The sequence below is a fragment of the Coloeus monedula genome (genome assembly GCF_965178545.1).
Source record: "Coloeus monedula genome assembly, chromosome: 3".
Lineage (NCBI taxonomy): Eukaryota > Metazoa > Chordata > Aves > Passeriformes > Corvidae > Coloeus > Coloeus monedula.
Window position 1 is genome coordinate 69475700 of NC_138783.1, and position 72089 is coordinate 69547788.

At 39.8% G+C, this 72089-nt stretch overlaps 1 protein-coding gene across 2 annotated transcripts; it reads left to right on the forward strand.

Annotated features, from left to right (window-relative positions):
• Window positions 1–4851: 4851 nt before the first annotated feature.
• On the forward strand, window positions 4852–54113 carry SLAIN1 (SLAIN motif family member 1; the record flags this gene model as incomplete). 2 transcript variants are annotated; one of them, XM_082278198.1, is made up of 8 exons in its annotated part: window positions 4852–5303; window positions 8384–8523; window positions 33510–33659; window positions 35543–35692; window positions 37748–38086; window positions 47663–47827; window positions 49760–50051; window positions 54038–54113. In XM_082278198.1, the coding sequence occupies 8 exons, from the start codon at window positions 4852–4854 to the stop codon at window positions 54111–54113; spliced, it is 1764 nt and encodes a 587-aa protein (XP_082134324.1). The 2 variants fall into 2 exon arrangements, with proteins under 2 accessions (XP_082134324.1, XP_082134325.1); XM_082278199.1 differs by lacking the exons at window positions 4852–5303; window positions 8384–8523; window positions 33510–33659; window positions 37748–38086 and having other exon boundaries at window positions 35632–35692.
• Window positions 54114–72089: the final 17976 nt, after the last annotated feature.

The window sequence follows — 72089 nt, forward strand, 5'->3', positions numbered from 1 at the left end:
TTCAGGAAAATGTTTAATTGCTCAAATAATGCAGAGTAAATGTATAACTTTAACAACACAAAATTGCTAAGTCTAGGTAGTACCTATGCAAAAACTCTATGTCAGCTCAAGTGTGACATTGTTGAAGCTCTCACAAACATTTACTCTACTGTTCAAAGCAGGATTGGTGCCAAATTGGAAGCATCAGCTGGGACACCAGCCTTGAAAAAAACCCATGAAAACTGCTCTGGGGAACTACATTTCAGTTAGCCTTGTTCTTTTATCAAGCCAATTTGTACAAATTAGAATAAATAACAGAATACAGAAGCATCTGGATATGTATGACACATTGGAGGAGAGTCCACACAGATTTTTTAAAGCAGGTCATGCTCATGAATATATGAGTGTTTCCAAAGAAGCCAATATGTTTTTGGTGAAGCTGATTTCTTTAACTAAGAACATTTGGCTTTATAAGAAAACATGGAGTGAGAATAGAAAGAAAACAATGGGTTAGAAAATTCCGTTTTAGTTATGGAGCAAGACAGGAAACAATAGGAGCTTTGGCCCGACTTCTGCGGGGATAAGGCTATATAAATTAGGGCTTGTCAGCTGGGAAGAGAAGTATCTGAGTTTTATATAGCCATGAATGACAAAGAGAAGCTGAATAGAGAATGATTAATCATTCTGTCTTTCTCAGAAAACCAGAACTAAGGGACACCCAATTAAATTACTAAGCAGCAGATTTAAAGTAGATAATAAGAAGTAGTTTTCCTAACAATACATTATTAAATTGCAGCTCTAATTGCCACAGGGTGTTGTAGAGCCCTAATGTTTAAACGGTTTCAAAATGGGTCTCAGCAAATGGAATATTATTACACATTGGTCGCTATCAAAATTAAATGATCCAGATGTCCTGATTCAGTGACTTCTGAAAGATGGAAAATATCCCTCAATATTTTTCTCATTTCTGAGATATTTTTCTTACAAAGCTACTATCAGCCCTTGCTAAAGGCAGAATACTGGATAGGATGGACTTCTGCTAGCATGACAGTGGCTCTATTTTTATAAAACCACTTTCACAGTCATTTTTCAGACTGGAACTGCACTTTAAAATAATCTCACTAGATTTGGAGTTTACTGTCCGTGCTCTGACCTTATTGTTACACATCTTTTGTATAGCCCAGACTGGATTACTGCAATTAATTCTTTACTAGCTTGCCTGAAGGGCAGATCCAGCCTGCAGCTATTGCAGAATAAAGCAACAAGCTTATTACCAGAAAAGAGCAGATGGGATTTGCGAACTTCCTGCTTCTTTGTTCTCTGCATTGGCAGCCTATTAGAAACTACACTGATTCAGAAATTCCTACTACAGGATACTGTGTAAGTAGCATCCTATAGTATATTTCTACTGATTTGGGGCATATGACTTCTCAAGTCCAGGAGTAACAGGTTTCATGGGCACATTAGGATGTTTGGGGTTGGTGTTAAAAACATTTTATCAATGCCTTAAAAAAAGAATGGAACCTTCAAGTCTTCAGTGTGGTTTGTAAAGCGCTGATGAAGTTCTGGGTTGATCAAACTCATCAGCTATTGCTGGGATACTGAATGGAAATCATTTACAATTTACTAAAAATGTCAATACTGGGAGGAGTATAATTTCTGTTTAAAAACCCAAACAATTAGGTTAACTATTTAAATGACTAGTATGCTCAAATCATCTTCCCACTAGACAAACAGACCTGCATGAAAACCATGGGACAGTGTATTCATCAACACACATTTTACCTGCCAGCAATTCTGTGTGAAGCTATATTATTAGTGGAATTATGTGTTAATGAAATTACAAGTACACTTAAAATAGAGCAACAAATACAACACACTCAAATGCATTTTTACCCTTTACTAAATCCACTTGTACAGAAAATGCCTGGAAAAAAGACAAGGTCTCTCCCACTGACTGTGAGCATGGTAGCTGAAGCATGCGCAACTTTAAGCTGCTTTCTACCCATCCTACTGGGTATCAGGCTTAAAGCAGTCCCAGTCAAATAACAGCCAATCTCTGGATCGTTTTCTTGGCAATGAGATGTCTATGATCAATTCATTTGTCTGGAAAAGCATTTGTACCCATGCTAAGGCACGATGCCTGGTCCTAAGATTTTTCTCTTTGACAACTGAGTTCTGAAATGAATGACTGCATGCAACATTTGTGTAGGTGGCACAAACAGTAGAGGGCATTTGAAAATTTCCTATTACCTGTACTCATAACTGAGGACAAGCATTCCCATGGTGACTCTTCAGATCCTGTGCTGCGATGCTACATGCTCTACCATGTCTTCAAATGTGGCTCCTGATGTATCTTCAAATTGGTGTCTGCATCAAGATATTTTTAATGATGCAATATCCAGTCCACACACATTCCTGTTCTGACAACTTAAAACTTCAGATACCCATTTACTGGGTTTTTTTGCCAGTCCACTAAATGACTTCGCATCCTTAGTTCATATTTTAAAAAAAAATAATTCCTCCATTTTGAATCTCCTCTGAGTATTTCACAGAATCATCAAGGTTGGAAGAGACCTTCAAGACCATCTAGTCCAACCATCAATCTGGCACCACTATAATTACTCCTAAATATCCCCAAATGCCACGTCCAGACACCTCTTGCATGCTTCCAGAGACAGTGACTCCACCACCTATGTGGGCAGCTTATTGCAGTGCCTAACTACTCTTTCAGTGGAAAAAAAATTTATGATCTATAACTGAACCTCTACTGCCTCGTTGCATCCTCCAGCACTGATATTATCATAAACTTCTTGGCTTCTTTTTTTTGTCTATACTAGTGATCTATAATAAACTCAATATTACATATGCTGCCAATTCATCTTTTTATATCATTTTGCAGTCTTACTGGATTAACAATGCACTTCTATGAATCAAGGCTAGTACCATTATTAGTGATGACAAACTGAAGATATGCATTTTGCCTGGGACTAAACATGTAGAAGCTCAGTTCTTTTTCACTTGTGGGAATAAAGATTACACCTATCTGTAGCAGTAAAAACTGGATTCTGTTACTCACTCTAATAAAACGTGGCAGAATTAAGGCCAGATGGTTTTTACACTCTCAACATTTTTCCCCTTCTCCCTTCCAAAGGAACAGAGGAGACACAATTGAAGTTTTGGATTAAGTACTGTCTGGTTGCAAAGTAGTACACTGGGAGCTGTATTTACTCTCTTCATTGACAGAAGTTACATCATCTGGAAGTCAATGCTTTGTGCTCCGTTCTAGCTTCCCTTCTAGTCATTCTTATGGGACTGGTTGTTACTACTTATACTGCAAAAGTGCTTGAAAGACTGACAGACAACAGTGCTGTTGTCCTGTGCACATGCAGAAGAAAGCTTCCAGATCATAAACAAAAGATGAAATGGTGACAGGCTGATGATTTCAAAGTTGACTTATGCCCTGAACAGAGAAACCTGAGACAGCAACAAAGCACGGTGAAGGCAGCAGCGGCTGGTAGTGCCACTGCTCTGCCTAAAGGTGATGCTCAAAAATTGGGTAGTAACTAACCAATAGCTATTATTAGTGGGTAGCTGAGCAACTCAGACTCACAGAATCATTTAGGATGACAAAGACATCTAAGATCACTGTCTGTTAACCCAGCACTGCCACCCAGCACATGCTAAACCATCCCCAAGTGCCACATCTACACATCTTTTAAATACTTCCAGGATGGTGACTCAACAACTTCCCTGGCCAGCCTGTTCTAATGCTTGACGAAATTTTTGATGAAGAAATATTTTATGATACCTCATCTTAGCCTATCTATCTAAACCTGGCCTGACTTCATGGAGATTTGTTCCCGATTTCGTATCAGAGCTGTAGGAGGCTTAGGACTATAGGTTTTCCCCTATAGCCGCAGCTAGAGGAAATGAACTCAACGAGGGTTGTGTGATGCCTGAGCTGTCTTGAGCAACACTGAATCTCTGCTCACCTCCTAGGTGACGAGACACAAGCAATGGCTTCTTACAGTGCTGGGCGATGAAAGTCAACGCAAGAACACTACTGTGAGTGAACATTATTCATCTCTCTCTCAAAGATCCGCAAGCTACAAGCCCACCTATGTAACTAGATTGTGTTAAGGAAGACATTTCAATACGAGGGCATCTTTCACCTCAAGGGTTCTCCTACACATAACCAGTACATAGTTTCGTAGCTTTCTACAATGCTCGGTTCAGTCTTTGCTTCACCACCAACGCAACTTCAAACACGTCGCTTTCCTCGCTTTGCGCCCAAAGTCCCGGCATCAGCATGTTTCAAACCTACAAACGGCGGCTTTTGGCTGAATTAGCTCCTTTCAAGCCCAACAAAGGCTCTATTTGTGATTCCCATTCCCTTCACAGTCTCAATCTGCATAATTACAACCCTGACACCACCAGGCTCTAATTACACGGCTCACGACAGGCGCGGCGCCCTGGGCCGGATCCAGCCCGCGGGCGGGGCGGGGAGGGGCGGGACGCGCTGGGGTGCAGTGGGGGAAAAGCACTTTTGTTTAAACACCCGGGGCTCCCCCTCGGCGGTGCCCCCCGCCGCCCTTCCCCGGGGCTGGATAGCGGGGGCACCGGGCGGCTCTTTGTTCCTGCTGAGCGCGTGTGCGCGGCGCTCGGGCTGCCGGAGTGGGAGGGGATCCCGCCCTCGCCGCCGTTAACGGAAGGCGCAGGAGCGGCGGCGGAGCGGGGCCGGGCGGCGCAGGGCCGGGCCCGCGGCGCTGCGAGCGGCGCTCCCCGGCGCTCCCGCCTTCCCCGGGGGCCGGGCGCTGCCCTCCGGCGGCGCGGCGGAGCAGGTGCCGGCGGCGGCAGCGGGCCGGCAGGATGGAGGCTGCCTTGCTGAAACCGGCGATGATGGCGGAGGTGAAAGGGAGCGGCGCTGGCTCTGCCGTCAGCGCCGAGCTGGAGGTGAAGAAGCTCCAGGAGCTGGTGCGAAAGCTGGAGAAGCAGAACGAGCAGCTTCGGAGCCGTGCTGCCGCCGCCGCGGTGGCCACCGGCCCGCCCAGCCCGCACCTGCTGCTGGCTCCACCGCCGGCCTCGGGCGGGCTGCGCCCCGCCAGCCCCCCCATCGCGGGCCCGCCGTGCATGCCCAGCCCGGTGCCCACCCTGCTGTGCACGCCGGAGCCCCTCGCCTACTTCAAGCCGTCGCCCGGGCCGCCGGCGACGGGCGGCGGCGGGCAGGAAGGCGGTGGAGGTCCGGGGGCGGCAGCCACGGTGTTGGACGAGGTGGCGGTGCTGGAGCTGGAGGACGGCAGCGGAGAGGACGAGGATACATGGTACATGCGGCTCGGCCCTGCCCTGTCCCCCCGCACGCGGGTCGGTCGTCCCCCGGCCGGGTCTCCTGCAGCGATCTCCCGGCTCTGATTAGCATTAGCCCCCAAATCCACTTGATCTCCCTGCTTAGACTGAAATCTGCTTGCTTTTTTCCCTTTTTTTTTTTTTTTTTTCTTTCTCCACTCCCCCTCCAAACCGTGCCGCCCTGCCGAGGGAAGGGCCCCGTGTGCAGGACGCGGCTCAGATCGGGGCTTCACCGCCCGGCTTGCCTGGGGCATCGCGCCGTCCGTGGGGAACAGTGCTGGTTTTACACCCCGAGGAAAATCGTTCAGATCTCAGCCTAGTTTCAGCCTCGTGTTTACATAAGGAATTAAAAATAGCGGAATTTCGTTGCGGGAAAGCCTTGATCTGAGCAGCGCTGCCTCGTCATGCTAAAATCTCTGCCAAATTGTCTCCCATCTTCAGGGATTTGGGAGGGCTTTTGTCTTTAGACGTTGATCTAAATTGTGTATCTTAGGCGCCCACGTAGCTCCAAAAGGCACGGCAGGGTGCTAGTAAATGGAATAAACGGGAAATTAATAGCGAATGAATAAAGCAAAAAATGAAATCGACATGATCGAATGGTTACAGTCCCGTAAAAACAAACAGAAGGGGAGGTTGCAAGGTAGAGATATTAGTAGAGCTAGCGCCTCAAAACCTGTTTCAGCAACGTGGACGAACATTGTAGGGACAGTGCTGGAATACTATCTTGGCTGTATAACCATGTGGAACGTCATTGATCCTCAATTGTTTTGAAGTGTCAGTAGCAATATATAGATCACCTTTATTTAAGTAGTATCTGTAGAGTACCTGTCTTAAGCTTCCATGTAGCTTTATTTTTTATGAGGTTAGTTTTTGAATCAAGCTGAAGTTAATGTTGGATGAAAATAAAATGCAGTATAAAGAAGCTGAGATGTGTTCAAACATCCTTAATTTTGGTAGAAGATAAGGTGATCAAAAATCAGTCTAAATGTTAGAAAAACTTGTGCTTCATGGTACACAATACTGTGTTTCTGAAAATGACTTTGGAGAATCATGTACAAATTGTGTGGAAAATTTTGTTGCTTCATTGTGTATGTGGTTGGTCTGTGCAGGACTGGTTTGGGCTTGTCAGTCCAGACTTAAGCAAATTTTGCATTGTTTCCAGCTCGTAGCTTTCCTAGCATTAAGGAATATCAAATTTGTTTGATACTGCCCCGTTAAACAAAATGCTTTCCTTGTTTACGTTTTAAGGTGGTAGTCAGTCGTCCATCGTTGCATTATGTGCTGTAGTAAAATTTCCAATTTGATTTTCTCCCTGGGAGCAATCCTAGATTTGGGTGCCAGAATTTACCTTTATGTCACACATGTATGTGTCCACAGGCAGAATTTAATGACAGGGATTTCTTAACAAATTTATTCCACTAAGAGTGAGTTGTTTTAGCTGTTGTTTCTTAGTTCAAGGATAAATCTCTGTCATTGTCCATGAAAGGTCAGGCGTGTGATACCAGTTGCTTGGGGCTTTTTTGTAATCTCAGTCTTTAAAGCAAACTGCTATCTGGAAAGGCAGAGCCTTCAGTGTATATCCTAGTTGTTGATTAGTAATTTTAGGCCTTAAATACCTTTGGTTTTTTGTGTTTTACTTTTTTGTTGTTTTGTTGTTGTTTTGTGTTGTTACCTGCAGTTAGAAAAAACCCCAAAACCAACTAACCCTGTGGAACTGTAGACAAGTCAAACTACTTCGTAGTGTTCAGCTTTTTACAGGAAGGTCTGATCATCAGTCATATGTTTAGCTTTTGAAGCACTTCTGCAGGTTAACAGGAAGCCTGAAAGCTTTTCTTTCCTTTGCTTTTTGGTTTTTTCAGTATCACTTTTTAAATGTGTGGTCAGGCACCGCAGGAAGTCTGGGGAAATGAGTCCTCTTCTCAGAGCAATTCAATAGTTGATCTCTGCTGGGATTGCCAAGAGAGATAGATAGCAATCACAGTGAGGATATTTATTCCGTGTGAACTGAATGACGGTGCTGATTGACTTCAAAAGCAAAAAAACTCCGTGGAGCAGACACTGGAGAGAGGTTGCTCTGGTGGGACTTGGGTAGCTCTTGAGGCAAAACCATGAAGGTGAAATGCTGCTGCTACCTGTTAGTGACCCCCTGAGGGGCAAAATCCTGTTCAGTTTTTGTTTGGTCTTGCCTTTCCCTCCTGCTTTGTGCAGGCCAAATCCCTATGCAGTCTGTGGAGTGTTTTTCTGGTGCCTTGAGAATCTGCCTCTGGCTGTCCCTAGCCGCATGTCTCGGAGATGGTCAGGGCAGGGAGCTTCGAGTCACTTCCAGCAGACAAGAATAGTTTGCTTCCTGGAAGATTTGCACTCTCCCAGGTGAATTGGCATCTGCTGTGCCTGCTAATCTGCCACAGTGACAACAGCAACCCAGGTCTCAGCCTCAAGAATTCTCCCAAGAAATCTGCTTTGAAACCTGGTTTCGTAATGTGCAACTTATCAGTTGCCAACTCTTGTCTGAGAATAATGCACGTACATTAGATTTTCTTGCATATGTGCATTTTTTTTCTTCTCTGCTGGTGTTGAGTATTGAAAATGGATTTTCATTGTTTCTCATCAAATGTTTTTTAATCATTATAAATATGACTTGAACAACATCTGGTTCATCTGGCTGAAGATAAAATCAGATACTGAAATTATGTAGATTTCCAGTGAAGATAAGTATAGGAAAAAGCAAGAGCACCTTTGGTGTGTGTATAGCACCTAACACATTTCAGCTTTGGGCAGTGCTGAAATTCAGACAATGGAAGATTTTAGTGTGACATCTACTTGAACTTTGGACATGCCAGACCGGTAGAGTTAATATTTTGCCACCTACTTTTCTGAGGAGGGAAGAAAGAAAACTAATGTAAACTCTTCTACTTCAGAATGTATTTTTTTATTAGATATCCTTTTGCAGGGCTTTGCATGTTATGAATTATTAGTGAGCTAATAGGAAAGTGAGCTTACAAAAGCAAGCTTTCAAGTGCTGTGTATCTTGCTGATACTTCTGTGTATTTTGGTTAAGGTTGTACGTCTTGCCTACCAAGACTCACACTCCTCCAGAGAAATCACTGAGTCCTCTGCAGTGGTGCAGGCGTGTTCTGGATCATCCAACTCCAGAGATAGAAGCTGCAAAACGTTCCCTATGCTTTAGATTGGAGCAAGGTAATACTATTTTGTTAATTTCTTGTTAGGAGGTTGTCATTTTTGGTCTGGTGTCCCACTCATCTTTGGTGTTTTCACAATTTAGGAGGCTTTACACATGGCAGACATGCATTTTCCTCATATGTATGCAAGTCTTCCTTCGTTACATAAATGCTAACAAATGTTTGAATTTTTTCATGCAGTTTTTAAAGTATTTGCCTCCTTTGTTAGCTTTTTTCTTCTGCACAGCTTGTTCTAACTTGTCAGTTTTCATCCATGGCTTAAAATAGAGGACCTCCTGGTAAGGAAATATTGGTGCTAACTTCACTATTGGCATATCTGTTGAGGTTTGAAGAAGGGTGCTTTTTGTTTTTTGTAAAGTCAAATTTATCATGGGCTACAAATTTTTAAAGGCATATTTATCAACATCTAATGTAGTGTCAGTACTTTGCTAAGCATAGCACACACCAAAAAGAGGTGTAACTTGACTGTAGTGCTGTTTTGTTGGCCTCTGGGTAATCTCAGGTACTGGAATCCGTCTGATGGCCGTTTAGTGCTGGGAACTTGAAGAATTATCTCTGTACGCACTGACTTTTGTTTTAAGTAAATACCAGACAGCAGTCTTCTTACTTTCTTACCATCTGGGGTCTCATTAAGATTGTATTAAGTGTTGTTGAGGAAAGCAATTAAGGGAGGATATTAAGGTTTATAACTCACAAGGAAAGAAGAAGAAAATGAACAATAAAGGAAGATGACAGAAGAAGGAATAAAGCTAATGACAGCATGAAAATATGGCTGTATAAGTTAGCTACAGCTGTCATTAAGAGAGATTATGTTCCTGTATGCTTTGGAGGATATGGGTAGCTGTGGATAAGTCTTACCCAAAATCAGGCTTTTAAATGAATCAGGCTCTGAAGGCATCTGCCTCTTTGCATTGACTATAAAAGATGCTACAGTGATTATTGCTCTAGAAATACTTAGCTGAACTTATTTGCCTCAAGTTACATGGGGCAAGCTGTGGTTCCTATATTTGTAAGCATGCCATCTAGTTTTAGGGTGGACTTTGCCTTGTTAATTGGGTATCTGAGTTCAGGTGTCTGTAGGGTGAGCTGAGTATCGTGCTTGACCATCTATGGAAGTTCTGTCTGTAGAGTCAGGGGAGCTGCTCAGGTGACAGGGTGTAGGTGTTGACTGTAGAATGAATTTAGTAGCTCTCTTGAGTCCACTGACAGTAATGGGTGCTTGGCACTCAACCCCATGTGCTCACCTGAAGGTACATCTGTGTGAGGTTCTTCATCCAACAGTGGAGAGCAATCTTGTGTAGAAGCTCTGTTTGGATTGCCCCACATAGGTATTCAGTGCTATTTGAGATGGCCTGTTACCCTGGTTTCTATTCAGGACAGATGCAGACCTTCCAAAGGTCTGTGCTTCTACTGTCCTTTAATGATATCTTGGCCTCCCCAGAGGCCTCTCAGGTGGGCAGGCACATCTGAGTATGGACAATTGAGTCAAGTCTGTAATGTCAGTGGAGAAAAGCAAGAGGACTGTATGATCTGGTTTTTTTTCTCTTACAAGGGTTTATTTAAATTGAATAGGAAATAAAGGTTTCAAATTTAAGTCAGTCTAGGGTTATCAGTTGAGTTTCTCTCTCTGCAGAAGTCACAGCAAGTGATATATGTCACTGAGTTATGTTGACAATGAGTTAGTCTGATCCATATGTTCTACTCATGGCAATTGGCTCATGAATTTCCTGAGGTCTGTAGAAAGTTTCTGAGAAATTATATGCCATAAATAAAACCTATTATGGGAGCAGTATGTTCAGGGAGGGAATAGACTTGTGTTTATACTGCAGCAATTCTTTGGTAAAATTGCTTTAATTAATAATTCAGTGTAGACTTGATTAATACTCATAAGTCTAAGTATTTTCCTTTAGCACCTGTACCTTTACAAGTAATACATAATAAGCAAATGTCATCCTTCTTACTCTTAAATTTTTAGAAGTTGATTTCACAATATTTATTTATTTCTTAGTTTTTCAACCAGATGTGAGACTTTTGTAAGAATCTAATAATTTGGTTTTTGAAGTACAGCAAACTTTCTGTAACCTGACTTTCTTGTGTTTTGTTTTGCAGTGCACTCTATCAGTAATATACATGTATAAATATATACACATAATTCATCCGGATTTTATAAGTGACTTAGTAAGAATGGCATTCTTCTTTTCTGGTGCTAAAGTTTCAAACTTTGTACTTGTAAGTCAAATGGTGTTTTCCCCTTTTAGCCATATGCCTTGCAAGGGCATTTTCAAGATATTTTGAAATCTAGTTGTGCCTCTTCCTGCCTGGCCCTGAATCAATGGTTAGCACTGAAGTACTTGAGAACTATTAAATGCATAGTCAAAAAACATTTATAGTGTACCAGAGTGTGATTTCTGAAATGGCTTATTGGTAGAATTCGCTTAGTGCATGGTGCATTAGCCAAAAATTAAACCAGTTTAGTTGTCTTAGGTCTTTAGACACCATAGTGCACATGGAAATAAAAAGCAGCAAAAATTGATTTTTGACTGCTAAGTCAGCGTATCTGAATAAGTTCATGCACAGAGAAGAGCTGTGAGCCAAAACAAGTAAAAGTTTTGCCAGTCTGTTTTTGAGTTGTAACAAATTTCTGTTCTCTTACTAAGATTTTGAATCCTGCCCTCATTTATTCCTGCTTGTGTGAATTTTTCTTACTACTTTAAATCCTGATTTTCATAAAAGTTTTCATTTGTTTTTTGAAATATCCCAGCATTAGGGTGTCTCATAACAAGGCTAACTGCCAAAGCAGTCCAAGGCAATAAAATAGTCCAATGGGTACTTGGTCTTTCAGGCCAGAAAATCACTTGAATTGGGGGTATTTTCTTCTCACTTTGCTGCACTCACCAGCCTGTTTCTTTTCTAGTGAAAATGACTGTTTTGAGTATTTCACGGTGGATGTTAAGAATTCTTCTTGGCATAGATCCTTAAGGTTTAATATAAGCACGGAGGTGGTCTCCAGCAGGTGGTTCTTCTGTGAACCGCTGTGGGAGCTTGGGCAAGCTTCTCGGCATTCCTCTGGTCTACCGCTAAGTAGGTAAAGCTTTTATAATGTTTATAATGAACTAGGCTTATTACAAACCCTGTTCCTGTGGATTAAGCATGCTAGCTTTAAGGAGGATGAAAGTTAGATGTAACCTGCTACGGTAAGATCTTTGCCTGGAATTGTTCCTGTTTTCTGTGAACAGTTATGGTCTTGAGGTAATATTTGTTTGTTGTTTGTTTCAGTTGTTTTAGCTCAGTGGGCTGGCCTGGATCACATCTTTCTTCTTGCTCTTTGTCAGTTATCTTTTGTTTGAAACATGTCTGGTTTGTTAGGCTTAACAGCAGTTCTCTCTCTATTGTAGGGTCAATTTCCTTGCTGTGTGGATTTTAATCTTGTTGTCTATTTTATTTTTTTAGGTTAATTTAAATGAACAGGGCCACCTAACAGTCTTAATGGTGTGGTAGAGCCTCTTCTGTGTTTTTTGGCAGTAGTTGAAGATGTTAGGACATTTATTAAGTTCAGTGAGCAGAGAGATGTGACATGTAAGCTTCCTAGCTGATGTAGATGGGTATAACCCTTCTGAAATGATGAGATAGTGGTGATTGACACCCTGGCTGAAGATACACTGCATAACTTCACCTCTGCAAAAAGCTGTGAAGTGGACGGGTGGATAAACTGAGGACTTAAGAGGCTTAGGAAGGAGTCAGTCTGTAGGAGCTCAGCTTTTATGCAGGGCTTCAAAGCATAACTCATCCAATTCTGCCTTCCAGAGAGGAATCTCCACTTGCTTGGGGAATATGAAATATTGGCTAGATTCAGAGTTTGGCTTAGATGAGTTCTTATTCAGAAATACCATTTCAGATGTTTAGAAGCAGTAGACAACTGAAGTCTGTAGGTTTTGGAGTTGGCTACAGTAGTTTAAAGAGTAAAACTCTTGTTTCTTAAATTATTATTGTGCTTCAGGATGGATGCTGTTATATCATCTGTGGATGATAAGTTATGTTGTGATACAGATCCATTGCAGTTTCTCTCCGTTGCTTATGATTCCGCAAAACAAAGATTGTCATTAGTGTTACTGTGCTGGATCCCATTACAATAGCACTGTATTCTTTTTTTCTGTTAAAAAAAAAAATCTGGTAGGTTATAGCTGGTAGGACCCCAGGGAGGAGATTTTACCTGGATGTGTAACTTGTGGCTTATGCAAGAAGAGGCAGTGTTCTGTCACCTTATTCTAACTCTCTTGCAATTTCTATGGGTTCATAGTGAAATAATGTAGTTTGGAGTCTTTAAGATACGGAATACACTCTGTCAACTGTTAAAAACCTCTGTCATAGGGAACTTCTTTGCTGTAGTCTGTTAACACCAGAAACAAGCAGAAAGTGCTGTAAGTGAACAAAAGTTTTTATCTTGTATACTTGAGTGGGATCCAGTGCTGAACCAAGGGCAAGGTGGCTTTTTCTTTTTTTTTTTCTGAAGTAGATTTATTAGGTTTAATTTTATTTGCTGTCCATTGATGGATCAGATATGTACGTTGTGATGCTCAGTACTGGATTAACAAAATTTCATTTAGCTTTCTTGCTCATATATAATGCAGGTTAGTTCTATGTAAATTGCTTTTGAGGCAGGAAATAATAATGTGCAGAAGCTTGTGGATGATTGTTGTTTCCATCATAAATAAAATGTCTAAAACTCTAGAAGGAATAAAAAAAGTGGCATGAGAAGTTTGGTTCCTTTTTGTGTATGTTTCTGATAATAAAAAATGATAAGCAGCCATAGCTCTTATCCACATCTTAACACCTTTTGAGGAATGGTCTCGAAGGCCAGGCTGTTTAGGCATCTTCTGCTGCAGTACAAGCTTAATGCTTGGAGTGCACCTGTGCGTGCACAGCAGTTACTTCCTGGTAGATTTCATTTATTTGAAGTAACTTGTTATAGCAGCTGCATGATTCCAAGCACTTCTTAGAGGTTTTACAAATGCTGATACCACTGGATTTTCTGGCACAGCTCCTGAAGATTTTTGTATTTCAATTTGGAAGAACTCAGGTTTGATACTCTACTTGCATTTCAAACACAGTATTTCTCTCTGCCTCTGTAACGTTGCTACTCTGCAAGTACACTTGAAGATAGAAGTGTTTGGTTTAAAACCCTTATGGCAACAAATGCGCAGAAGATCAGACACTTTACTTTTGATTAACTTCAGAGATACCTGTTGCCTTTCTACTACAGCTCTTTCAGTATGATTTCTGCCTTTTATTAAATTACATTATACGTACTATTTAAGAATTTAATTTCATATTTGGGGATTGATTGTTGTGCAGCTCATAATTATTGGCTTAGAATAGAGTTCTGGTTATCGTTAACACTTGCAAGAGGAAGCTGAATTCTGAAATGTCTGTAAAGGTAGAGAGGTGGTGTTAGGTCTTGCCTCAGTTGAGAAAACACCTATCCCATTTTAGAGTGTGTGGTTTTTTTAATCCATGATGACTACTGAGCTAGCATTATCATCTCATCATGAGTGGTTAAACAGCTAGAAACACTGTTAAATTTCACCTGAGGATTTCAGTAGGCTGATTCTTATTTAAAATAACTTATACTCACAATTTAAGTTCAAAGCCTGTAATGCAGTGTGTGTCTAAAAGCAGTCCAAGTAGCATCAACACTGTTCTATGCTAAAAGTACAGGCACATTTAGTGTTACCCAGCAGAGTACTAATCACTGGGTTGGTTTCTGAAGTATGCAACTTCTTTCCTATATAGAAATTAAAAAGAAACCTAGGTTTTAATATTTGACTTGCCGGCATTTGAAAGCTTATTGTCCTCTGGAGATATTTTTTCTATTGAAAGGAGTATCTTTTCAAAACTGGACTCTTCTGGATGCTGTCATTTCATTTTTGCTTCTAATAGTCTTAGGTGTCTTGCTCACTGTTTGTTAGTCCCCACATTATTGTTACAGCTTTTGTCTTTCATGTTGTCTTTCTTTCACGGTCTGTTTTTGGTATCTGCAGAAGAGAGCTGGGAATAACATTTCAGAATGCAGACAAGTGTGATATGTAGAGGTAGCACTGCTTCTTGACTATAACATTTATTTCTGTATTTTCACTTTCAGGGAGTACTTTGGTTCTGGTCTTCATAATATTGCATCTTTTGGGAAGCTTTTGTTCACACTGTGATGTGTGTGTTTTTATGTGTTTTTATGCCGTGATCCTTAAGTGTCTTCTGATTGGTTACTTCTGGGATATAGTCTACAGTCCTGTAAATGTGTCAGGCAGTCCTTCTTGGCAACTGACCTTGGTTTTAATATACTGGAAGAAAATTGATTATTTGGACTTGCTTTCCTAAGTGTTCCACATTCAGCATCTCTGTTCATATTTCATGGAAATAAGATGTTTACATCAATAATTTGCTTTTACCTAAGGGTTTATGCAACAGTTCTTGTAATAAAATTCTTTTGACTCTACTCGATAGTGAAATGTAGTCAGTAAGCTCTAATCTGAATACTTATGGGGCACAGGCATTCACAGATTTTCTTGATTTCTTTTTTTTATGTTGCAAGACAGAAGATGAGTTATTACAAATGATAGAGACATAGGAGTTTCTAAAAATAAAATTCCTGTGTGTTCTATTTTTTTTTCCCTTCATGACATTCCTTTAAAATACTGTTTTCCTAATTTTACTTCTGAAATTGGGATACTCTTGTAAAATTTTTAATTACAGAAAATGTTTTCTTGGGGAGTATTTACCCTTGGTGAAGTCACTAAGCCATTCTAAAAGTCATCTGCATGTGGGTTTACCGAACACAGCAATGGAATGCTTCATTGAAAGCTTCACACTTAGAGTCTGAGGGGAAAAAAGTAGTAAAAGTATGCCTGTTGGACAAAAAAAAAAAAAAAAATCTTTGTCAGAAAAAAATACTTACAATCTAGGTGGTTCCTGTTTTGAAAAGATTTGCCGCATTTAAAGACTACCTTTTTGGTAATTTTAAAGGAATTAAGTCACTGCAGGAAGTTCTTGAATGTTTTATACTATGATTGGAGTATTTGGCTATAGGAGGTTATGAGGTAACAGTTTTTAAAATAACATTGAGCTGGTAGCATAGGCATTTCTTTGTTTTACCTATGTTATATATTTTTAAATCTATTCTGTTGTGTAACCAAGACTAAAGAGGTACGGGATCACGTTCACTGGTGAATTTGGACCACCATTACCACTTCTACAATGTAAAGTACCTGTTAACCAAGGCTACACGGCTGGCTGAGCTCAGACTGACCCATTTTCATAACACCAGAGAAATCTGTATGACAGCACCATTCTGGGAGAGCTTTTTGCTTGAAAATGGTGGCTGTTTGCTGAGCATAGTCAACCCTGTGTGCCCCTCTAATGCAGAGGGGGTCACTGCACTTGCAGTCTGACTTGGAACAAACAAGTTCTCCTACTTTTGGGAAGACGTCAGCTTCTTTGTATTCACTTGTCTTTTCCCATTAGGTAGTACCAAGTACAAGTGTTGGTTTTGCTGCCTGCCCTGTATTAATTCAGGGTGAGGGGACTTGAAGTGCACAATTCTAGAATGGTTACTCAGGGAGTTAGAGGTGAAGATACCCTCATGCAGTCAGAAAAATTCCTCTGTAAAAGTTGATGAGTTGTGTCCTCTGCTACACGGGAGAGATCAGTTGCTTTTTCTTAGTTTTGTCTGCAGTTGATGAAGGACAGATTGTTTCTGAGTTAAGTACAATAAGGATTTGTAAGAGCTCTTTTTGATACTAAATGTTACATGCATTTTCACTGAACATTAGTCATTTAAGTTAGGTATCTGTGAGAAACTATCTGTCCACTGATTCTGAAGAAGCCAAGGGCAGTCCACCCAACCATTCTTAAACAGTTGTGCGAGCTGAGTCTGGAGATACTAATTTCTCTCCACTAATTGGAAAAAAAACCTTGGAGTACTTAGCATCAGAAGGATTTAGATTATTACATAAAAAGCAGTATTTGTATTTTTAACAAGTTTTGAATACCCTCTGCATTTTGCAAGAATAGCCCTGGTGCCTTTAATTCAGAGATGGTTTCTCACTGGCCCTTCAATCATGGCACTTCAGACCTTGTTTGTAATCATTTGTTTAGAAGCTGAGCTCATTCTCCAAAATGAGGACACAGGATGCTTGGGGATTTTTTTGTGTTTTCACATACTAGTAGCTATCTGTATCTTTCTATGAAAGGCACAAAAAATTTGTGCCATATTCCAATCACTGGTGAAATGGTGTAAATTCTATTGTTGTGTTTGCTAGTCTTAAGTTAGATACATGGGATATTGCTTAGTGTTGCAGCTGTATCGCAGAGGAACATCTGTATGATTGATTCTTCCTTGGAAATACATTTTGTGTCTCAGTTTCCATCTCCAGACATGGAGCTGTTTCTCTTGTGTCTGACTGTAAGGACCTAGTTGTTGGGTCTCAGGTATTTATGAGAATTCATAGAACATGTAATGGTCCACCTAATCTTAGTCTCATGGCTAAAAAATAAATAGTTTAGGGTTCAATCACTTTGACTGTGATTCATTGGTCTTAGGGTGCTAAGCATAATTGGACATGCTTTTGCATCCTTGAGGTATCTGGGTGGGCAGATGGGTACGACCCAGGATCTGCACAATAGCCTCACTTAACTGGACCAGCTGGAGCACCTAAAATGTCATTACATTCTGGTTTTAGATGGCTGAATCATGCCCTTGCTGTTTTGTGTTGAAGGATAGGTTCTGCTCCAGACTGTAGATGTTTAAATGAGGTTGTCTGCAAGTAGACCCTTCTGTGTGTATGTGTGCATTGTTTTGTCTTTTCTGTTTAGAATTGCTTTTTACATGTGAGAAAATTCAATATGCACTTTATATTAATGCTGTCATGTCATAGAAAAGTTACCAGCACACAAGGAAGTAAGTGCAAGATCACTCACATGGTAAAAGTGTGCTAGTGCAAGTTGACTTTAAGTAGTATTAGTTACTTGCCACTTCATTTAAAATCACTTCAAAATCATGTAGAGATTTGTGTCAGAAGTTACAGTAAGCCCTTAGGGCTAGGGACTTTTTAATAAAAGAGTAGAGTTGAGTAGTAAGTCTGTAGAATTTGCATCTGACTGATACCATATTTTTTTTAATTATTGTTTTATTTTAAAGTTAGTTGGCACTTGATGTATTTGTGGCTTTTGTTTTTGGCAATTTTTTCTTCATAACATGTTTGAAGTCCGTTGCAGGTGCAGGGCAGGGTTTTGTGGCCTGTGGTGTGGGTGATAGCAACTGAGTCATCTGTTGTGTTGTTGCCTTCCTCTACAGAGGACTTGACTCAGCATCCTAACATCCTAATGTCCTTTCTTCCTAAAAGTCCACCATGTCCTTCAAGCAGCTCAGTGGAATGCTAGCAAACCTTCTCCGTGTTCTTTGTTCCTTCTTCCTAGCCCATAAGAAAGGGGGATACAGAATGGTTTGCAGGCCAGGATGAAATAGGGCAAAGTGGAGTGACAGAATCTTGGCTTCAGCCCGTTCCTTCATGGTATCATCAGTTTTCTGTTTTGTCATCTCTGCTTCATGTATTGCAGTTGTATAGACAGTGTTCAGACTGCTTCATGGTTGTTTCTTACTGTCTTTTGAAACACTGGGTGTGAAATAACTTCACTATAGTCACAAATGGATCTTTATTTATAAATAAAAAACCAAATCTCAATTTGTAAGTAAGCACAGATGTGCTTGTTGTGTTGGACATAGTCCAAAAAATATTTTACTTGTTCTTGGTTTATGTGGGTGCTGATAAATCTAGTATAATTATTTGAAGAAATAAAATGTTTCTTTATAGAGAAGCTTGAAGAAACATTTCAAACTATATTGTGCAAGCCCATTTCTGCTTACTGTGAACATGACAGGTTCTGGTGATGGAAACACTTAAAAAGTGCTGCAGAGTACCTTTTATCCTGAACAGTAAGACAGGGGCAGATGGTGCTTCTGCAGTTAGTGTGCTTTTGACTCCTGTCTGTGTGCCATTCTCATGCTTCCCCTGTTGTACCGTGCTCTTGGGTGGTACTGCACTCTTCTCCTCTGCCACCTTATCCCTGTTGTTTGTTAGTGAGGAGCAAAGAATGCCTTTTTGTTGAATGCTTGTACAATTCTTGGTGCAGTGTAGGTACATCTGGAAGGTACTCACAAGGCAAAGTTTACTTAAGGAGTCTCCCTTGATACCTGAAATCACCGCAGGGAAGCTTAAGTGTAGGAATGTGCTCTGAGTTAGTGTCAGGAGACATTGGTCTTTCTCAAGGGAATCTGAAGAGGCTGATCTGCTTAGGTTAAAAACTGTTGCAGAAGCCCTAACCCCCATGGCAGTAATGATAATGGTATATATATATCAAACATCTGTGTGTCACTTTACCCATTTTCTTGTTTGTAATTTTTTGGTTAGTGCTTCTTAATTAAACTCAAGATTGATGTTGAACTTTAATTCTGTGTGAGAATATATATTCTGAATATGTTACTATATTTGGCAGTGAATTAAACCTCTATAACAACTTTCCTTAATCATAAACTTTCATGAATTTTTTCCTATTAGGTGTTTCAGAAGTATGAAAAATCTGTTTCACAGTAGCTTTTGGTTTTTAAGTGTTTTGTCCCTTTTCTCTGCTTTTGGTATTAGTATTAACAGTTTCTCTTGATAATCACATAACTGTGGCACCTGCTATATTTATCCAAAAGCCACAGGGTTCCTGGAGGGTAAGTGCTGCATTTGACCTCAAATTGAGCCAAAGATTTAGCTTTTTCAGTCTGACTCAATATAGGCAGCAGATATACTTGAACAAAGAAAAGGGAGTGTGGCATCTTGGAATGGTGTTGGAGTCAGAAACTGTAAATTGAGCTCTCAGGCAAAAGGCTCCTGCCAGAAATTTAACCTGTGAATACAGATGGCAAGTAGATACAGTTGTAGGGGGAGCTACAATGTTTTTATGGGTGTTTCTGGGATGCCGGGGAGTTTTAGGACTAAGCAGTAATGTTAGGAAAAGTGCAATTTAGGGTTAATGTTGAACTAATTTTATCTTTTCTGTGGTATCATGAATGATCAAGAGAGTTATATCCTAACAGACACATATATTTGAATTCTACCTGGTATATAATAAAGACCCTACACCGTTAGGAGAAGAATGGGAAGTTGTCCTTCTGTGAGTCTGTTGTAAACAGAATGAATCCCTCACCCTTTATGCTTCTCTGTTTGCTGATGACAATGCAACAAAGAAAAAAAGAATTACGTATGCTACCAGAAAATTTAAATTTAGGAAATGTAATTATATATTTTTAACCGTATTTTTCTTCCAGCAATTTGTTCAGAGCAGAAATACACCTTTGATTCAAATTGTTGGTAATATTTCTGATTAGGAGTATAGCACATGTCCACTTAGGAGAACTGTTATTAACTGGAGTTACCCTCTCTGAAGAGTCCACTAACTCATACATAATAGCATTTTTTTAGTTTACCTCTAGTACCATGTATAGACTAAATGAATAGCAGATTTTCAGCATGAGATTACCTTGTGTAGTAGCTGAGCTCTGATCTGTGAGGAGCGTTAACTAATCCCTGTTCTTTAAATCACACAGGGAAGCCTTGCTCCTCATCCTAGAGGAACCCCCTAAGCATGGACTTAGAGAGTGAAAGGGCAAAGGCACCCTTCGTCTTCGTTCATTTTGTCAATGGCAGTTGAGCTCTTCTTGAAATATATTCAACATTTTTTAAAATTAAAATTGTTTATACTGTGATTGAATGTTTGTCCTTATTATTACGTAGTTGTGATTTGATGTTAATTTGTTTTTCTGCAATCGTACTGTTACTGTTGTCGTCTTCTGTCATTTATTCAGCTCCTGAGATCAAAGCTGCAGAAGGGAATTCTGTCCAGTAGAGTTCTCTGGGATTGCTGTGATTGACTCAGCAATGACTCAGCACCTACCAATACAAAGAATCAGAATTACAAAGCAGCTATTATTTTCTAGGGACTGAAAACATTTCTAGAAGAGTGGATGCATTGCTATCAGTGGGGTTTTAAATCTGCTCTTGGCTGATTGAAATGGGGATGTCTAATGTACAGCTGTAAGAGAGTGGGGAGATGCATTTCTGCACTAAAAAAAGCCTGATTAGGTTAACTGGCTTTGAAAACAGGTCTCCTTCTCAGGCTGAATTTAAGAAAATACTGTACAGCTCATAATTTTTTTGCTATGTAGAAGGTAGCTTGCTGATGAGAGAGAAGCTTCTCATGTTCTTCGTAGCTTTGAAGGGTATGGAGCATACGCAGGCACACAGGAGACCTCACACCTTCTTGTTGTGTTACCAAAACATAAGTAGACCCTAAGAGTTGATCCTGTCAATGCACACAGCCTGTCTACACCCTGCAGAGCATGTCAGACAGCTCCAATACATCCACCCAGCGCAGTACTGCATGGATAATATACATTGGTATAGCTGTCACTGGGATCCAACTTGAATGAATATCATGACATTCATTCATGTCATATTTCGACTTTCAGGTTTCTAATTACCATATCTGTCTCTCATATCTGTCTCTGTTAAACATTGTTAAACATGCTGTAAGTGCTCTCAAGACAAGGGTCATACTACTTTATTTAAGCCATCTTAAACTTCAGGCTTGAAATCCTTGATTAGTTGAAAAATAGCAACATCTACAGAGCCTGAGATCTGTCTTCCTCCAGTGACAGAGAGCAGCATCATTGGTTAGGACTGGAGGTCACATTTGAATATGGTACACTAGTTGAGCCAAATACAGATCACAGTTTCTTAAAGATGGAGAATATGCTGTGTTTTGCCAAATACTATTCTTCTCTCTCCTCCTCTGTGGCTGAAGTTCAGATTGGCTTCCATACTGTAACTCTCATAAGAAACTCTCATAAGAATTTTTAATCATCGAGGAAAATGAATTTCCAGCTTTTACTTACCCTGTGGTATAATGGAATTAATTCTCTGAAAAACAGGCTTTCTACAACTTCAGAACTAACCTGAGACAAGAATAGGTGTCTTCAGTTTTATGGCACAAAGGAAGGTAACTAAATAAACACCGTTTTAAAAATCTTTTGTAATTATGTCTAACATACTAGATAGAAGTAGTAGAAAACTTACAATAGTAGAAATATAGTAAGAAAAAAGACCATGTTGATCCAAAGCCTACTGCAGTCACTGGAAGTCTTTAATTTACCTGGGGTTTGTGCATTGCCTTTATGTTCCTTAAGGTATTTTGCCTACTAATTGTATGATTTTGGGGATGAGTGTCAAACAACTTTGAGATGAGTCTTCTGCTTTGTATTTGAGGTCAAAAATATGATCATCTGAGATTTGGTATGCCGCCTGATGGAAAATACAGTAATTTTATGCTCTAGATTTGGCTGGCAGTGATCAGTACAAACTATTTCAGTCTCTGGAGTTTGATGCACTATATTTAGAGATACTGCTCAAGGAGGACTTTGCAAAACTTGCCTAGACACCACGGGGTTCTTCTGACTCACATAACAGAGCTACATGTGGTATTCCTGCTGTTTGTACAAGGGAAGGTCAGGTCTCTGCTGAAGATGTGAACGTGGCATAGTTTTGTTCTTCAAGAATGTGAAAAGATGTAAATCCATGACCCGCTTTGGCTAAAGTCCCTGGTATGTGTATAAATTTGTTCTGGGAAGTTCTCCTTGTATTAATACAGCCTGTGTAGTTCATGGCAATGCTTGTAGAGTGTGTTTTAAAGAACAGCTTTGCTCAGTGGTGTGTCGTTTACAGATGTTATTCTACTTTATTGGCAAAATACCCCTTCAACAGGCTTACTCGGTTTTTGTATTAAGGAATCCAAAGAATTGAGTGGGTGTGTGGAATAGACTGGTTAGGGGAAATAAGTATCTTTTAGCTGCAAGGCAGATGCCCAAGAGAAGCAGCATTGTCGTAAGTACTAGTTCAATGAGTAATCTGACAGATAACTAGCAAAAAATTAATTTAGCAGCTTTTACTGCAACTGAAAAAAATTGTCACAACAGCCAACATAGCAAGTCCATGGGTGGATGAAGCCAAGCCCTCTGAATAGGGGACATTAAACTGCTTCTCCTTCCTCTTGGTGTGGTGAGACAAACTCCTCATATAAGGATAGCCCCAAGGGCCAGAGCTGTCTGGCTGGGGAAGAGGAGGACCTCTTACAAAAGTCACATAACCAGTATATGTACCAGGTGGATTGGTAGCTTGAAAGCCTGCTTCTGAATAATACATAAACATGTCCAAAGAAGCAGCAGGTCAGATTTCTCGCAGTCAACTTTACCACTAGATATGTTTTAGGATGATGAGGGGCTTATTTAAGTGCACAGGTTTATGATCGTTAGCCTAGATTAGAGCAAACCCTCCCACTCCAACATACATTATTCATTGTGTATATGACACTAGGTTTCTCTTGTCATTGATCCAGAATCTTGGCTATCAAGAGTTGTGAGTTAGTGGGCTCAGCATGCCTCAGGGGATGTGCCCAGGAAGGGTTGTAGAGCTGGACTCCTGTTCCTTTCTGTTAAGTGGTTTGAAGTCTTGCAAAATAACTATTTAGCTAGTCTCCATCTCAAAGTGGAAGGAATTTCTGTCTTTTTTAATGTCTTGATTCAGGGCCTGACTTTAGATTTTAGACTTTCTTTGTCTCTGTGCACCAGACCTGAAAATCAGTGACAACCTTACAAAACAACCTGATTTCTGGTGAGGTTGCCAAGATTGTGCCACTTTCCTTCTCCATGAGGATATGTCATTGATCCAGTTACAGTTAAAGGCACCTCTCTGTGGGATGATGATAGTACGACAGTTTTGAGCCAGAGAAAACAGATCTACCTATGTCCTCATACTTCTGGGTAATGGCCATGACCCACAGAACTGTGGTGGTAATAAATCTAGAATGGTGGCTATCAAACTCCTGGTAACCAGTGTTTTACTGTGTGAGCTGCATCCTGGGCAAGCATCTCTGCTGAAGATGCTGCAAGTTTTGAATTACGGCAGCTGCAGATTTGATGCCTGCAGCCACATACTCCATCTGCAGGCATTCCCTTGACTGTTTCAGACTTAGAAAGGGTATGTCATACTGGTCTGCAAAGCAAATCTCCACTGCATTTAAAAGGTATGAACTATATGGCAAAGGTTGCTAGTGCTCTGCAAGCAAGTAGGCAGTGATGTCCTGAGACCCAGACACACTGTCTCTCAGACCTGAGAGATGCAACAGACCCAAGAGCCAGCATTTAAAGGAAAAGAGAAAAATACCTTTTTCTGTTTAAAATGTACCTGTTTTTATGATTTGTGGACTACTGTGGCAAATGGGAACAATTAAACAAGTTCTTATTGCAAAATACTCTTCCCAGAATACTCTGTGGGATTTTGCTCTATCACACTGTCACTGAAATACAAACAAAGCATTTACCAAAGGTAACAAATTCAAGAGGGAAACCCAGGTTAGGATGAATTTCACGGTGTTTATGCAATGAGTATGAGAGTTTGGATTTTGCTTATGTTGATGTTATGGTAACGTGTACGTGTGTGTAATCAATGATAGACCTGTGTTTTATTAAGGAAAATATAAACTCTCACAAATTGTGCAGGTGAAAATTATTCCCTTTTTGGATTAACAGGCAGTGAATAAAACATGATTTATGATGATCACAATGCTCCAGCAATGTTAAAATGGTATATATGTCATGACTTCTGACACAGCTCTACTTAAATCTTAGTGCTATAGACTGCAATAGAATGTCTTTGTGAAGACACCCTTTCCACATTAGAGTAAAGCCACAACTCCTAAGTTAGTGTGGTGTGGAGCTTTTGGCAAGGTTATTTCAACAGATTAGTTATCCTCACCAGACTGGGTGCAGCCGGCTGCTTGCGAAGGTATGCTGATTGTGGAAGAGATATCAGTTTCTTGCCACAGTCCTTCCTTCACCTGGCTGATGCATTAGCCTCTTCAGAGCTTTGTCAGAGCTCTTCTTTTGTGCCTACAGGAATTGCTGCCCCTTCACATCTGCTAGCTGAGATTATTGGATGATAACTTTCCTGCCCATTTCAGTCAGTACCTGCTGGGTAAACCTAACCAGAGACCTGAAAATTTACAGCCAGAACCAGTGGAGGCAGGAGGTCTGTCCAGCTGGCACAGGAAGAGTTGGAGGAAGATGTTTCAGTGGCCTTGGGTGCATTGTCTGCACGTCATGGTGGTAGATCTTTACCCAGTGAGTGACATTGTGAGGTAGTTACCATTTTTCTCCCTTATTTGTTGCTAATTGTTAAAATACAGTGAAAATGCTGTTGTTTTACTTTGCACTGTGTGAGGAAGTGACTGATGTCAGACATTTGAGTTCATCTCACCTGCCCTTACACACATCTTGGAGGCTGTTCTCTGATGTGTGTTTCTTTTGGTGGCAATGTTACTTCAGCAGTCCCACCTTCCTGCTGCTCTTCTCCACTTCTCATCTCTCCCTTAAATGTGATGATACAACTGAGCTTCATCTTCCTGGTAAAGGGGATTGAGAAACTCTTCCTTGTTTAAAAAAATTAATTATCATAAAGGTGCCCTTTCAACTGGAACTGCTGCTGAGAAAGTTGCTCAATGAGTATCTACAAGCTGTTTCAATAGGATGTACATAAGCATTGCGGTGCTCTACTGCTGCAAGAGCTGTCTTTTTCAGTTGCTTAGAAAAAGTGAAAACTGAATGCAGTCTTTGAACTCTGTTTTTAAGCTCTGTTCATTGTTCTCTGTAATGAATGCAGTCAGAGTGAGTTTTGTTTGAATATATGCAGAGCTCTGTATTGAAGCCAGTCACACAGGGCTGCCATTATGTGCAGAGCAGACAAAGGGGCACAGCTCATGTCCTTTGCAAGCAGAGGTGAGATGAATAATGCCCTCTCCTTCATCTTAGAAATAAATAGTGTCCTGAGGTGACTAGGCCAGCCATCAATGTCTGTACGTGTGAGCATCTTCATTGCGTCTGGGACATAGGATGCAGCATCCTAAAGCACCATAAACAGATACTGGAAGAGAGAGAATATGGGGAAGTAGCTTATATGCCTGCCCTGACACCATCCCAGCTGTATATCCAGTTCAGTGACTGACAGAACCAGATGTGAACTCTGAATTATATGTGATTTATTAACCTTTGGTGGATTCTTCTTTTGTGAGTTTGTGTAGTCTTCCCATGTTAATTTTTGCATTCACAATACCCTTTGGTAAGAATCCTGTGTTTTTGAAGGCTCTTGATGCCTTATTTGAAGTGGGGTAAACACTCTTCTTAATGAATGAAATACTAATAGTTTGGTAGAGGAATCTGGGGCTATATATCCAGGTTACTGTAATAATACATGACAATGAGTATTCTGTTCAGAAAGGTCTGTCTTACTTGAAACAAGCTGCAATGTGAGCTGCTCATGTATGCTCATGGATTCTGGTCAATCCACCAAATAGAATGAAAATACATCAGGTTTACTTTTTTTATATAGAAATGGGGAGCTGGGGAGGGAACAGAGATTTGGGCCCTAGGTTGTGCCTAAGGCTTAGTATTATAGTATTTGGCTGAGTTCTCAAAAGAGGGAAGCTGGGAAGCCAAGTTTGGCTGTTAGCTCTAATCAGAAAATTTGCTTTTGGACGTGTACGTGCAGAGAGAGTTGTGCATGTGGGAGGAAAATGGATGCTGTTGCATTTTTCACAAGGCCCCTGTGCTTGTCTGTTTTACATAGGTGTACAGTAAAGGGTTTGCCTTAAAAAAAGAGCCAAGTTAAAAAAAACCGAACAAAACAAAAAAGACCCACAACCCAACTGTCCAAAGCACATAGTTAAAATGTAGTATCCTTTTTTGAGATTTGTAGGAAGTAGCTTATACCTCTCAATTCCATGTCCTTTCTGGTCTTTTGAATTCTTTGATGTCATAAAATCATTTTTGTGACAAAATTGGGTCAAAGAATGGTGGTTGGAGTTTCCATGCTCTTCAGCATGCTGCAGCTGGACAGTGCTGTGGTTGTTTTTTCAACATTCAATGTGTTCAAAACCAATTTTCAGGTCAGCCTTTCACTGGAATACATCAAAGTACAGTAGTTACACATTTACCTTTGAAACTTCCCTGCTCACACCGATAGGTAATCACTGGCACAACTGGACTATGTCATGCAAAGGATTAGTCCTGAATCTTAAATTTACATTTTTGTCACCAATAGCAGCATGCCAGACACCACTGCCGATTGCATTACTTGCTGTGCTAGCTAAAAGTTATAGAAACTGCTGCTATTTAGACAGGCTTTCTGATTGCACCTTTAAAAGAGGTCTGTGCTGGTTTTGCTGGGGCAGCCCTTGAGGTATATGTTGTAGCTCTATATATCAAGCAGTTCTATACTGATACATACCAACTGAACTGCTTTCTCATTCTATGCTAATATTAGATCTTTTAAATATAATTTTTCAGAAGGAGATGTGCTTCTTGTGAATGAATTGGGAAACAAACTTTTCAGGTACTCCCAGTTTTCTCGTATTTTTAAAACTGAAGTTCTCACATACTCTTAAAGTTGCTTTTCTGTTTTCCTAGGCTTAGAGGCAAGTAGACAGTCTTTATTAATTTTCTCAGCTCCTCCTAATTTATTGGTGTTTGTCCATGACGTGCATTGCCCCTGGCTAGATACCAGATGCCCATGAAGACTATGCTATCATTCTCCTCCTCAACTGCACAGGGGAGAGAGAATACAAACAATGAAAGGATTGTGGGTCAAGATGAGGGCAGGGAGAGATCAGTCACCAGTTAGCATCATGGGCAAACCAGACTCGACCTGGGGAAAAATTAATTTTATTACCAATCAAATCAGAGTACAGTAATGAGAAATAAAACCAAATCTTAAAACTCCTTCCCCCCACCTCTCAATTCTTCTGACTCTTGAAAGAACTCACCTTGTGCAGTCTATACTTGGGAAGTTTCTGTTCTCATTGCAGTTGGGGATGAGGGAGTGCTGTGCCTCTCGTGATGGAGAAATCAACAGACAGAAATGACAAACAAGCCTCAAGCATTTTTTGAGCTCTGTGTGACAGGGCAGAGAAATAGTTTTGGGCAGTGACAGTTTCACTGTGACTGCAAACGTGCATTAAGCATATGAGGTGTGACTGTGCCTGATGGCAAAATTTTCTGCCGCTAGTAGGATGGCTGACTGAGCTACAGCTGTGGTTAGGAAATTTAACTGGAATAAGCTGATGGGATGACCAAAGCTGATGTCTATGGGAGACTGGAATTAGGAGAGTGCTGCTTGAAAAGTCAAGAAGTTTCTGTGTAATATTCAACAAGATGGGAAAATGGACACGCCCCAAACTAACTTCCAGATTTACAGGTACAACTCAATGCTGTTTACTCAGAGTTACTAGAACTGAAAACATTGTTGTCTTAAGCCCACATTTTACAATCTTGTAAATTGGAAACCCATAATTCTTTCAAAAATGTGAATTTTTAGGACTTAAAATTGCAAAGGAAAGCTTTGAAGCACTGTGTTTTGATAAACTGTGGAAGGTGTTACAGTCCTTCTGAGCACGGAAGCTGAATGCCTCACCCCGTGAAGCAGACCAAAGGATTGCACGTACTTCTGAGGTCCATGTGTTCGGGAGCTACTGAAATACAGATTCTGCTTCTTCGAAAACCTGGCTCCCTGAAGATCTGTTACAGGATGGGGCAGCACAGTATTGGTTCCCAGTAAGTATCTAGCACCTGTCTTCTACCTGGTACTGCTTCAAGTTCTTACAGGAGCTCTTGAGTTTTCAAGTGACTCACGTAAATCTCCAAAGGCTGCTGAGTAGTGGGAACCTGTGTTTCCTGCTTCTTGAGCCAGTGTCCCAATAACAGCACTAATCAATGGGTAGTGGGGAATACCTTCATGTTTTCCTCTGTCAGTCTTTTCAGGCATATTAGACACTTAGCTATTCCCAGATGTGTATCTGACTGCAGGAGTAGTTTTCAAACTCTGAATTGCTTTTTTACAGGGAACCAAAAATGAAAGTTAAATACCTATCTTGGGGAGGGAGCTACTAAATATACCTCACTGAGGTGATGCCTCTTAGCTGGCTTAGGCATTCTTTTCTATGGTAAAGAGAGAGTTTTTAATTCCTTTCTAGTACTCCTGATTTTCTCCTGTGATCAGCTAAATGCTTCTGTTTTCCATATAGGTCTCTGTATTTATGGTATCTCCCATGAGAGATATCTTTAAGTGTGGCTGCTGTGTAGCCACACATATGCAGAATGCACCAGGGAGGTGGTTTGGGTTTTCTGCTCTGTGGCAGGAAAGTATTTGCAGTACTGTGGATTGACAGTATTGTAAATGTTCCTTCAGTGCTGGCTTGAAAGAGGATTTTGTTCAGGCTATGTAATTAGAACCCATATTTCAAATGTCTGCATGTATGAAATATAATTTGTTTTCAGCTTGAGCTTAAAATGTATTTTTGACTTTGGCCCTGGAGAACTGTACAAAACTTAAGCTAACTTGAGTGGATAAACAAGCCAGATAATGCTTCATATAATTTAGCATGTTTAGTCAGTAGTACAACACTGATATATATGATTTTACTGTGTTCTGTATTAACAGCAAAAAAGTACTTTTTATTTGTGTTGCTTAGAGTGGAAGTAAGTTCTTGTTCTGGCAAACTGAGCTCGCTGAGTTCCATGATGGAGTTATGAAAGTGGAAGGTGTTTACAATGTGCGTGTACTTGATTTGGTTTCTTGGAAGCCCTGATAGCCTTAGCTAACAGAATCCACAGAATCACAGAATGGCTCAATGTGGCAGGGACCACAGTGGGTCATCTGGTCCAACCTCTGTGCTCAAGCAGGGTCATCCTATAACACATTGCATAGGGTTGTGTCCATATGGCTTTCAAGTATCTCCAGTGAGGGAGACTCCACAACATCTCTGGGCAACCTGTTCCATTGCTTGGTCACCCACGTGTCCTAGATATATCACATCTGATGTTCTAGGTTTATCTGATTCCTCAGGTAGAGGTCCTGTGCTTGAACTGTCCCTGATTACATCAGTATAACCCCCTCAAAATTAAAACAACATAACGAGGATCTCTGCCAATTTTTACCTTGTGTTCCAGGTGATGAACATTTCCATTAATTTAAATGGCAAATTTCATCTTCCCTTTCAAAAACATGCTTCTGTATATGTTTAGAAAGTTCTTTTACTTTATGTAGCTTAAATGAGGAACTAATTTTAGGAAGGGAATTGCTTTAAAGATGGTACAGCATCCTGTGGTTTTGCAGGGTGGGCCGCTCCTTTTGAGCAGTGCAGTTCTGTAGATGTTCATTTGTTCAGGCTTTCCTGTGAAATTTTCTAGCAGTTCTTACTAAATACTAATTATTCACAGGAGTCATGATGGGGAGTATTTTTATTTTTTAATTAGTTGCTCATATTTTCCTATATGAGTTACTATTTTCATCTGTTTTAGCCTTTTGATAGCTCCAGGAATGTTATAAAAATAAGGTCTTAATTAATTTTTAAACCTTCAGTTCTGTTAGTAAATGAAGATATGAGCAGTCTCACTTGTTGCTGATTTTATTTTTTGAAGGAAAGGTTTTGATTGCTTACTTAAATGGTCAGTTTGAAAAGTCTTTTTTTAACACGAGTAAGTACTGTGTAACACAGTGCATTATCAGCAGTCTGTTTTCTAAGAATTTACCAAAACCAAGGAAATCACACCCAAAAAGTTGGACACTTCTAATAACTGTAGACTTAAGATGACTGGGACAATTTATTTTATTATAATATTTGTTCCACCACTTTAATACTTCAAGAAGTGAAATTGAAAGCATTTACCTCTCTGCTGTCTGTAAATGAAATGGAATTTTTTGCTTCTTTTCTCTTGATGGAAACAGATGCCCCTGTTTTCCTTTCCATGGCCGCATCTCTTCCTTCCTTCAGTGCATCTTCACTGTAAGTTACTCAGAGCAGGATTATCTATGTTTCTATTCAACTGCTAAGATTAGAAACTTTGTTTTTAAAGGGTACCCAGTCATCTTCATCTGCAGGCAACTGGCACTGGGGCTTTAAGAAGAAGCTACAAATACTGTAAAATTCAGAGCTTAACAGCTGGTATTTTAAACTTAAAATAAAGGTCTTAAAAACATTGTCTCATCCGTGCATAGTAGACTGGTGCTTATCATGCTAACCAGGACAGTCTAAGATTCAGTTTGGAGGAAAATAACTATTCTAAAATGACTATCCATTGCACAATTTTGGGATTTAACAAATTTTACATGAGTTTACATATTTGCCTACATGTCTGTAGCACTTGCTTCCTACGTACCTTTTTATGGTTTTGGCATTAGCACAAGACTTCAGTAAGTCTAATTTTGCTGTCTTTGTTAGTATGGTAAAGAAGTCAATTTGTACATTGATATTTCCATTTGAAATATAATGAAAACCATTTTCTGTATTTGATCCTAAACAATGGATTTAACCACATGCCTCAAAAGTATCCATCCTTTCCTGATGCTTAAACTACAAAGCTCTGTTTTGGGCACAGTGGCAGAAATTTGTAGAATTGTGAATATTTTACATTGGTATCCCTAGAGATTTAGTATATATAGAGGTTAGTGTAGATAGAGCTTCTTGGCCTCTTCCATCCACCTTTCCCTGAGAACACATGTCATTTGAAAGAGGAGTTTGAAATCTGGTTGGCCATAAATACTGATTGTATTCTTGGTGTGGGTTCTTGCTTTCATAGTCACGATAACCGTTGCCTTGTGCTCCGTGGGCCCGCTCACAGCAGTTATTGTAGAGGGAAATGAATGATGTTTATTTATACTGTGTGCCTGACCACATCTGGGGGTGAGAACATGCTGGCAGCTAATTGGCCTGGCAAATGATCAGGCTGCTACAAAGCAGTAGCTTGTGCTAGGCAGGAAAATAAAATCGCAAGGAGCTGTCATCCCTTGCTCTTATTGATGGTTCCTGGTGGACATGACAGACATTAGCTGTGGATGTGATACTGAGATCTGCTCTTGTCGTATGCATTTCTTTCAGTGAATGCCTCAGATCAATTTGCTGTTATTAACACCTTGTGAATTAATCTCATCCCCAGGGATTTGTGTTAATTGCTAGTTTGTAGAGTTGTGTCCATCTGTATTTGCTCTCCTTTTTGTCCTGAGACACCTGAATGCTCACTTTAGAACTGATCACTTTAAGGAAAAAGAATCCAGGCGGGAAGTCTGTGTTGTGTGGCTTGGCATCGAGCAATTTCCTGAAAGTGGTGCTGGTGCTGCCTTTAAAGATCTTTGGGTTTCCTTGAGCTTGAAGGAGCTAGAATCGCCAAAAATGAGAGAATTGCAATAATTCTTCGATGACGGGACAGCAAAGAATACTGTTTGAATTTTTATATGTTACTAATGTGTACTTAGCTACCTTCCTCAGAGCTTGAGCCCTGCAGGTAGTCCCTGTCCCCAGCAGACTGCTTTGTGCCTGTGCTGTAACCAGGCAGTTGTCTTCACTCCAAGCTTAGCAGCGCTTATGGGAAGAGTTGAAAAGGCTTGTACTCCTTACAAACCCAGGATACATTTAAGTGAGTCAAAGCAAAAGGAATAGTTTGGATTGGTGACAAACTGATTTCTCCAAAAGGTTGTGAGGATGTGACTGACAGCCCGCCAAGACATCCTTCCCTGCTGTTCCCATGGCTGCTTGGAATTGATGTTAGCAAGGAGGAGGAATAAAGTTTTTGTGTCCTGCTAAATTGTTTTGGTGGTAGTGAGGTTTGAAAACAGAAAACTTGAGTATTTTTTGAGTAGCTGTTAGTGTGTAAAATGACCAGATGAGCAGGTCCAAATAACACAGCAGATCGTGGTTTTAAGTAGCCATGTGATGGAGAATGGCTTTTTTTTTTATGCCATTGGTTTCAAAGCTAAGTATGTTCCTGGCTCCCCCTCTTGTGTCACTGTACTTAACATCTGTGAGTACAAAATAGATTCCATTATAAAAACCCAATACTGTCATATGTTTTTCATCTTTCCTTGTATCTGTATGAGTTCTCTGAAATTTATATCTTTTAAAATTTCCCTTTTTCTTAAAACAATTTTATTACTAATATTTATTTATTTTTGGAAGAGCATGGGAATGTTGTTTATTTTACTTTTTCAAGGTATGTAAAATAGGCAAAACAAAGGATAGTTGTATTAATATTTTTACTGGATGAGCTAAGAAAAGGTAAATTAAATAAATGTAAATTAAATAAGCCCTTAGCTTTATTTTTGCCTACTTTGAGCGCTTTCTGATATTGCTTAGAAGAACAGGTGCCTTGCAAGCTTTTTGTAAACAATATGTAGAAAAAGGGATGCCTTGTTTTGTTACTCCAGAAACAGTGAAAAGAGAAAAAAAAAAAAGTGCTTATGCAATCAGGAATTTGATGCTGTAAAAAGAGAAGGGAAAATATGGTAGCTTAAAAGCTTGATATGGGATTACAGTTGTTTTTAGCTCTTCATGGTTAAGCGTCTTTTACTACTGTGTCTCTTAACTCCCATAACTGATAATTTTGTTGCTAATTCAACTGTGTGATGATTGATTGCCATTAACAATTCCTTGAAGAGCACTACAAATTTCGTTTTTGTTTCTCTTCTAACTGTAGCAGTTTTTACTTCGTCTGTTATTTGTGTGTTGTCACCCAGTGATGCATGTGATGAATAAATACCAAAAAAGGTATATACATAGAAAATAGTAAACAGATATATTTGCTGGAAAACTTCTTGGAGCTCACTTCTACATGTAAAAGACTATGCTGATACTCTGATTTGCTGTGGAATATTCACCATTATTTTGCTTTCATAATAAGTAAAAAATGTATGATGAACAGATTAAGATGCGATGATTTTTCTCTCTAACGGTACTGTTCTATTAATAACTGTAAATCTTGTTTTTTCCCCTCCTCCCTCACACCTGTAACAGCTAGCCGATGGCGGAACCTCTTCTCTACACCTGTCTCCTTGGCTTTCCCCTATAGTCCTGTTGCAAGACTCACCCCATATACCAATGGCTTTAATAGTCCCAGCTTCTCTAAAACCTCCAGTAAAGCAATACTAACACCCGAACGGACAGGTAATGCTTATCTTTTTATTGATTTACAGTGCTTACAAAAATGCTTGATTTAATCTAATCCTGCTAGCATTTAACAGCAGTACACTTTTTGGATGATTGTATATGAACTCGCATGTCAGAGGGAGATTGTTGCGTTTTTTTTAAATGACCTAAAATATGGCTGTTAACTATAGGTGTTATGCAGCATGTTATGGGAAAGTGATGCTAGTAGATATAACTAATGAGTCACCCAATAGTACAGTTGTCACTGTATCAACTTAAACAGTCCCCAGCTTTGTTGCTCATTTCTGCCCCATGGTGCCCTCTTCCTTGCGTCTGCAGAAACATACGTGCAGCTGTGTAATGAAATTGCAACGAGAATTTCTCTATAATAAAAAGAGCTGGCAAATCTATGCCTGTTTTCATACTAGTCTTGTTGCTAGTGTTTAAGATTTATTTTTTTTTCTACTGATTTTCAGGGAACATCAAGTCCTAGGAAAGCTGGAAACTTTCTATGGTCTGTAAATTGCAGGGATTTGCATTTTCCTTCTTCGCTACAGATATCAGGAGTCAGTTTGTATCTATGACTTCTCTTAAACTGCAGTGGTAGTGGAGAAAGTAATCTTCTGGGGGAGAGGCATTAACATTTTATTGCTGGCTGGAGCAGGCATGGGCTGAGGATGTCAGCATCAGTGTCCCACCGATCTGTGTGCAGTGTTCCTTACGATGCATGAAATCACTGCAGAAAGCCCTGTTTTAAGGGATATGGGCACTGTGGGTGAGATACAGCTCGAGACAGTGCCTGCTGTAGCTGTCTGCATGTGAGTGAAATGTACTCCCTATTCAGTGGGATGAAGCCTAGTTCTTAAATGATCTCATGCTGTTTGAGATAGCCTCAGGTACCTTGTCTAGCTTCCCAGTGCTGCTCCAAAAGAGCACAGCTGTTACTACCTCTGCAGAACCTCAGGGACTGCTATAACTTGCACATTTAAGAAAGAAAGCAAACACATTTACTCCATACAATCCTTCCAAAGCAAAGTAATCCCCTGCCTGTCCTTTTCTTTTGGAGATACTAGAAAATAGCTGAATTTAGGATGAATTTTAGGTGGCTGCTTTCAGCAGTGCAAGAGGATGCAAACACACCTGTGATACAAGCACAACTGGTGACCCATAGTCACAGCAATTCTTGCCCTGCAGGGTGTGGGTCTCTGGTGGTCCAGAGGTATTAGAAAATTATTTACTGTTTTAGTTGATACAGGGATTTTTCTTTAAAGTTGGACAACAACTAGCTTATGCAGCTGATTGCAAATTAGTTTATATTTCACTATTGCACACAGGGAAAAAGTAGAATCCAGAGCCTTTCCAAAAGATAGCTCTGTGAAGGAAGCAATGCTTTCTCTGTTGCATAATGTTCAATCTTAATTGTTACTGTCATTGATTTATATGATAATTATAAACAGTTTAAAAAAAGAACAGTACAATTAGCTAAACGGCTCTGATACAGCATCTGAGTACTGAGCAGAAGTTGGTGACACATACCCACTTGTTTTTCAAAACAGGGTAGGGAGAACCACAGTGCCACAAGAGAGATGCAAATGCTGATGTGGTTAGACTACACTAACAAATCTGAGCTGTATCAGAACAGTATTGGGTAAATTATTCATTGTCTAGGCTATGCAGTGCTATTTTGGGAGCAAGCCGAGGAATGATCCATTCCTACACTTAATACTTCTCATGAATATCAAAGCTCTTTGCTAATTGTTACTGAATTGAACTACACTTCTGAAAGATTTTATGTGCTATTCAGAAAATGTTTTCAGGTATTGTAATATAAAGAGCAGGTGATTCTGAATGAAAGCTGGCCAGACATATTTGTAGCCTAAAGTGTATGTTTTCTTACATAGGGTACATTTCTAGGAGTTCCCCTTTGAGTCCACAGTCATCAATAGACAGTGAACTGAGCACTTCAGAGCTGGAAGATGATTCCATTTCCATGGGATACAAGCTGCAGGACCTCACTGATGTTCAGATCATGGCTCGTCTACAGGAGGAGAGTAGGTGGTGCTTTTTTTGGTTTTCATAATAGTCTGAGGAAGATTTCCCATAACAGTTAAAACTGCTCCAGTCTGGTCTCCCGTCAAATGGTTCTTTTTTAAGCACTGTTGTCTCTTGAGTGGCAGGTGGAAAGACTTCACCTGCACGGAGAAGGTGTGCACGTTGTTGGGTTAAGGTTAGTCTGAACTGGTACTGGATTTCAAAATTTGATGTTTATATTTTTCTGAATATAAATTGAAATAAAATTATTTCTGGAGAGGGAAGATGCTAAAGCATTGTTCTCATACTTGCATTTCAAAAGCAAGGTAAAAATAAGCAGCTCTCTTGGCTTCCTTTGCCTCCACTTCAATTTTCTTAAATTGTCAGATGAGTTTTGAAATTAAATGCCCCTTAAATACTGAATTGGGGCCTTTAAATTTCATATCTTGGTTTAAAACTACTGATTATGCACAAATCTGAGCCTAGAGTCTTCTTTGAGATAGATTGTAGTTTAGCTTAATAGTAGTTTTTGTAAAATTTCTTTATTAATAAATAAAGGGCATTTGACTTAGAGGTCACTGAGACAGTAAGTGGAGTATCTGTTTCGCATCCTGTTAGTGACAAGTGAGATATCAAGGAGGAAGTGGTGAGATTAGAAGCAAGAGAAATTCATAGATGGGGCCTGAATGAAAATGCCAAGTAATAAGTGATTATATAAAACAAAAATAACAAAATGGGAAGAAAAAATCAGAGCTGTGGTCTGGCTGAAGCCACCAGACTGAGCAGGCAGAGTGATCACCTGTCAACAGGAGAACTTGCGGAGTATCTAGTGGCACGCATCATGTTCTGCAGCGAAATTAACAAGTGTTCTAATTTTAAAAAGCAAAAAAATATATGACTGTCAAAGATACAAAGGATTGCATTACTTAAATGACAGCTGTGCTCATCTTTTTTAGAGTAAGGTTTAAAAAATACTTTGGGTACTTAGCTCTTTAAGGAATCAGGGCATTGGCAGACTGGAAAGAAAAATGCTGGTTTTTCTTCTATTCTGTGTCAGGTGCAGTGGTTGTATCTCATCCTTGTAGCAGCAGCAGCTGGTGGGGAATGTTTGAGCATGTGACAGTTGTTGACCACTTAATCCCATGGAAGGTGGCAGTTCTATACGTGCACGCAGGCACGCTCTCTTCACAGCCAGAAATAGAAACTCCCACTCGAGGAGGGGGAGAGGAAGCATATTAAGAAGTTTACATTATGAGGCAAAGACATCTGTTAAAGCTGAGGGCTTCTTGTAAGTCTAGGAAGGTTGTTATCTGCAGCTACTGTCAGATAATTACTTGGCTCCTGGAAGTGCAGTGTTTTTTCCTTAGCTGCTGTGCATTTGGAGAAAGGAGGCATGTGCAAGGGATGTGAATGCTTCCCTCTCACTTGACCTGGAGTAAACAGGCTCTTACAGGGTAGTGCTAATAGCGAGATGGTTTTCAAAACCTGGCATTCTGAGAATAGGGTGGTAGGATTGTGTACCTGTGTAAAATACAGTTGTGTTACCACTAAGCCTTGTCCATGATGCTGGATGCTATCAGGAACCAATTCTTGTTCAGGGAGGTTGGAGAGCCAGAAGATCTCGATGGGTTGTAAGTTTAACAAATGTCGTTGTAAACATTTTTGTTGCATGAAAACAAAAGTTTAATAGCAATAGCTTGGAAAACTAATGTGAGTGCAATTCCTCTAATTAAGAGTATTGAGAAGTTAAAAACTTAGTACCCATGTGGTCTTTTTATTGGCAGAGAAATAGGTACCTCCTGAGGGTGGTTCATCTTAAGAAAGGCATCTAAGATGTCTTTTGGAGACTCCTGTATTCTTTTTTAGTATTTTATTTAAAAAGATTTTGAGGGAAAGAATTCAGGTGTAGATGCCTGAAAGGTGAATCCTATGTCAGATCTTCAGCCTGATTACATTTTAAATCCAATTCTTGCTGTAAAATTGTCTGCTTACCTGCTTCGTTTTCAAGATTGAAGTGCATATTAAGAGTTAATCACTTAGCAGAAGCTGAATCATCCTCCTCTTGGAATTTACAGGCCTTAGGCAAGACTATGCTTCAACTTCAGCATCTGTGTCAAGGCACACTTCCAGTGTTTCTCTGCATGCGGGAAAAAAAGGGACATGCAGTGACCAGGAGTATGATCACTATAGTCTTGAGGATGAGGAAGAGTTTGACCACCTTCCACCTCCGCAGCCACGTCTGACTCGCTGCTCCCCCTTCCAAAGAGGGATTCCTCACTCACAGACTTTCTCCAGTATCCGGGACTGCAGGAAGAGCCCTACTTCCCCACAATTCCCTACAAATACTTATCAGCAGCCCTTCTACTCTCCTCAAGCCCAAACTCCAGAGCAGCAACCAAATAGGATTAATGGAGGTGGGTTGCATGCTTTTCTGCGAAGTGGTCTTTTCTCTGCCAAGTGCCAGTGCCATTTTAAAGATGAATTGTACATAAATTGTGACAAATAGTTTAAGCTTGTGTAAATGATTAAGATATGTTAATTGTTAACTGTTAAGCAGTTTTCTACAAAATGTAATCTGTCATGACCTGGTCATGAAAGCTGTTGCTTTAGTCTGTTTTAAAATGCTGCAAAGTTGACCACAAATGAAGAAAGAAACAGAAAGTAAAGAAGAGCATGTTTTAGCAGGCTAATAGTTGGTTAGAAGAACCTCTGGGGCTTTCAAGCTTGATGTACACATGTCCATTGTGGATGCAGTAAAATACAGATCAGGGTTTTCAGATTTTCATTTTCTTTCTTATTCCTGAGTTTGCTGTTAATGCAGCTGTGCTGTGAGGAGTGCTTATGACACCTTGCTTCTGTTCCAGATCTTATAGGGCTGATTGTTAAAGTAGTTGGAGATAATGTCACTCCCAAACTATCCTGAGACATTGCTGCTTTTTCATACTGCATTTGAGATATGTTCTAGGGTCTGGAACATTTGTCTCTCAGTGTTTACTCACGGTTTAAATTACCCTCCATTATTGCTGTTTACTTCTTTTCTTTCCTTACTATAATCACAATTTTCTTCTTTCTGCTGCATTTTACTTTCCTATACCTTGGGTCTTCCCCCCAAGTCAATTCTAAACAGTCCATTTCCAGCCAGGGTTTTGTATGTGACATTACAGATTACAGCTCACCCTTGGGCAAGGAAATAAATGTGTTGTTCAAAACAACATATAGTTGCTATTTTTGGTGCTACAGGTATATGCATGTTGCTTTTCTGAAAAATGAGACATGACAGGTTGGTGCCCAAACCATTTCTATTCAAAGTAAGCCATGGCATGGAAGTATAATTGACAAGTGGCAGTATAGAAGGAGAGGTGATGTTAACAGAGGGTAGAGCAGCGTGGGTGTCTGTTAGTACAGCATTTGTGCCATATTAATTTTAATGTCGCTTTTCTTGTCAGGGAGGTACAAGAATGGGACAGTAATGCTGGGCTTGCAGAAATGTTGGGAGATAGAAAGGAAGGCTTTGGGGCATTTTTGTTCAGGAATAAGAGAATGATGTGTTGCTGCCATGCTTTTATGTGGCTCCCAAATGTGTTTTAAATAATTTTTTCATGTTTCACGTCAATGGAAGTTAAGCATTGGATTTCCTGCATGGAAAGGCATGGATATTTCATGTCAGTGGAACTTAAGCACTGGATTTCCTACATGGAATGGCATGGAAACCTTTAAGGCACTAAAAACACTAGACTCCTAGTTTATTAACTACAAAGTGTATAAATGTAAAACACCACCAATTTTATTACCTGGTTGACTTTTTTCTCAAGAACTCTGAGGATAATGTGTTTGGCATCACCCAGAAGTTGGACACGTGACTGCAGTTACCTGTTTGCAGGAATGACAAACAGTGCTATAATAGTCAGTACCACTGTCTTTAGAAGGGAATTATCTCCTCAGCTTCCACACCTTCAGCCTCTAACACATGCAGCTCTGATCCATGTAAGTGGCAAATACTGATGGTGAGAAACATTTTACTTTGGCTGTGTTTTTTGGCAGACAAGGAGATAAGGAGTCAAGTGTTCACTGTATTGAGTATGTCTTCGTAGTATTACAACATCCTCTTATTAGCACATACCATCTTGGCAACAATTTCATTGTCTCTCAAGAATTCCTACACGTTGAAATGGAGGTAGACTCCAAAACAAGAACTTGTCCGAAGCTCTCTGTGATGGATGATGTGTTCCACACTGTTAGTTTACCCAGCCAGTTGAGAAGGAGGGGTGTGAATGATGGAAGAACTGAACTTTCAGTTTCTGCCTTCAGTATATGTGGAAAGCATGATCCATAATTAATAATTGTCAAAAATACCACGTGCTGTGCTGACTTGGCCATTCCAACAGTCTTCCCAAATCTTTATTCCTCTGTCTTCCCGCAAAGAGATCACTTATGTTCTTGTATGTGCAGTCAAGGGTCTGGCCCCTGCTTCATTTGGTCATTCACAGAGCTCTTCTTAAAAGAAGAATAAGCAGCAAGTAATTGCTGAATTTTGACACTCAGTCTGGGGTAAAAAACCCAGTATTTAGCTTTGACACAATATTCCCTCAAACTAGTCCATGTATTAGCTTAATTACAGTTTTTTGCCTTTAGGCAAATAGTTTGAGGGATGCTGCCCTACTTGCTTTTCGTAATGTTTGGTGTGGTACTCTAGTTGAGGTACCTAATTACCGGCCCTGTAAAAAATATAGTGAAGGTGTGATAAACCTGGAAAACTCTTAATAATAATTACTCTAGGAGTATAATATTGGTTGCCTGATGAGAAGCACCTACATTTAAATGCTGAGATGTGGATGCCCACCTCTGTATGAAGGGTCTAATTCAGCTGCCCACATATAGCTACATGAGGTACTTTGATGCACCTTGGCTTCACCATCACCCTGTGTCAGTGCTGTTTAGATTCCATAAACAACCCAGGATCTCTGAGATGGCATGAGGTACCTTCACATAGGCACTGACCTGTGCACCAGATGTCTGGTCTCTAAGTATAGCCAAAGGTCTGCTTGTTCTTCATCCACAGGGTTCCATTTTAGGTAGCAGATTTCTGTTGCTCTGGTGATCTTCTGCCTTTTCTGGGGTTGAGAATAGTCTCTCAGGTGTTTTCCAGCTGTGTTAGAAGCTATGCTTTTGAGCTCATACATTGTTCTTGGCAGTGTATTGTAGCAAAGTGCTGCCCTTGCTGTAAAATTGACACATGGCCCTGTTTTAAATTGCTGTACATCTATTTGAAGATAAAATTACATACTTCTGGACCACACTACACCATGTAGCCCCCACTCTCAGGTCCAGGTTCTTTATCTTGCCTTAACCCACTCATGTCAGAATGAATGGTGCCAGTCATATTTAGTGCCAGTCCCCAACAGCTTGCTGTACTGGATGGCTCCTGGTAAACGCTATCAAAAATGGCAAGTGTGTGCCAATCTAAATATGTTTAGATGTGAAATACGTTGCAATGTGTTTAAAGTGTATCTGGGGCCGCTTGTAGCATGGGCTGTAGGTGTACCTGTTGTTACCTTTTAAACAGCATTTTCACAGCCACTGTCTGTAGAGTCTTTGTATTATCTTTGCTTTCTAGTAGGTTTTATTGCCAGTTCTGGCAAGAATATAGTAATAGATAAGCTTTGTGTGAAATTTTGTTTTCCTTGTTTAATTACACTCTCTTCCTAAATCAGCTGAATTTTCTGTAATGATGAGTTACATCAGAAGAATTCCGTTTGTAAACTTTTTAAGGTATTCAGATTTTCAGGGATTTTTAATTGGTTGGTGGGTCAGAAATAGTTAATTTAAAGAAGATCTGAAAGAGACAGGAGGTGAACACCTCTTGAGTACCGGTTGTAATTAGCTGAAGTGAATTTGTCTAGTTAGTGTGTGTTTTATACTTTAATAAAGCCTTTAACATGTTTGCAGTGGAAAGATTTATGCTTACGTCTCTCTCCCCTTAGTCTAATTTGAAGAAGTTATTGGTTAGCAACTTAAAACACTGCTAACTATTAATATCAAGAATACTTTATATATAGTAATTTTCATATAAGAAATACAACCGAAAGTCATAAAACCGAGCTGGTTTCTGCTTTATGTTGTCCATAAATATACATTCTTTTAGTTACTTTGATGCAAAAGTACCTGCTGTCACTTTAACTTTTTAAAAATATATTTTATTTTAGTTCAGTAATTTTATTAATTTTTAATGGCTGTTAGTATTTTTGCCCTTTATACTTCTGATTTTCTGAAACCACAGGTAATGGTTAACTATAGTGCTGTGAAATGATCCAGAGTAATCAAAATCCAGGATAGACAAGATACTGAAAATAGGATTGATTTTCTTGTGTTCAGGCCCACTTTCCCTATCTTGAGAGCAGCTTGCTCACAACCTTTTATCCTGGCACCCCTTATTTTATGTGCATTTTAAGGTGTCCATTTTTATGATACGTGAAAATTGGAAACTTTGTACTTTGGACAAATTATTCCAGGTAAAGAAGGAGTTTATTATAATACAGTGAGAAGGTGGATGAATAATACGTGGTTCATGGTGTAGCAATGCATTCAGTCTGGTTAATCTTAATATATATTTTCTATTAGCTTTTCATGTTGATTTTTAGCTTGGTTTTTAGCTAAGTTTTTAAGTTGGTTTATACCTTCATAAACAGGCCACAAATGCCATTCACTTGAAAAACTTTGCTTTTATTTTCCAGAAATTAATAGTTATGAGTTACTTTCTTGCCTACACTTTGAAAATATTATGGACATCATTGGCTGTTGCCTCAGTTTGAAAGCTGCAAATGTGGTTTCTGTTTGTTGTTCGGGTTTTCCAAGCAAACTCCAGACACCATAGAAGAGCAGCATTTCAAGGGCAGTACAGTGTGTTTAGATATGGGTTCAGCATAGACTTATGAAGTGTTTTCTGCTCAGAACCTCTCTTGCTTGGTAAGAAAGGAAAAATTCTCTCTAGGAAATTGTTGCAGACTTTATGACGGAAAATAATCTTAACGTTGCCACCTTTGCATTATATTGAGGATAGTGATCAGTGGGGAACTCATAGAAGGCTAGTGGAAAAATCTTTAATCGGCTCTTAACTATCTGTGGTGAGAGACATATTCCTGTGAAGCCAGGATGAGGTGAAGTAGTAATTCTGAATAAAATATAGGTATTGACAATACTGAGAATGGCGTCGCTCACTTACCTGAAGGACTTGCTTTAGTCTGTATTTGTGTTTTTACACACTGATGTCTCTGCTGTATCAGCTGATGATTCCACAGACCTTTAAAAAGACCCTGGTGTATTTGGGATGTCACAAATGTTATAATTACAACAAATATAACGGAGATATTCATCTCAAGTCTTCACAGATGAGGAAGAGAAATTAATCCCGTGAAGTGAAGTTGTAATAGAGTCTACAAGTTTAAGGATTTCAGAATGCACTCTGAATGTCTACGTAATATTAAAATCAAGAAGCATGGGTTTTTTCCTTATGGTTTTACCCTGACTATTTACAATACAGATAAGGCAGAATTGAATTTGCAGGATTTGTGTGAAGGATTTAAAGATGTGTAAGGAACTGCTAATATAGCTCAAACAGTGATACAGATTTCTCTGAGACACAAATAATTGTGATTCATTGTATCACACCTCCTGCGCTTTTGGTGAGGTTTGGGAGTCCTTTTGTTCAAATAAAACACTGGCAGCACTTCCAGAGAATAACAGTGAAGGAATAAATGTGTTTTAAGACACTTCACTGTACAGTCTACATAAGCCCTCTTAGTAAGGAGAACGTTATTGGATGAGACATTTTGGCAGATAGAAGATGATACTGACCAAGGACTGCTGCAGAAGTCCCCGTCTGGCCTCCCACCAAGAATGTACCTCTTCTGGGGTAGCTTTGCTCCGAGGACAAGGTCTGCTTGTGTGCTACATGGAATTAATCTTCGTCTGGTCATAGTAGTAGGTCAGGGAAAGGAAAAAAAAGGAGCAGTGAACAGGGATGGCCACCAACGGTGAGGGGATCAGAAGACAGAAGGCAGGTGCTGCCTGTTCTGGTGTCCTGCCAGAAGGAAGCTGGACCACTGATCCCAAGCTGACTTCAGAGAAGAAATAGTATCAGTGGAAGAACTTCCTGGCAAAAAATCAGAACTGAAGCAGCTGGGTGAGAGGCGAACTGCTGTCTTCACTGTAATTTTGTGCAGTGTTTGACAAAGAAGGGACACTTTTTCCTGCTTTTTGACTTGTTTTTAGCAGTAGTGAATATGATCTGTGCTGTGGGGTGGCCTTTTCATGTCCATTTTCAGTTGAGGGCAGAGGATCCTGTATTTCACAATTCCCAGCTTTTCTTGTGCTGTAGAGGCAATGGGCTAATTCAGCATGGATGCCACATATGGAGGAAAGTGTAAAAATGCAGTAGGCAATTTTTGATGTTTCATTCTACTGCAGGTATGTGAAAGGGCAGTGTATGCTGCCTAGAGAAAGATCATGAAATGACAAGCACATGTGTATATGCATAATTTATTCTTAGAAGGTGGTAATAACCAGGAGCTGATTATTAACTCCCCTTGCATGACCTGTCCTTGAATTTTCTTCACACTTACAAATACCTCAAGAAGTCAATGGCTGTAGGTCATGATATTTTATCTCAGAGAAGGCTGGGGAAGGCAGAGATACATATGTGATGTTTTATATGGCTGCATTCTACTTAAACACCCTATTCATTTCAACCTAAATTATAGTTGAGACTCAGTAGTGGGTCACAGTAATAACTGTGGATGCTGTTAGAGATCGAGTCCAGTTGACTGATGACCACCTTGCCAACTAGACCATGGCATCAAGCGCCACATCCAGTAATTTCTTGAACGGGTGTAGGTCCTTTGAAGTCCCATACTGGTGTTACTATCCACATCTTCCTAACAAAACAAACTGCAAGCAACTCATGATTTTTATAGGTTTGCCACTGAACCAAATTAGTGCAGAAGAGGTAGCAGAAACTGTAGCAAATTCCAGCATTCAACACAAACAGGACTACATGAGCAAATGAATTCTCAGCTGAGAATACATCTCTACTCCTTCACTTCTCCTCTGTATTCATTTTCTCATCCGTCTTAGGAGAGCAAAGAGGTCTGAAAAGGAAAGCAGCTTGGAAAAATATTTTTGTTTTCTTCTCGTATTTTCCAGCAAGTTCATATCTAGTCACATCTCAGTGGCCTGAAATAATATTAAAATCATATAATTCCCACCTTCTGCTTCCATATATTAAGCTCGCAAGAGCCAGTGTTTCATGTACAAACAAAACATCTGTAAGACTATTTCTACTGTTCTTAGGAGGGAAGCAGGTGACAGAACAAACTTCAAGAAGGAGATGAAAGAGGATGCATCATCCAAGGAGATGAAAGCTGCAAAATGCCATCAAGGCGAACATTTCTGGGCTTTCCCCCAAACACAAAACTGACCTGGTATTTTCATTGCTTTTCAGGGCCATTTATCTCAGCAGACACAAGGACCCATCAAAGAAGTAACGCAGCTGCTTGATGGATGAGAATTTACAGGTGCAGCAGGAATCTGCTGCCTGAGGACTGAATGAATCAGCAGCAGAGCAAACTGCTGGAACAAGAAGGGACTAATGAACAGGAGGCATGTGGCCACCCAAGACATGGAGGAAATCCAAGCTACTTCTGTACCTATTTTTCTGCTATTGTAGCTGCATCCACTGGACAGTTCAAGGCACAAATAATGCTGGGGTGGCTGATGCAGACCCTGAGTGGAAGACCATGTAGAGTCCAAAGATACTAAATGATACTAAAAAAAGTGATTTTATGCAGTGCCATCTTCCCTACCACCATCCTGCTCAAACTCTTTTTCCCCAAGTTCTGTAATGTTGAATTAGGATTTCACCTAGGACTTTGAAAGGGTAGGCTAGGACTCCAGAATTAACAGTAGCTACAGACATTCCATATTCATGATTTTTTTGCCTCTCTTGGCCAAGGATTGCATTACAGGGTGACAGTTCCCTCTTCAGTTTGCAAAATTCTTGACTATTTTATAAATAGATACATACGGTAGCTGTATGGGTGCTATTGTTTGCATCCCCAGGACAGTTTTGGAAGCCTGATAACTGTTCTATCATTGTTACATCACTGATATTAATACTTAGTACCTGGCTGCACCACAGTGGTAATCCCTTTGCTAATGTTCATGGCTGTACCGTTGAGAGTTTTGGTCTGCCACTGTCAGTAATTAGTCACTGAAGCACAATTCTGACTCGTTTGATGAAAGATCGTCCATACAGTAGTTCTTTATTAGGATTTGACTGTACTCTAGTTTCCAGGGATTCAAACCTTACATTTCCTTTTCCTGCTGGAGATAGATACAGCCTTTCTCTGACACAGGTTGCTGGAGTTATGTAGGCATCACATGTATTGAAGTTACTGTTAGTGAGTCCTAAGAACTTGTATAGGTAGAGCTGTACTGTCACATCTTATTACTTTCCACTTGTTAGCAGCTTTAAGGATTAGAGGAGCTAATGATGGTGCTAAATAGGTTGTGTATTTATGTGGACTGATCAACAGAGATTTCTAAATAAATCTGTTGTTTCTGTGAACTGAACGTGCCCTGTATGAGCCCGGAGGTCGACCCATGCCAGCAGTTCCAGGCAGGGTACTGTGTTGTTCCTATGCATAAAACCAAAACATCAGTCTGGAAATGCCCTGATCTCTGTGGGAGAGAGCAGTTGTAGCTGCTGTTACAAGACAAGCATAGCTGTGCTTTCTGTTGCAGTGTAAGAGCAGAGGGCAGGCAACTGCCAGCCAGTGGGACCTATGTGAGGAAGAGCAGCTGGTGGCCTCTGTGCTGGCCCTGCTGTGAGGAGGGACATAGCTACCTCGGCAGGGCGCAGCGCTTGTTTCTGAACCTGGCCAAGAGGCAAACCTTGGTGATGTTGTCAATGACAATTTAATAAATACCCATTGTTTTCCCACAGTGGTGCTTTACTGAAGTCTGTCACATCACAGGATCGGGTCCTTCAGTCTGTGCCTTTTTGCCAGTCTCTTCTGATTGTACAAAACTGAGTCATCTCCCTTTGGCCCAACGGCAGAAGAGACCAAAAGAGTTTTCCCTTAGACTACCTGATGGTGTTATGGTTGGGAAGCTGCCTTGAGATGTCAGGAAGGTTTTGGTTTCTTTTTCAAATGCACTGGTGTGAGTGGGGTTGCAGGCGTCCTTTGACCTCTTAGACACTTGCCTTAGCTGTTGTACCTGCCCCAAAATATTTGGCGCATTTGCAGCTTGCTTTTTGTGAAAAGCCCTACAAAAAAGCCTATTCTGAAAATGCCTATCAATTCAGATACCACAAGTGAAGTAGGAGGGAGAAGCACCAGATTTGAAAATTCTTACATCAACCCAGGGCTTCAAGCAACTGAACAGCATCAAGACTTTGCAGGTTTTGCACGTGGCTGCCTGCAGAAACTTAACATGCTAACAAGGTTAGGTTTGGAATGGAGTTATTTAGCATCTTATTGGCACCTGAAAGCAAGACTTCAGTCACTTAGGATGGATTTATCTTACCTGTCTTTAGACATCCACAGAATAAATAGCTGTGTCTGACTGCCAGTGCAGACTTGCTTTTGTATTCACTGCAAAGAAACAGGCACATTTAGGGCATGGTTCACCTGACCTACTTTACACATCTATGTGAAACTCATCATTATTCATTGTTTAAATCCTTGCAGTTCCGCAGCTGTACTGCCTGTTGGTGTCTTTAAAATTGTGAATAATCATGCTGTTACAGTAGTCATAATGGTTCAGTTTGAAGGCTGTCAATAACATACTCTTGTTCTTCTGGTAAAGCAAAACCTCTCATTTTATTGAAATAGTTTGCTATAATTCTGATTTTCTACAGAAATTACATGGAGGTGGCTTGTGTTCTTTGGAAATTCTGACCTGACTATGGATGTTGTCTCCTTTTGCTCCAGACAAACTCCGCAGAAGCATGCCTAACCTCACTCGGATGCCAAGTACCCCCACCATTAGCAGTACTGCTGGCTTTGCTGGTTCTCCTGTCACTGTGAGGAATAGTCAGAGCTTTGACTCCAATTTGCATGGAGCCAGTAATGGGATTTCAAGGATGCAGTCGTGTAGTAAGTACCTGTGTGTGTTCTTTGGCTGTGTGCAAGGGATCGATAAAGCTGTAGAATACATGTCCTGGTCACTGACCCTTTGTTCTATGAAAAATTAAAAGCAAACTGTTCTTTTGCACCAGATTTTAATACACCTCAGGATTTTCAAAGTTTCCATTTTGGAAAGCAGGTTCTGCCAGTCTTGTTATTGAGAATTTCTTCACTTTTTTTTCCTTTGCCCATTCATCTTGTGCCAGCATTAAAACTGAATTTTTTATTAGTGTTGTAGAAACACCAAAAATGCAATTAATTCATGTAAGATGACATTTTTAGTTTTGATACTAGAATTGAAAACTGCTTTTCTTGGAAATTTATACAATGCTGGTTGTACAGTACACTGTATAAACACTGTCTTAAAATACATGACCTCTCCTACTGAAGTTGAGCCACTTTCTTCTGAGGAAATGCAGTAAACAGAGGGTTATATTCTCAAGTATAATATACTTGTTGAGTGGGGGAATTTAAATTGCTCTGTAACTGGTTTAATTTAAGTGACTTCTTGATGGGGAGATGGAGGGGGTATTGATCTAGTAGATGAATCATGTAGAACTTGAGCAAGATAGATCAAGATCCAAACCCATCTTTTTAGCACTGTAGCTGAGGTTCTCTGAGTGGAAATAGGAAAAGTGGATGTTACTGGACACAGGCAGAAGAAAAGAGGAAAAAAGAATTTGGGAAGAAAGGGTTTAACTTATGCTCTCCATTTCTTGTGAGATTTTGAAGGGAGAAGTTGGCAAAAACTTTTCCTGTGGGTGTTTTTCTTTCAAATTTGAGCAGAAGTTACAAATGTCTTCAAAACAATTAAATTGCCTCTTTTCTGAAAAATATTCTTGACTGATGGTTTTATTTTACTGTATTTTGTCGTGCTTGTACAGGAGAATGGAAACAGTTCAGATTCCCACATGGATTTTCATGGTTGTGCATTGAGAGTTTAATTTTATTTAATATTTTTGAAATATCTATTTATTTGTGTGTTCATGCTCTTATATATGTGTGTGTTTATAAAATTCTATTTTCCTGAAATACTCTTTTAAAAAACTATTTATGATAAGCAGCTGTGCTGGAGTATTTCAGGAGCTATGTTATAACTGTTTCATAACAATATATTGCCAGTATAATCTGAGTCACTCCCTTGCAGTTTTTCCTGTGTCTTTGAATGGTTTAAAGATGTTATTTTTTCAAAGACTTGGAAAAGGGTTGCTCTAAATGCAGTGTCTTAGTTTATATGCTTCAGGCTTTTGACAGTTTGCTTTTGATACGTGGACTTGGAAAGTGATGCATGCCAAATGTACACCAGAGGGCAGGATTGGGTAGAAAAAATCTGTATATAAAGCTTCTGGAGCTCATAGCATTGATTTAAAATTATAGTTTGCATAACATCAGCCTTTGGATATGCTGTTACATTCAAGACCTTTTATAGCCTTTTTATTGTTTTTATGCACAAAGCTTAAACTTCTGTGATGCTTCATAATGCTTTAATGCAATGTTGCTTGAACAAGATGTGGTTGTTACAGGCCACCTTACAAAAATCAAAATCATCTAACAGTGACTAATTTATACCTTCAGCAGCTTCTCCAGTTTAAAGCTCTAAGTGTGTAGATGGATTTAATGTGCTTATAATGGCTAATTTAATCTCTGTGGAGAGAAAGAAGGATCAATATGGACTGGGATTTTTTTTTTAGGGATGGGGGTGGAATTCGATATTTTAGTTCAGTGCACTGTTACTCGATACGGTATTGGATCCAAGAGGTTTTTCAGCAGTTTGTAATCAGGAAGTAAATTGTGTAATGATGTGTTTATCCTTATTCAGATCTATCTAGAAATGAGCATAACTACCTGGTGTTATTTGTTGCATAGTGACCTTGTTACTTCCTTTTCCATCACTCTTCACAGTTCCATCACCAGGACAGCTTCAACACCGAGTTCACAGTGTGGGACATTTTCCAGTGTCTGTCAGACAGCCTCTCAAAGCTACTGCCTACGTAAGCCCAACTGTACAAGGGAGTAGTAACAACAGCAGTATTCCAGTGTCCAGCAACTCGCAGCTGTATTCCAACACTGGGATCCCAATGCCAAACAAGACTGCTGGTCAAGGCATTGTAGGGCGCAGTGCTCTTCCAAGACCGTCGCTGGCTGTCAATGGGAGTGGCATTCCCAGAAGTAAAATTGCACAGCCGATTCGAAGGTGAGGGTTCAATGGGCCTCAGTCTCTATGTGGATGGCTTAGGCTTAAATTGTGGAATTTTTTACCTCCTGAATATGAAGCTATAAAACATAAGTTTCTGTCTCCCAGTGCTGAGCCACTGAATGGGTCAAGATTGCTTGCCAGAAGTAGTGATGGACAATGCATGCTGGTAGCCCCTGGTAAACTGTGATAATGGATAGTGTGTAGTCACATGTAAATAGGAATGGCTTGCCACCTGTCAGTAAGAAATCCAAACAAATGGAAACCTCATATCATTAACTGATGTGTCTTACCTTCTCCCAGACTTTTGCCTACTGCTGTTTCAGTGTCACAGCATGAGCAAATCTTAGAGTGCTCAGATAGAAAGAGCTGCATCCCTGTTGTTGTAAATGGCAGTAGTCTGTACAAATGCAAGTTGTACCATTACAGCACTGGGAGGAAGGAAATATCCTGGATAGTACAGTCTTGGAACATCTTTTCAATTCCAGCTGGGAGACAATAGGCACACAGGGAATCCTAGAATGTCACATAGTTGCAATAAGCTGTACTGTTAAGCAAATGCATTTTTTTGCATGGAAAAAAATGATAAATTCATCTTCAAATTAATTATTTTAAAATCAAACAATAAAATAAGCTTGATGCAAGAGATTGTGTTTTAATCACCTTGTAATAGCTGGGAGTTAAACTCTTAGCTGCATGTTCTTTAATTAATAGGAATTAAGTCTTGTCAAGGAAAAACTTCTCTCAACTTAACTCCTCCAACTATTTCTTCCCATTGCAAACATCCCTCGTCTTGTGAGGGCCTGCTGTGTGACCACCTCATTGTCTGCTGGATGAACTGTCACTGTTTAGCTCTCATCATTTTTGTACTTTTCACTACATACTGGCTAGATCCAGAATAAGTTCAATTGTTCACATTCTGTCTTTGGTTGAGCTACTTGGGGATTATACTGATGTGACTGACAACAGATTTTGACCAACTGTGGTGAAACTTTGATAAAGAGCCGTCAGGTTTCTTCTTTGATGAAGACTGTACCATGAGATTTCTATTATAGCTTTCTTTACTCTCAGCTGGATCTCTTTCAGTTAGAGTTCTTTATAGCTGAGGGTTTTCTTTCCTTTTTTCTTTTTCCTTTCCTTCACTTCATGTTCTTCTCCAGAGCTCTTAAATCTTTCATAGCAACATGTGAGGAAGCCTTTCTGGGTCATGAAGACCAGTCCCTTGCTATTTTGTAACTTCTCATACAACAGGCAGTATTAAAGAAAAACAGAATTAAGAGGTTTCAGTGGGAGGGTGAGACACTGTACTCTCAACAGTGTTTTTATTAGAAGCTGATTCAAATTAGTAACAAAGCTATTTACAGTCCAGAAAGTCTGGGCTCTTGTCTCCTTTCCTTCAAATGTACTTTAGCAGCATCCTATGCCATAAAGCCAAACCAGTGATAGTTTGAAGATGGATGATCTTTGCACTGTGGGAATGAAGAGTTCACAGGACTTGAAAAGCAAAGCTCAGTCAAAAAGACTGGAGCTCAGCCTACAGTTCTTTAACACCCTCGTTTAATTTTATTGATTCATTAGGAAAAATACAGGCAATTTCAGTTCGTACAGACTTTTCTTGGAAGGAATTCACTTGTCAGTTTCTTTCACTGTGTTAATTTCTAATGAATGGTATTAGATTATGAATGATTATCAGTTTGAGTCTAGCTTCTTTCACACTTAAATAGTGTTTTTAGTCATGACCTGATTAAAAATAGAACAGGTATGTTGGTTTTTTTTAAATAAATCAGATGTTCAGGGAGAAGTGCACACTCAGAGGAAATCTGTCTTCCTACCTTTGGCCAGACTGTTAAGTAGCCAAGTTAGTGGTATTTTAGTACTTAAAATAGGTTCTTAGACACAGTATATTGGGGTTCCGTTAGGGAACTTCAGTATTTACTGCACAGGATAAAACACTGGATGAGGGAATGCTTTTAATATTTTTTAATATAAAATTAAAATAGCCAAGATAAATAATTTGGCTAAATGTTAACTGCTTTTCTCCTTATCATCTGAGATTCAAGCAGTGTAAAGAAACTGTGATGGTACAATCCATCTCTTCTTAGCCTTAGAAGTCAGACAGCACCTTTTTCTTTCTCCTGTTGAGTGGATCCACACAACCCTCAGCCCTTTCCAACTCCAATCTCAGGGCTTCTTGCAGACCCCACCTTCCAGTTCTCTGTGTTTTAGCCTTATGCAGTGTGATGGGCAGTGGGGGCACCTTCCCTTAGGGCAGAGTGAGCAGGGAGCTGAGTGGGACAGCTGGGCTGCCCCGCAGTGCCCAGCCTAGAGCAGCGTTGATGGTGATCAGGGTCAGGCAACGCTCCCAGTTTCCAGACAAGTCCACAGTGATGAGGCAGGTTCCAGCTAAAGCCAGAAAGTCAGTCAGCAGCTCAGGGTCTGGATCATGCCACCATACCACACACAACTGTGGCAGGAATGTAAGCATACCTGTGGAGCCAGGGCTTGCTTGTTCCTGCTGCCTCGCACTGGAGCCAGTCACTGCTATCCAGCTGGTGATGGAAAAGTAGAAATGCACTACAGCCCCTCCAAAACTCTGTTGTCTCAAACAGTGTAATGTGATACCTACAGCTTGTGCTTGTTTGAAATGGTTTTCAGTGCTGGCACATTTTTCTGTCAGTGCCCTGTAGCAGAGATTCACCTCTGGATACATAGCAGTATTAGAATTATTTTCAAGTTAGCTAATTATTCTCCTTTTTTTGCCCTGATTTGGGGTTTTTTTGAACATTATTAAACATACTTGCTTCTTTTTTTTTCTGGAAACAAAGCATCAGTTGCAGAAAACAGCAGAGGCAGATGATGTTCTTAGTCACAAGTAACTGAATTTGTATCAAAGATAAGTGATGCTGCACTAAAGTGGAGCTGCACAAAAGCAGCTTGGCTGAATCTAAGTTTAACCAACTATTTTTATTTAAGTAGTGTTTATGCTACTTAAAAAGCAGTTGTAGCAGAGAGTTGGAGCTGCTCTGAGAGTTGACTGGCTGCCTGCTTCACAAGATACCTCTGCCTTTTTACAGTAAAAAGCATTTGGAAGGGAAAGGAGGCATAAGTAACTTACTGCAAAAGCAGAGTAGTGTGAAAACAAGGCTTGAGATCTGCTTTTATATGTAATAGTTTCACAAAATTGAAACATTTTTTTCAGCAAATTGTGGTGTGACAAAATTACGTCACATGTGGCAAATCAGAGATAGAGCCTGCTGTGTTACCAGTGAACTGGCAGTTAGATCAAGTCACGTGGTTGTTTTTCCTTTTTGTAGTTTTACTTGAAATGGTTGCCTCAGTAGTACCTGGAGGGTTTGGATAATGGTCAGGAAGCATTTTAGAAGTCCTCATTGATGAGTGGGAGATGCAGCCGAGGTGTGAGGGTGGGGACACAGAGGATGGTGAGTTCCTGTCAGGAGTCATAGTGCTTGAACTGGTGGCTCTGGAAACACATTGTCACATGTCCTGGAAAGAGGGTCTGGAGCAGAATTTGGTGGAGTTCTTCAACCGATAAAATTCGTCGCTGTTTGCGCAGTATTTTTATAAACTGCTGGTTTTTCATGAGCGTGCTGAGCACGATAGCTTTCTGGAAAGTGTTTCCCATTAGATCTCCGCTGCCCATAGTGACAAAAAATATGTTTTTACTGTCTTCAGCCCTGAAAAACCAAATCTTGCCATTTAGAGGCATCTCATGCATGATTACAATTATTCTCTCAATTCCTTTTTACAAATCTTTCATGCTCTTCTCACTGGAAGTGGCCTTAATTTCACCATAGATCTTTACATATGCATTAATGTGTAGCCAGAAATATACCAGAGTGATATCTCTGAGCAAGCCCCAAAGCCGTTGTCACTGCAGAAGTAAATTATGTCTTTTACCTTGGTCTTTCACAGGAGATATGACTTCATTTTCCTTTCTTTTTTCCCCTGTCATTTGGTTAATACAGTTTCCTTCAGCCTCCAAAGCCACTGTCGTCACTGAGCACGATGCGGGATGGGAACTGGAGAGACGGCTGCTATTGATGAAGGTTTCCCCTCAGCGGTGGAAAACACAGTGTGAATTTCATTACCCAGCTGGCTGGGTAACAATGATTTGGAAAAGAGGGTCATGCAGTATTATTTTGCCCAGGATCTTAATCTGTAACCATCTACAATGCCATGTCATTTTTAAAAAATGAGCATCTTATACTAATGTTGCACTTAATCAGTTACCTGAACAGCTGCATTGTTATCACACTAACAATGGCAGTGTTGGCATTTGGAACTGAAGAAAGTATTACATGTGTGAAAAATACCAGAATATTTCCTTGGAAGGAACTAGGAGATTTTCCTTTTGGGCAGCTTTGCTGTACTGAAGTTCTGAGATAATTTATTCAGTGTAAAGGCATCATGCATTTTATTTGAAATTTTGGGGTACTTATGTATGTGCTTGAATTTTTTTCTAGTGTTTTCAATACATTTTATTTTGTATACTTAAGTTCATTTAAACTTGCCTGAACCTTGAACTACAGAGAGATAATTTAACTTTTTCTGTGCCATAAATAATATTTTTGGGGTAATGTACTTTTTTAGCACTAGGAACAGATCTTAGAAAATCTTACCATTGGCAATACCAAGCAGTATATTTATGTTGCAGAAGCACAAAAAAAAAGGTAGCATTCACTGGAAATTGTCATCCAACTGGGTCAGCATGGTTTTTGTTGGTCTATCACCATGTGTTGAATTGTTAATTTATTGTCATAGTGTTTTGTATTTAAAATGGCAGCATAAATCACGTTGCACTTACAAAGGTACAATGATCATTTAAACTACTGTTGATTTTCAGTACTTTATTACAAAGAATAAAATTGTAATGTTTTCTTAACAGTTGCTTATGAAAAATGAGTTTTAATGCAAATCTTTTTGATAGATCTTTTACAAAATCCAGTTGCACTAATCAATGCTTTCTTATAATGGCATATGACTTAATATTTGATTACAACTGTGTATACTGCTGTTTTGGAATGTTTCAGGAAATAAAGAATCTATTTCAGCAATAATGCTCTTCTTCACTGTGCAGTGTAAACATTGTCAGAATTTTGCTACTCACATCGACTTAGCTCCTGAAGTTTTTACTTAAGTTTTTGTAAAGACTGTGCTGGATTTTTGCAAATAGTAACTGAATTACCTGAAAAAAAACCTTAATTGCGTTAGAAGGCCATGGTATGCCTAGAAGACAAATATATATTATTTTCAAATCAATCTTAGTATGATCTTAAGAGACTTTTTCAATTTCATGTTGAAAGTGTGCTAGTGCAAATGTGACTTGCAGTTGGAAACAGAATTGTGTACCTTTCACTGTGGCTATGAATTTGCTCTCAGTTTTGCTCCACAGTTGCTTGAGGACTTGCTTTTCTAAAAAGGGAAAGGTAAAATAAAAAGCAAAGGGGAAGTATTTAGTGGTGAGTAAAACTTTCATTACACTGAGAAGCAATGTGTACTAGTGCAGTAGGATCCCTGCACAGCACAGCATTTTTTAATAGAGATAGTTAATTTTTCACACTGAAGTTCTTCCAATACAGTTAAAATCCTTTTTTTTTTTTTTTCCCAAAAGAGCAGAGCTGTTGAAGAAGGTATCAAGAATACTCAAAAAAAGAAATTACCTCTGCACAGGTAAGTATTTAAGCAGGAGTATGCCAGACTCAGATTGTTCATTAGAAGCTTTAATTGGAAGAAATTACTTCTAGTTGAAGAAGTCAGTCATTTGTGGGCAATATCTGGTAGTGGTGGGGTTCAGAGGCAGCGTGGGGGTGCTTTGCCTTTGGTCTGTGAGAAAGAGTTCCTGCAGCTCTCATGGCTTCTGATGCTAGGGATCCAGCATGATCTCCTTCATAAAAGATTGATGGAGGCCCGTGGCAGTGATTAGTTTCTCATTGATGACAGCCCTGGCCTGAGCTGTCTGTTCAATCTGTTCCCGTAGTGCCAGGATTTTACCACTGTTCCTACATTATCTGGGGCACCACAGCACCATACTATTTTCAGTTTTTGAAGTAGGTTGCAGCTGTTGGATCTAATACTGAGTTGTACACAGGAGGGCAGTATATACTTGGAAAATATTTTCTTTTTGGTAGCTAAAGCTCTTCTGTTTTCCTCTGAAAAGATGACGAGCTCTTTGAGAAGATGCAGTTGTTTTTCCCTTTTTAATGACCCTATTCCCTTGTAATACATCATGTTAGGATTTGGTAACCTTACAGCTTTTCTGTTCTAAGTGTTTTTGTCAAGTATCTGTCACATTGGATGCCGTCAAGCTCTAGGAGGAAACCCAAGGTGGGAGCAGCTGGATCTGAGAATCAACAGAATCCCATTCGTTTCAACCATGGGCTGTGGTACTGCTGCTGTTCACCTGTAGCTGGTGGAGCTGGGCCTTTCCCCTCAAATTTGCATCAGTGAACCAGAGTACTGCTGCACAGTGTAACATACTTCACCACAGTCTCAGTGGGAGCAAACTGGGCAGAATATGCAGCCCAACATCACTTTTGCCAGGCTCAATTTCGTGAGAGGGCAATGGAAAACAGTTACCTTTAAAAATACAGACTCAAACTTACTTTTCACAAGAAAAAAAAATTTCTAAGTGTAAGGGAGCATTTGAAAACTCTTTGGGTCTTTTCTTTTGGTCCATAAATGCAAATCCTACTCCTGCCTCCTGGTTGCTGCATCCCAAAAACGACCTACCTCCTTCAGTCCAAACTGTAATCTTGAGCTCACCTCTTGAGCTACTGGATGAACCATGTCAACCTTTTTCTGAACGGTCTTTTCCCCTCTCTTTAGTCACTGGGGCTAAAACCTCCGTGTTTGCAGTCTTTGAGCCCCAGAATCTGGGGCACTGTCTTTGACTTTTCCACAAGCTGATATTCTGGGTAAGTCTAAAGTCACATTTCTTTTTTTCACCCCTACATATGAAGTTCATCCATTGCCTCCTCACCTCAAGTAGTCTTGGGCCTTGTAGTGGCTTCAGTATGTGAAATCTGTCCAAACTAAAACCGGTAAGATAGTTTTTTATCTCTTCCTGCTTTGACAATGTCACTTCTTTGACCACTTCATGTGTATTGCTACTGATATTCCCCTCTCTGTTGAAAAGAATTGTGACCTAGTTTTACTCTTCTACAAAGACATGGACACTATCCCATCCCCACTATTAGTTTCTCGCTGTGTGTTGATGTGAATTCCCATATCAAAGTCCATGATGCCAGCCTGCATTGTGCCTGCTGCAAGCAAAGCACCTGCTAGCTTCTTCTGTGTTGTCCCTCACTGTAGGGGATCCCTGGGCATCTCCATTTTTTAATTCACCTTCAAATCCTTCTTAAAAGGTTTTTTTCTTTGGCACAGTACCACTCAAAGCAGGACAACAGTTAAATTGCCAGTGTTGTCGTCATCTGCTTTTAAGCACAGCATTCTTAGTTTGGTTATTGCTGTACCTAAACTGCAAGCTGTTGGAGACCTAGACTGCTGTCTTTTTCCTGTGGGTTTTCAAGGCATGAAGCCCAGCAGGATTTCAGGCCCACCAATTACAACTAATATAGCCTCTATACTAATACACATACTAAAAATTAGCATTTTCATACAGAAAACACTATTTAAATATCCACAGTGAATGATAGGTGAGATTTCATAACTAAAAATATTCGGGGCAGTAGCACAATCACTCTTGAAAGCAGATTTGTGGTGTTTAATCCTCAGGCATGATTTACTAATTCAGAACTTCTGGTTAAAAAGGAAGTGACAGAGCCTGGGTGACTTTCCCTGTTACTGTTAAGGTGAAAGGGATATGTTCTGGCTAGTCTGATGTAATTTTCTTTTTCCCATTTGACCAGCCCATCTTTTCCCCCTCATCAGTATTTCTACCTCTTCCACTCCCCAGATTTCACACCTTTCTTATAACCTCTCTCAGTGATTACACGTGCTCTTGTGGCTCATGTGGCTCATGGTGCAGTTCTTGACCATCCACGTGCAGATTCCCACCCTGCTAATATGTTCCTCACTCTCTTGCCTGGGGAGCAGGTCCTCAGTACATCTTCTGTCTCTGTAACTGAGACTCCCAGCTCTTACCTGCCAAGGTAAGCAGTTATACTTAATCTGAATTAATGTCTGTGGAATAGGGGTCACACCTTTGCACTAGCATGTGACCAGGCTGCCCAGTTGTTGCAAGGGGAGTTCACAGGATTATCTTTGACCTAAAGAGGCCCAAGAGATTATGTTTCCACATGTGCAGTTCAACAATACATACAAAGTATCTCATGGTAGGAAGGGAGTGATTAGATAAGGTTATTCTTGAAACCTCATTCCTCTTTTAAATAAGCCATTTTCTATAAGCCATAATTATTTAGATGACTTAAGCATTATGAATCTCTTACCAATAAGCAAACCAGAGTCCTTTGGTGCCCAAATGTTAGTTTTGGTATAATCACGGAATGGTTTTGTTTGGAAGGGGGATTAAAGATTATCTGGTTCCAACCTGGCCTTGAACATTTTCACAGATGGGGCATCCACAGCTTCTCTGGGCAACCTGTTGCAGTGTCTCACCACACTCAGAGTAAAGAATTTCTTCCTAGCATCTAATCTAAACCTGCCCTCTTTCAGTTTGAAGCCATTCCCCCTTGTCCTATCCCTACATGCTCTTGTAAACAGTCTCCAGCTTTCTTGTAGGCTCCCTTCATGTACTGGAAGGCCACAGTTAGGTTACTCTGAAGCCTTTTCTTCTGCAGCCTGAACAATCCCAATTTTCTCAGCCTTTCCTCATGGGAGATTTGCTCCATCCCTCTAATCATCCTAGTGTCCCTCCTCTGGACTCCAGCTGGTTCATGTCCTTCCTGTGCTGGGGACCTCAGAGCTGGATGCAATGTTCCAGGTGGGGTCTCACCAGAGCAGAGCAAAGCAGAGGGGCAGAATCCCCTCCCTTGGCTTGCTGGCCACGCTGCTTTGGATGCAGCCCAGGACACATTTTGTTTTCTGGTGTTTGGTCAAAGGTTGGATTCAATCATCTTGGAGGACTTTTCCAACCTTAATGATTCTGATTGCATGATTCTTGCTTAATTTCTTTAAAGAATTAAACACATTTCTTAATTCATGCATTACCTTGAGCAGGTTATGGAATGATAACAGGCATCGATACAGACATATAAAAGCAGCTGGTAGTCTTGTTTTCCACTGGTTCATGTGAATGGACAGGTGTATAGATTTGGCTGTGTGAACCATGGTAAGAAATTTGGATGATGAGTGGTGGTTGAACTTTAAACTTTTTGCAGAGAACTACTTCAAAAGTGAATCTTTTGATGTGAATCTATCTTGACTTTAGCCGTGAAGAGAAGCTTGGTATCTAACACAGTCAAAAGGGGTGCACATTCCCAGATGCAGGTGTCAAAATTGTGTGAAACTACAGTCAGACAGTAGATAATGTTCACACACTATTAAGTGACTCATACTTGAAAAAAAAATGTGACAAATACACAAAATGAAGGCAACTCTGTTAGGTGTTTGCTGCTTCTCAATTCAGCCTTCTTTGTAGAGGGGTTGAACATCTGGAAGAGATTGAGCTGTTCAAATTGTTCTTGTGGCTGGGCAGAAAAAACCCCTTGTGACTCCTAAGTGTGGAGTAGACTTGGCCGTGCTGTGTGGATCTGCAGGGCAGATCCATTGCTCTGCAGTAGCCTTGTTGTTTTCCAGGAGCACAGATTCCTGCTGCACACCTGGCACCCAGATGCACCCTTGGCTGCCCACTGCCTTCTGTGAAGGTACCAGAGAGGGGACATTCCTTGCTTGCTAAAATTGAATGCTTGAAAGAGTCTTGTTGCTGGGGCAGAGTGCAACTACACAATGATAGTCAAACATGTTATTTTTGTTCTGTGAGCATAGCTAAAAGATAATGTTTTGCCTTTTCAGACATGATCATTCTGCTCTGTAGTGTTCTTTTCCTTTGCTCATGCATTTATTGCTGAACTTTCCTATTTTGACTAATTTTTTTTAGTTATAAGAATTAAAATAATATTTTTTCTGTGTTAAAAAAATATGAAATAATATTTCTTCTTTGTTTCTGTTCACTTGTTGCCCCTGAGATTTCTGTTGTTCCCCTAGAAAAATAAAATATTCCTTTGTCTTTGTGGCCAGACATATAGAAAGAATGAGCCTGTGGCCAAATTCCCAAACTGAGCTCTAGCAATCCAGCCAACCCTTAATACTTTGCAGTCTGCACGCAAATGTTTCTAAACAAGGTATATTATCTGTATCCAAGACTGAACTTTTCAATAATGTAAGCAGCAGATAACATGATGGGGATGTCAACTACAATACACCTAAACTGAAATTTTTGGAACCGTTTTTTTTGCAGTAATAGAAAACAGAAAAGGTACTGATGTTTCTTTTGCTTTTCAACCCTTCCTGCAGGAGGTTATACTAACTTTGTTTTTGGAACCCTTGATACATGCTTTTTCCTTTCTTATGGTTTTCATTGAGCCAATACAAATGTGTTGAATTCAATTTTAGGAAAATGTTTAATGAATACTGACCTCTTTAGGAGACTTACATTGTTTTTAAAACAGATATTCTGATGCTAGCATACCGTTTCTGTACAATGCTAATATCCCATTCAGTTCCTTTAAAATGTAAATAATTGAAATGAAAGTTCAGGAACTCAGAAGAAAAAAATTATTTAGAAGACGTGATATTTTTTAAGCCAAAAAAAATAATAAAAATGTATTTTGATTTAATCCATGTTTATCTAAGCAGTCACTGACTGCAGTAAATTATGCAGCTCTGAGTAGGTATATACGTATTCAGCAGAAAGGATTTTTTCTCTATGTGAGAAGGAAAAAAGCATCAGACAAAAAGGTGTAGCTGTATCAATGGCTTGCTCATCACTCAGTCTGAATTAAAATTAAACAACCTACTTCTGCCTTACAAAAAGGAACGCTTTTAGCACCTGGTCTTTTCAATCAATGTGAAACAGCATTGGTGATATAAAATGGACCCCATCCCACTTAATTTACAGATGCAACCACTTAGGTTGGTGCAGCTGGGCTCAACTATTTTAATTATGCTCTCATCTTGTTGGTGTAACTGCAGCCTGATCCAGGAGTTATGTGAGTGTTGGTGGCGCTTATCTTGCTTCTGAAGACATCTTATTACTTTGGCTCATCCCGTGCAGACAGAGATCTGTGGCTGGGTGGGTCGGGTGGAGGGAGACCATGCATCTGCCTTACCTAGTTCAGTCCTATCAGCGTGGTAGGTGATAGCTGATAACAAATCTGTGTCTTTTTTATCCAGCCCTGTGGTTTGTGTATGAGCTGCGTGATCCTCTTTGATGAGGAGCCAAATGTAATTATGCACAGTCTGTCAACATGGGCACGTTTTTCTGAAGCACTGAGTGCTTCCAGCCCCAACTGCATCTAGTTAAAGTGGTAAGACTTTTAGCACCTCTGGAATTAGACAGTGGGAAAAAATTATCTTGCTGATACTGTCTTACTAAGGTCCCATTTAAAATGAAGTTTCACTACTGTGTTTTCACAGGTCAGTATCTTAAATTTTACTCAGAAAGCAGTTTACAGAATCGCATTGAGTGAAAGTGGCTTGGAATAAAATTCACTGTCTGGGCATGGATATTTTGTACTTTTGTGGAATTCCAAACTCAGTGCACAGAACATTCTGTTAAAAACAGTGGTTAAGATTGTTTTGCGTTGTCAATGATCCGTTTTCCAAAGGAAACAGGAAGAAATGTGCTATTTATTTGGCAAGCTATTCCAGACAACTGGGATGATAATTTTCCCTGGCACACAATCTCCTTATACAGAATTGAGTGTAAATGCCAATATTGATTGAACAGTATCAGGTATTCATTAAAATCCAAGTTAACTTTAAAATGTAGCACAGCCAAAACTACCCTTCAGGGACATTAACGTAATGGAGGACTCCATTGTGGAAAGCCTTAGCATCATTCCCAAGAGTAGACTTTCTGCCTCCATATAGTCTAAACCAACAGTTTGCTCAAGAAATTCATGTCTTGCTTCAAAATATAAATCACAGGTGCATGTGGGGTTTACATAAGCACAAGCATATTTTCAAGAAAGATAGGGACATGGCAATCTTGGAGTGTTTCAGCAGTGTTTTGGAACATAAACTGCTGAAAAGAGTCTTGTTTCCGTCTGCATCATTTTGTAGCCTCACTCGATATCCTGTCTACTTTATATCCTCAGTGTGAACAATATATGATAAGATGAAAGGCAGTTTACATAAAAGCAGGCCATCTCCTTGAAGAGAGCTTATGAAGTACATCTTCTGTATATTCCTTTAATCCTTTGTGAAGCAGTAAACGGCAGCTTTGCCCTCTGTTTTGAAACTTTTCCTTAATTCCACGGGTTAAATTTGTTGTGAAATAGTTTGGGGTTTTTTTCCCCTTTCCTCTGTGTGGAAAAAAGATAGGGGAAAAACTGTCTCATGGCATGTGTTAGCCTGCGGATAGAATCACAAAACAGTAGAAATGAATGCATTTTCTTGAAACCTCAGTAGTACCAGAAAACCTGCCTGACATGCTCGCACTTGAGTAATGGGATTAAATGTGCTCTGGTAGTGTCTGTGGGCTGGGAACAACTTGGACTTCATGGAATGAAGCCAAAAAGCCTTGTCCAAAGCAGCTGGCAGTCTAAGTGAGGGCAGTGCCTAAGCTCTGTGCGCCTTGTCATGTGAATAAAGCTCTCCCAGCTGCAAGTGAATTGCAGAACCAATTCCAAAACAGGAACAGTCAGGACAGTAAACTGAAAATCAGAAAACCTGGATTGTCTTTCCCAAACATTTTCTTTAAAGCTGGTAATTTTTGTGTTCTTTCATAATTGAGTTTCTCCTTATACAGTTCTTGTTTTAACAAACTTACCATGTACTCATAGAGTTACTGTTTAGGTTTTATGGAAACTACAGTGAAGCTAATAATTTTTGATTCTATTGAACACAGGTAGCAATGAAGAAAAGCAGTGGAATAACAGAACTGTATAATTCAAATTTGAAAATAAAATCCTGTACAGATATATGCTGTCTAAATGGGATTATTTTGTGTTATCGATGCATTTAGTCAATGAACAAAGTCTGTGTAGCAAGTTTAGGAATCCATAAGGAAATAATTATGTACAGCTTGTTAAATTTTGTTTTTTGTTCTGTGTGCTGATGAAGGTTTGTATTTTCATGTCATGCAACAAAATAGGACAAATACAAGCAACAGGAAAGGAGAGAAAGGTAATTGAAGTACTTCAAGCAATACTTGTTTGAAGACAAGGAGACTTCTATAGGAGGCACTGATCTGTCATGTGTATCAACAGTCAAAAAGCCACAACTGGGAGCCACTTTATCATCCCCATGCTGTTTCCTTTGAGCTGTAAGTGGAGAGCTCACTTAAAAGATCTCCAGAGATGTTAAAAGCACTATTAAGTGCTACTCATCCTTAATCTCACACATACTGATTCTTGTCCTGAGGGACAGTGGATTTTCCTGGGATGCTGGAGAGACAAGATGATAGAGGTATGACCTGTATTCAGGTAGCAGAAAATGGAGGAAATATAAATGTCCTCTAGTGTCCACTCTTACATGTGCTGGCTGCAAATCAGCTGTCAAGACTGAGGAGAAAAAGGAGGGAGAATGGTAGAAAACTGAGACAATTGTGGTTCATCTGTATTTGTTTTTATATTACATTGTATTGAGGTGGTTCACAAAAGTAATAGGGAACCAGAGCATCTGGGCTAGAACACTTGATGTTCTGATAGTATGTATTGGTTATGCATGCACTGTCCTTTCCATCACAATCCAAACACTTCAGTATTTTGTGGGTTACAATAGCTAAACAAAAACACCATCCTGTTTTCTGATATTCAGGGCAGTTAGTGTTATTGCAGGACCGGACCTGTTCAACTGCTGTGCACGTGGCGTTGGTCAGGAGGTAAAACTGGATCAAGTCAAGAACAGGTCCCTGCCTTGAAGAGTTTAAAAGTCTGAAAAGCATGGGGAAAAAAGTACTATAATACTAAACAAAACAAACCCATGTGTACTTTTATAGAGCAAATCAGATATGGCTTAGTTTGTTTGTACTTGAAAGGGAAAAGTCTCTGGCAACTTTCTTTCTCATTTTTTGGATTTGCCACAGGAGCTGGTCTTGAAGTATTAGTTCTGAGATTAAGGACCCTGAGCCAGCAACCACATGACTGTGGTCATCCGTGAGCTGATGTTGACCCCTTAAAGGGGAAAGGAGGAGCAGGAATGATAGCATCTGTGATGACTTGACAAACAGCAGAGGAAAAAGAACATGGTTCTGTTATTCAATGTTATGGAATCATGTGGCACTTTTTTTTCCTTGGTTGTGAGGTTCTGTCCTGACTGGTCTCTTAACCACTTCTAAGCAGTTCCAACCAGGAAGCTTCTGTTCTTCATCTAAATTTGCATCAGCAGAGGCTTAATGAGAGATTAAGTCTAAGCCTGGTGAAAACCTGTAAAAGAAAAATGCTCCATGGAGGAGTGTAGGGGTGGATCCGATTGTGGAGGTGGGTGCCTACATGGTACAAAATGGGATGTCTACCTTTGGCATTCCTGTCCTAGTTGGTAATCCAAAATACTAAGTCAAAGTAAGGAAGCATCCTAATTGCTAAGGGAAAGCGAAACACCTCAGAGGAGTGCTCCCATTAGGGCTAACTAATAAAAAATTCTAATTAAATCCTTCCCTTTTTCTAGACTGCAGGTGCTTGAATTAAATCTTCGACAGAGATGACTGCTCACTTGCAATTCACAACCACAAATCCTTTAATGAGGGTTGACACCCACATATGTTCTTTAAAGAGATGTTTATGCTGCTAATTAAAAATGGGCCATGAGTCAATCCCTGGCCTCAAAGCCAAGTGGCACAAACTGGCTCAAGGCTGCACAGTTGAGGCTTCCTCTGGAACTAAATTTGTCTTGGAGAGAGTTACCTGAAGCAGGAAAAGGGAATCAGGGTGTGAACTAAGATTTAAATATTGTGCATTGTTTGTGGGCCTGCTGCTTAACCCAAATTCTGTCTCTCTTATTTAGCAGTAAAGTTATGCTTTGTGAGACTTGGAGAGAACTACCAGCCTTAATTGAGAGCCTCCAAGACAACAACTCTCTATACAGCCATCAATGGTTGCAATGCTTTCTGAAGAAGTGGGAGACCTGGTTTACAGGTTCCAAAGGAGTGCCACTGCCATGAAATTCCTTCAAACTCTCCTGTTAAACTGGACAGAAAATACTACTGGAAGCTTCAGGGCAGAGAAGGAGAATAACTTTGCATCTTTGAGTGCTAATAGTTAAGGGAAAGGAAACACTCTCTTGGTTGGGTTTGGTTTGATTGGTTGCCTTTCTCCTGGGACTATTTCTGTAGAGGAAGCAGTTCTTAAATACAGGAATTACTATGCAGTTTAAATGTCTACGGTTCCTTTTATTGGCTCTATTTCTGAAAGAAAAAAAAAAGCTTGGAAAAATCCCCAAAGAGGTTACTGTAAAGCAGTCATGACAAATGTAGGTACAAGATGTAGATGCAGGCAGTGTATATTATCACAGAAAGGATTGTGTTCAGCAGGAGAATCTGAAATGCATCTGTTGTAATGTAGCCCTTTTCACTGCTTTTCTCTGGAAGAGGCTGCAGCTGTTAGATGTACTCCGCACTGCAAACCTTTATGCAGGTGGTAGTTACTAGCATCAGCAGACAGAACTTGTGGTTTCTGCCTGTTTGAGTTTTTTCCTGAACATGGCTTACAAAATTTGTAATGATTATTTCAAAATGTGACGAGAAGAGGGGAGACCACGGAGGGGAAAATTAGAAGTCTTAAAATCCTCATATTAATTGCCTCAGTGTTTTGTTGCTATACTTTAAGCTGTATGCCAAACAAACACACTTCTTTTTATTGCTCTGCAGATATGAACGGGAACATGATAGCCAAGGTCAAATGCATCCATCCATAAATATTTTGCAAATACTTTTATGGAGTACTTCTTTAAAAAGGTTGTGCTCAGTTTTCAGAGGCTTTCAGTGTGCATTGGTTTTGAAAAGTTTCCAGAAAAAAAAGTGTCTGCAGTTCGTGTGTCCTGGAAGAAATCAAGGAACATTTTACTCCTTGAAATGATGGAAAGTCACCACCAAATCAAGCCTAATGCAATCACGCTCCTGCTGAGCACTGGTTTGTCATTCTGCATAATCACAGTTCTCTCTTTTGACCAGAGCTGTGTGTCAGCCAAAATACCAGTTGAATGTTTCAACAGCCAAAAACCAATAGAGAACTGAAAAGCTTTTCTTTTGTTCTCTGTGGTTCTGACACCACCACAAGCACTGATAGGACATTGGGAAGCTTCTTGTTTCTGAAAAGTAGAAGTTTCACAAGTAGAAGGAAATGGAATTAATGCTGCAACTGAAAATAGTATGGTGCAATAAAATTCCTCAGTTTCCAGGGGTTCCTATTTGAATTAAATAAATAGAAACTGGATCCATATTGCCCACCATCCTAGAGCCTCCAGTGTCTGGGGTGTCTTTCGTGACTGGCTTGGTCTCCTCAATCCTGGGTGGGGCTTTACATACTGGGGGGAACACACAACATCACTGGGGTGACAATTACAGAGGTGGTTGTGGAAGAGCATCTCTGCCCAGTAAAGTGCTCCAATTCAGTTGATAGAATTCAATAAAGGGTTTAAGGCTATTTAAAGCAGTACTACTCTAGCTTTTTTTTTTCATTTGGCTTGGCTTAGTATGCTTTGCTTTGCTTTTATGACTCTCTGTTGATTAAAATCTTTCCTGTTTTCTACACGTTTAGCCACTTATCTTACCACTGACCTCTGTGTTTAGCTGAATCTCTGGGAAGTTACCTAGTAATGATTTGAGGTGCTCAGGAGAGAGAAAAAGACAAGAATTCTTCCCTCATAAAGTTTTCTTTTGCTAATTGTCCTCCTCACTGGCAAAAATATGTGCCTTGTTTCTCACTTGAGTAATGTAAAAGTCGTGGACTATCATTTTTATCCTTTAGGCAAAAGAGTTCAGGGAGTTTTATGTCATGTGCTGCAACAAAGACAAGTTAATACAAATCGTCAGGCTTACCAAAAACGGTAGGAGGCAAAACTTCAGAAATTAATTGTAAAATTCCAGTAACTAGAAAGACGAAGAAAGTGAGTGTCCAGCTCAATATATCTGATAGATTTCTTTTAGTAGCAAGAACTGGCAAACTAGGAGAATTATGAATTGCTCTGAGATTGTCATATGGCATATCCTAACATAATCAAACATTCTTTGCAGTATTAAACTTCCATAGTTCAAACCATTTTATCAGACACATGCGAACTTGATTTGCCAATAACAAGGGAAACAACCCTAAGGATATGATTTTGATGTATTTGAGTGCTGTTTCAGCTTTCATTCTCAGGTATTGGTAGAAACATTACTGCTTTTGCTGTAGATGAGCAAGGCTCTTTAACCTCTCCAGATACCAGGGAAATGAACACTGTGAAAATACAGTTGCAAAAATAGTTTAGAGAGCTTGTACTCTGTGAAATGAACATTAAATAGATATTGTTTCACTGCACACAGGGGACATGGAGTTCTGTTTTGAAGCCTCAGAAACCGCCCTATCTATCTGATTGTTTTGATAACTGCAGTTGGAAGAAACTGACTGAGAAAGCTCTTAAACAACATTGCTCCTCTTCAGGAAAGTATGAAAACAGGTGCCTAACATTGATTGCAATGTATATTTAATAAACACTTAATTGAAAACTCTATATGGGCTCTTATGAATATGAAGATCCAAAGCACTCATGCATTAATTTCCAGTTCTCAAACGTTTTTAAAATGCTACTTAAAAACTGAGGCCCATATATTTTACTGAGCTACATCCAGTAAGTTCAGCAGGCTTCAATGAAGCTGCCATTCTGAGGATCTCATTCTGTGTATCCTAGTGGTTCTGAAATAAAATTTCATTTTCTAAGATGGAATTGTGGCTCTTCATTGATAGCTCTTCTTTCCATTTTCTTCTGTCCCAGAGAACCAAATACTCATGCTGTGAGAAAGCCTCAGTGTACTTTATTAACAATGATTAGTTAAGCTTTTTAGCAGCCATTCAAGGGAGAACAGTGGCCGTTCTTAACATTTTACAAAAGAGGTCGAAGGTACAGATGGTAATGTCTAAGTCTCATGCAAGTCTCATGACTTTCAGGTTTGTGCCAAGTGCTCTGCCTTCTGGAAAAGCAGCATTCACATCAGAGGTCACCATCAAACAGTCACAGTGTCTACCTGTACATAGATCAAAAACCTATGCTCAAGAAATGTTCAGTCATCACTGGCATGCGTGCTACACTAGTGTATGGCTTTTTCAGAACTAAAAATAACTGTAGAACATTTTTCTAGAAGTTCCAAATTTTCTTTTACAGATAGAAGTTTGCTTAATCACATGCTGGCTTCATTTTAAGCTATTAAAATGAATTTTGGAGCTGAAGTGCTACAACAGTGTGTATGTAACTTAATCATCATAGTGGAAAAAAGGATGCCAGCAGCTCCTGTGGCTTCTGAGTATGTGAATGTGCATGGCTCTAAATCTTCATTCCACTTGGTAGCAAGAGTGCAGATTTATACTGGCTAGGCCCTCAAAATCATGCAGACATGTGGAGAACTGTAGAACCTCTTGTTTTTTGATGTACAAAGCTTTGTTTTGTCCAGTATTCATGATGGGGAGAAAATCCATCCCTGTGCTGACAAGGCAGCACAGCTGGGTCAGTTTTGCTCCTTGTTACAATTACTGAATGCAAAAACTCCTAAATAGGGATATTTGCACAGCTGTCTAAAATACTGAAATATCTTCCCTCTTCCTCGAAGGAAATATAAGTGTATCAAAAGATACATTCTAAAACCATTTTAAAACCCAGAACTGGAAACAAAACTTTTTTTAACTTGAATGACAAGAACTTGCTTGAACATACCAGGATTTTTTTGGTTGGGTTTTGTGTGTGTGTGTGTATGTTTTGGGTTTTGGAGTTTTTTTTTTTGCTATTGTGAACTATAGAAATTAGATTTCAAAATTATTATAGAAAAGAAAAGACAAAATACAAGGTTGGATGAGGTTGTGAGCAATCTGGTCTAATGGAAGGTGTCCCTGCCCATGGAAAAGGAGTTGGAAATAAATTATCTTTAAGGTCCCTTCCAACCCAAGACAATTTATATTTCTAAGATACACCACCAAATAATATTTATATACTCTGAATGCATGCACAAGGTCACCTACAATCTTCTTGTTCATCTTATGGAACCTGTTTCTTTCTAGAAAAATCTTTTGGACCAAAAGAAGATTATTGTTTTTTTGGAAAAAAAAAAAAAAAGTTGGCATAAATGATTTCTATTAAGTATCAGAACCTGTGTATTCTGTAAATCACCATCCCCAATTTTAAATGCATTTTGAAAGAAACAGCAAGACTTTGCAAGTTATCTTTTCACAGCCCAAGGGGAAAGCTCCCTCCCTTCCTTTCACACCAGCTATTCTTGACTGCTAAATTGTCTTCCTGCTTCCTCCCTCTTAGATTTCATGTTTAAAGCTGCAGAAAGTTAAGATAAACAGAAGTTGTCACACTAACATATGACTCAGTAATACTGCATAGTTCTGTAGTTTGTTTTGTTTTTGTTTGGGTTTTTTGGATTTTTTTTTCGCTAGAACTAGGACTGCTAGTGCTGCACAGGGTAATTGTGTTTTAAAAAAAATATGAGCAGCTGTCTGTGGATGCTTTAATTAGAATGGATTTCCTCATAAGAGATCTTTATAGTCTCACTCTTAAAGTAGATGGCTGTCATAATTCCCAGTTTGACAAGCTACACATGATTCTCAAGTTTCACTACCTTCCTTATAGCTTACATTTATATGGTTTTTCAAATGATCCAAAAGCTGTTATATATGTATGTATGCTACCACAGAAGAGTGAGCAGTCTGCTGCTGGCAAAGTATAAAAGAAAAAAGGTCTAGTTTTATGATCTGTGTCCCAGGATCTCAAATGTCCACTCAGAATAAACAGGAACTTTTAAAGCTTTGTGCATGACGCACCCCCCCAGAGCACTGGTAAACTGCACTGTGTCTTGTTTGCCCAGAGGACAGAAGGGAGAGTAAATATTCTCAAGTCTGAAAGTTCTGATTCTGAGATAATAGGGTACTTTACCACCTAACACATAAAATACATACCTCCTTCTCCTTTGAATAGGTAAATTCCAGGCGTAGGGAAAATAAAAGCTACAGGGTTTGTAGGGTTGTGTTATTCCCCTCACTTCAATGGTTTTGCAGGTGGTGAAATTTGCCTCAATGTATGTCTGCAGATCTGTCATACTTAGTGAATTAAATCCCATTTCCTTTAGGACAGGGAGTATCTTGTCAAACATCTGAGCAGAATGAACTATATTGACTCAAAATTATGTATACCCAAATGATACCCAAATGGCTCTAATGAAACATGGTTAGTCCTGAGCAGTAATAGCCAAAGTATACATGGATTTTAAGGCACCTAAGAAATGCTTCTCAATACTGAGTGCCACTAAGGCACACTCAGAAACCAGAAACACTGTGGTGTGTCATTCCTTAATTCCAGCGTAATGAGTACTCTTATAAAAAAAAGAAAAAGGGACTTGCTTTGTTTTTTTTTTAATTTTGGTTTCATCGTCAACAAAGCTTGTCTGCCCTCCTGTTGACTCATTATTTTGGAGGGTTTTTCTTTACTATATTAAAGGGAACTAATTTTTTAATTCTAAGTGTATCTTTCCCATTTACTGGCTATCACAAATGATTTTTCATTTACTCTTGAATTTTTTTTTTTACAAGTTCTCTTGCATCTGTGCATTTTTGCTTTACTGAAAACCAGTACACTAGTGCATTCAGTGCACTCTCTTCCATTTCTTTGAGAAAGAGTTTTACTTAGAAAATGACTTACTGATTTCTCTTTCCTTCTTAATCCCACTTTTCTTTCCTCTTTGTCTTGTGCAGGTGACTTAGATTTGGAGCACCGGAGCACTGCTCTTCCAAAGCTGGAGAGAAGTTGTAGCACAGTGCAGGAAGAAGGACTGCAGGTGCCTGTGTCAGGTCTGTGTTCCTTTCCTGAATTCTGTCGCCATTTCTATACCATGCAGTGGGGCTCTTCTACTGTCTCTCTGTCCACGGCATCCCTCCGGAACATTAAATAATTGTATCCCTGTGTTCATGCTGCTTCTGCTTACGTCCCTTCCTGACAAGAATTTCTCTGTACTGACTACTGAATTTGAGGTTGAGGAAATCTATATACAAGTGCAATCCTGAATTCATGTATGGATGGGTGTGTTGCTTGTTGATGGAGGAAGACAACCCAGTCAGCTGGAAAAAGTTCTTTAAATTAAAAAGTCATTATTTGCATTGACTTACTAAGGGTTTTATTTGGTCTCATTTGCCCTTGAAAATCTCTGTAACAATGGTAAGTTGTTGTGGAAATGTTCTTGACTTTCGTGCTGCAGGTCTAATCTGAGTGTATTCAGCCCACAAAATCAAAGGAGTTACTCTGATTTCCATGGGTTGCTTGTGTGCTTTATTTTGGAGCAATGATCTAGCCACAGAAGTGTCCTTTTTTATTCTCTTGGGCTGTGGCACTGGAAAGCTCTAGGGTTGCACTGAAAAGACCACCTGGGAAACTCAGCTAGAGCAAAACATAGCTGCTCAGTTTGCTGGACAAGGATCCTCTAAAGGAAGACCTAACACAGTGCTCACAGTTACCTCAGTTCTTTCAAGTTTGGTTAGAAGTGAGGAAGAATGTACTTTACAGAAGTGCCCATTGATGTCTGGGATGTCTTTTGGATGGCCTGCTGCCTGCTCATAGTGGGCATTGTTCAAAATTCTTGAACTGCTGTCCCTGTTCTGGACACAGGCTTTGGACAAGGGAATTCACTGATGGATCTGTGTCTTTTCTTTGTAATAGAAACATGATCAGGACTTACAGTTCTGCTAAATCATT